The sequence below is a fragment of the Amblyomma mixtum genome, chromosome 9, assembly GCF_055824585.1.
Source record: "Amblyomma mixtum isolate Tamu chromosome 9, ASM5582458v1, whole genome shotgun sequence".
NCBI classification, from domain to species: Eukaryota; Metazoa; Arthropoda; class Arachnida; order Ixodida; family Ixodidae; genus Amblyomma; species Amblyomma mixtum.
In genome coordinates, this window is record NC_143020.1 from 50,622,742 (window position 1) to 50,694,830 (window position 72,089).

The 72,089-nt window shown below is 45.5% G+C and overlaps 2 protein-coding genes across 2 annotated transcripts; one reads left to right on the forward strand and one right to left on the reverse strand.

Annotated features, from left to right (window-relative positions):
• Positions 1 to 16,912: 16,912 nt before the first annotated feature.
• Positions 16,913 to 25,464, reverse strand: LOC149328946 (uncharacterized). Its single transcript, XM_089559146.1, has 5 exons — positions 24,171 to 25,464; positions 23,350 to 23,487; positions 21,198 to 21,317; positions 18,382 to 18,642; positions 16,913 to 17,694 (listed from the first exon to the last, which is right to left on the reverse strand). Exons 1-5 carry the CDS (start codon positions 25,462 to 25,464, stop codon positions 16,913 to 16,915), a joined length of 2,595 nt encoding a protein of 864 aa, XP_089415272.1.
• Positions 25,465 to 26,358: 894 nt separating this feature from the next.
• On the forward strand, positions 26,359 to 40,439 carry LOC149328947 (uncharacterized). Its single transcript, XM_089559147.1, has 10 exons — positions 26,359 to 27,317; positions 28,150 to 28,244; positions 29,285 to 29,389; positions 30,477 to 30,630; positions 32,698 to 32,769; positions 32,865 to 32,948; positions 34,323 to 34,379; positions 36,625 to 36,716; positions 37,336 to 37,534; positions 40,279 to 40,439. The coding sequence occupies exons 1-10, from the start codon at positions 27,137 to 27,139 to the stop codon at positions 40,437 to 40,439; spliced, it is 1,200 nt and encodes a 399-aa protein (XP_089415273.1). The 5' UTR covers positions 26,359 to 27,136.
• The last annotated feature ends 31,650 nt before the right edge of the window (positions 40,440 to 72,089 follow it).

Consider the following 72,089-nt stretch of genomic DNA (forward strand, 5'->3'; position numbering starts at 1 on the left):
CCTCTGTGCAGGACATCCTGTACGTTAATCATCGTGAAAACGGTTGCAGCAACCACGAAAGTCTTTCTGGATATATTGAACACGCAGGGCGAAAGATTTATTTCAAATAAGAGTACGGGTGTGGCCTGGACCTTAAATTATACGAGCACTCACCTGAACACTGCGAATCCACAGTACCTGTCCCTGGCAGCTTTCTTCGTCGCCTCACAGGTGGAATGCTACTGAGGTGCTTGGTATTGCGTTCAATAGGTACCAAGTGTAGTGGTTCTGGATGTCAGCGCTACAACCACTGAGAGAAAGGCAGCTGTTATTTGCAAGTCATTTTTATATGCTCATCTTCCTTGTCATGAATGAGAATCGCAGCGAGACGACTGCGAAAAGCATGTTGTTATTACTTGCAGTACTTTTCGCAATCTTCCTTTGTTGCGAAATTGTTGCAGTTTGGGCAGCATCCACTAAATAAGAACGTCTCGCACTTCTTGGTCGTAGGGTTGAAATAGTACCTCGGCAACCACCCCCAGACGCAAGCACCGACGTCTTTTGGGTCCTTGCAACCTGAACGGAATAGCCACTGTTATGCATCGAGGTATACATAAAAATTCGCGGCTCAAACCTCGCCCCAAAAGCGTAATAAATGTGTGGAATTTACAGGACCTGAGAAAGTGTTCATAAAGACTAAATTTAGAGAGATTTTTTTGAGATCAGCGGAATATCTCGCCACAGCATGCACTATGCACTCAGAATCTCATGGGCTTTAGACACATACGAGGCACCTATCATTGTTGTTCCCGTTGGTGCATTTTTTGTTTCAAGTGACTAGAAATTTTAAAGTATTTATAGTAAGAGCTCCGTCGAAACATTTGGCTCAGAATCTCTAAGGGACAATAGAAAATCCAGCACTTTTCCGTCCTTCAATTTACAGCTTGCTTCTCACAATCTGCTTTACTATATTGAAATTCGTGATCACAAATTCGTGATCGGGCTCCACTTTTGTTACGAAGCCAGTCTTTCGAATAATACGTTATAAACTCCATTCCAGCTTTTTCCACTGGGCTCTTTTTTCACTCTCTCACTAGCTTTATTGGCCACTTGCTATTATGTTAAGGTAAAAGGAGAAACCAGATTTAAAGAGAGTGCTGTGAATTTCACACATTGCAGCTAGGCGATAAACATTTTTATGCAACAAATGGCAATGTTCAAGCGCAATGTCGATGAAGAGCAAAAAGTCCACACTAAGAGCTGGCTATAACGCGTTCTCATTTTTGTCAATATAAAGATACCTGTTTCCCATTGACGTGGTTCGATCTTCATTAATTTTTATCCTACCATGCTTTCCTCTAATGGAAGTTTCATTTTCATCATGTGCCGCTCGGGAAAGGACAAGCATGACATTTTTATGCGATGTGTTCTAGATTACATTATGCTTTACGCTGCCCGTTTAACTTTAAGGAAAAGCTAACGCCATGCAAAATTGAAATTCAAGCAGGGGAGAACCACGCTTTTAGTTTTCTTTGAATACTGCAGAACTATCATGGAAAGTTTTATCTAAGATATAAAAATCAAGGAAGATCTCAAACTGCACAATATTTCCCTGTATGCTTTCTGTGTCTCAAATGAAAAAAAAAACACTTTGATCATACACTATGGGCAACGTTTGCTTGTCAAGTATAGCCAGTTTCAAACTTTTCCTGTCACTTGGCTTTCATTCTAGGTTCTACAATGCGGCGTTGCCTACCTAACTAGACAAATTTACAGGGTAACGTTAAATTTCCGCTTAACTTTCTCTAAACAAACGTAAGTGTAGAGTGCCGGTAAGTTACCTCTTTAAGATTGAGATGAAAATGTCGTTGCATGAGAAATATCCGCAGTGTTTTATAGCACTGATTATATTTGGCAGGACTTACAGAAACTGTACAAGAGAATTGTTTATTCAAATATTTCAAAACTAAACACATACCTGCTGGATAGGTGCATTTCGGAGGGATATAATCTGAAACAGAAAATTAAAAGAAATGGGCACCTTAATCTATCTCACGTTCTCAACAACTTTCAGCGCTGTATTCTCTCTCTATGACGAGAATCGTTTCAAAATTAGAGAAATTCATTAAACTGGGCTTTCATGTGCGATATAATCTAATTGTTACAAAACAATCAAAATATATGGTTTCCGGAAACCAACCGACATGATCATATCCGCCTGAATATCAGTGCCCCTGCCAAGTACTTAGGCAAATATGGGTGTTAAACTTTCAGCGCACCGCCAACAGTGCTTGCGCCACGGCACTTGGCCCAGCCAGTTACCTCAATCATTTAGTAACTACACTTTACGCTTTGTTTCTCAGCTCCTGCTGAATTAGGCTTTATGTTTCATAAGGAAATAGACGGTAAAATGGGATTACTTCCTTTCGTTATACGAATAAACTCATGTCGTGCCAATATGTTCTAATATTGCATTTGCTAGCGTAATGTACGCCATTTCACAATAGTATTGAAGACCGGCATGATACACATCACCGTGCATTTCACTAGTGGCACCAAAATGCGTCAACCTACAAAAAAAAACATCCATTTATGTGAGCGTCCCTCGTAGCCTGAGTTGCTTTGGAGCGTTAGACCCCAATAAACCAAACAACTTATGTGTCTTTATAAGTTAACCAGAAAATCTCGTCCAGCAGTGACCTGCTGTTAGAAGGTCTATCACTAGGTGCTGATTTTTGCCGTCACATGACACAAATTGTTTGATAAGGTTTTGCAGAATCTAACGCCATGCTTGACTTTAGAGGCTTTTGATGCTCAAAAACCGCGTCTATTTAACGTCTGGCATATTACGCGGTATAAGAAAGGAAACTTACAACAAGTAAAATCGCATTCGACGGCAGCAAGATAGGCCGCCAGAGCAAAAAATGCCAGTGCTGCTTTCATGGCTGCAAGGGAAAGAGTTTTCTATTGCAGATAAATGCCTGCTCTTTTATAACTTGTGTCGTCGAAAAGCGAGACGCAGTAGATATCAGGAAAAGTCGCAAAACAAACCACCACATGTGATATCGCACTCTGAATTCTAGCACGTGCCTAGGCTACTGTTTATCCCAAAGTTGAAAGCGTTTCTAGAGCCTCACGTTTTACACGGTGTGGATAATTTTTTTTTTTTCAGAGTGATACGCAAACCGCTTCAAATTTAGAAAGAGCAGCTAAATGACACGTGCCGACTGAGTTTCACCTCGAAGGGAGAAAAATATTTTTTTTTCTAACAAGGCCGCACGCACTGAAGAGAGAAGAATAACAGCGATGTTAAAAAAGTTAACGAATATTATTTTCTTTTCTAAACAATTTTATTCTCTATAATTCCATTGGCGTCCAGATAAGCTTTAAGCAGAACGAATAGATAATGTTGTTCCAGAAAACACTCAAGGAACAGTCACGTAACAGTTACGGCACCTCCTTTTTGACCCCCACTAACCATTTCGCAGTTCGTTGGTCGAGCTCCAAAAAGGGGAAATCCCTGCCATTCGAGGCTTTCGATAGAGAACCACTTATCGTGATGGATCGGTCGCGAATGCTGCGCATTCTAAATTTTAAAAGCCATTGCCTCTATAACAACGGAATTCTTGAAATGTCCAAGGTAATTTGGTGCCAGAATGTGATACTACAAAGTTGCTTTTGCTATTAACCTCAGAAGTCATGTTGATTCTTGTCTGTGCTTTTCGATCGTCAATGCGAATTCAGCTTCGTATTCTTACAGAAGGACAAAAAGGCTCACAAAAAGATAGAAGGACGAATGAAGAACACTTCCTTTGAAGTTTTTTTCTGTCTTGCTTCGTCTGGCGCATTTTCAGCCACGTATTAGAGCCACCTTCATCAAATGTCTTTGCTAGTATACTTACGGAGGCTAATGAACATAACAAGCATATTCGTTCAACAAACGCGCTTCATAGGAGCAGCTGGTAGAAGTGACCAATTGTGAAATAGAAATATGCCCCCAGGAGCCACTATATAACCTTGCCTCGCAGTTGATAGCAAGATTTCATATTCTAAGTTGCTATTTCGACGGGAAAGTAGCTTGGTAGCATGCACGTACATATTGCACAAAGTACAGAAAGAAAACCCTTACTAAACATTCAGAATTCAGAACATTCAGAACATTCTCTCTGTTCAATGGTCGCTTTGTAATGGGATACCTTTTTTAAATATTATAAGCCAGTGTTGCAATGAAGCAAAGGTACAATATATACTTTTTGTACTGAGCACAAAAATGACTTCAGTCCCTGTGTTGCATACATAGGTACAAGATGCTTGTCCAATGCCTGTATGATTGGCATTATTCCTACTTGTGATATCGGAAGCTTGAAAATATCTTACAATTTGTTCGTTCCAACAGGAATGCTGCGCCACTACTTCTGACCTTTCTTCGGCAGCTATATTGAGCTTTATGGCGCCAAAAGAAAAAAAGCTATGATGTGCCAAAGATATGGTTAGAATTTGTTGTGATACCAACAGCTTTTTAAATAGTTATTTCTTTGAGGAACTTAACAATAGGCAAAAAACCATAGAGTGTTTGATTACCTAAAAGCACCATGGGGAGGGAGGGGGCGGGGGGGGGGTGAGAGATGTATTCATTATAAAATGATGTAAAAATTTCGTTGTGGTCCTTTAAAGTTTGCATAGTAAATTAGAAACTGGTTTACAGTAAGTTCACAATCATATATGTCGCATGGAGGCTTGCTTTCTTTTGACAGAAGTTGTGTGTACGCGGTATGTCCACTGCAAAGACCACAAAGAGCAAGTTCTGTTCAACGTTCATGAAGTCTACATGATTTCCATTCTCTTAAAACTGCCTTCAGAGAATGCGAATTGTTGCTTCGCTGATCTTCCGTTACAGCCAGCCATTTATTTCGCAGTTTCCATACATTGATCGCAAAGAATCTCTGTGCTGTATGTTCAGTAGTTTCAATTCACCAAATTGGGCTTGTGTAACGTAAGCATCTGCTCACTCTTTTTTTTTTATTCGAGCTGTTTGCCATCAGGCATAATGAAAAAAGAAAGTTATAAAAAGGGGTGCAAACAAGCCTCGCTTAAAAAGCGGCAAAAGTTCGTGACATAGCGATTATCTAGAGTCCACTTGGTATAGTCGTCTGCAACGTCCCATCGCAGGCCAACCTTTCTTAGTAAACGTCGTCTCACTGAAGCTGTAGCCGGGCAAGTCCACAGCAAGTGTTTTTCATCGCACTGGTCGGGCGCAGCATCACAATGGGGACACTTGTCTGTCACTTCGTAACGTTTGTCACGCCACCGATGACGCACAGAAGGAGTCAGAGCCGCTCCTGCCCGAATCCGGCGCACAGATACCTCCTCCTCCCGAGTGAGACTCCGGGGGAGAGGGTACGAACACGGAGGAATTAGAGCGCGTGTTCGCTGACGCAAAGACTGTTTCTCGGAAACATGGGACAGGAACGGATCTGAGGGAAGAGGGGAAGGTGGCGGGATATCGGATGTGTCAAGGTGTGTCATTGCATCCACATGGATATTATGCGGATCCTGGGCATGCCCACGAATCCAGTGGATACGCACAGGACAGGGGTATTTTGTGCAAAGTTGGTGGATGGATTGTGTAACTTGGAATGTGCGCCGGACAGCCTTAAGCTGCTTAAGGGCGGCAAGGGAGTCGGTGTAAATGTGTACGATATCGAAAGTAGGAACGAGTGGAAGGGAAGTAATGGCATTGTGTATCGCCTGAAGCTCCAAGGCCAGGGGGGAGCAAGTATCCATGCTATATGTAGCGCGGGAGTTGAGATGAGGATGTGAGGGACTGTAAACTGCAGTAACTCCCTGCACTGCTGTTTGTGATGCATCGGTGTATATTATGCACCCTGAAGGAAGATGGACGGCTGATATCGGCGTCGAAGCAGAGGGGCGATTTTCTGTGAGCTGACAGTATGACCATGGAGGAAGAGTCTGTAAACGATGAAGCTGAAGCGACATCTTGCGTGCTCTGTTTGCCTCACGCTGGTCGATAAGTTCACTCAATGTATTAAGTTGAGCGTACTCTTGCCAAATGGGTATGGGTGCGATACGCGGAAGATAAGTTATGGCGCGCATAGCCTCCGGATTGATTGATTCAAGGGAGTCCCACTGTCGGCGGGTGAGGCGATGAAATTGCGCTTGGTACACTATCCGCGGCTGAAGGATGGAGCGCACGAGCTGACGGGCAGTATCAAAACGCGCTCCGCCAGAGCGCATAGCTATGCGTCGAATCAGACCGAGAGTAGCGTGAGCCGATTTACGGGTCGCGTTTAGCCACGGAGTCCCAGTCCCAGATGTATGAAGTAGAAGACCTAGAACACCCCTGTTGAAAATTCCAGCAAAAGTCTTGCTGGATTTTACGCTGGTCACGTTGGAGAAAACGGTGGGCCGATTGGAAGTGTTGGTTTCCACGTTGGAGAAAACGGTGGGCCGATTGGAAGTGTTGGTTTCCACGGTGGGTGCTGGTGGAGCGAATGGGAGAGATGGTGGATGCACTAATGGCGGCGTTAGGCCACGCTGGATGGAGTGGAAATTGTGGTGGTTGCACTGGCACCTCCAGTACATAATATTGGGCTGAATGGAAACCACGCTGGACACTTCAGTGAACACGATGGGACAGGATGGGCTTGGTGGTATCCATCGTGGTTATCTCAATGGGCCTGGCAGGCAACACTGGACTGTGTGGAAACCACGGTGGGAGGCTATGGATATGTACCTACTTGTTGGGCATGGCACAAACCATGGCTGCATTTGAATGGCTGATGCTGGGCAGCAGATACTGCATGCATGTGCTTATATGGTTGACAAAATGAAACTCATAAATGCACTAACAATCTCAGTGGGTCAGATCCATCAAATGTACACTTGGCACTCTATGCTGTTAGAATAAATACTGCATGACAAAATTCTTTTTTTACATGTGCATATGTTGACTTGACAATTTCACAAATATTTCAAAACTAACGATTTATATACTGGGGCTTAGAATACCATTAGCAAAATATTTGTGAAAAAGTTTAACTTAATTTTTTACAAAATGAAGTTAAACTTCATTTTGTTTACAGAGCCATGCATGCCTGAATCCAAACACAATTTCATTCAGAAAATTTTATTGAGCGTGATTTTCAAGACATTCCCAATTCAATTAACAAATTGTTAAGCACATAACTGGCCACATAGCTGCTTTGTACAAGGGTTTTGAATACAAATATATACACAGAATATTTCTACAAGGTTGATTGCACAGCACACTTATACACGCACCTTGGTACACAATTATCAGTACAACACTTTTTCAAAACAGAAATGCAGATATATACGAGGTCTGCTAGAAAAGTATCCGACCTTTTGCCGGAGAAAAAAAACTGGCATAAGTGGAGCGTTGGAAACCTAATCACCTTCAAAGTAGTCTCCTTGGGACTCCACATACTTCTTCCAGTGGTGCAGCCATTGTTGGAAGTATTCCGAAAAGGCCCCTTTCGGAATGGAGTTTAGCTCAGCTGTCGTTGCATCCATAATGTCCTCTCGTCTGAAATCGCGCTCCTTCAATGGCCTCTTGATTTTGGGAAGCAGCCACAAGTCACAGGGGGCCATATTAGGAGAGTAAGGAGTCTGTTGAACTACAGCAGTCTGGTTTTTGTCGAAAAAAGTGTGAATTTAGTGCGAGGAATGTGCAGGAGCATTGTCATGATGGATGCGCCAATTTCCTGTTGACCTCAGCTTCAGCCTCTTGCGCCGCACAGCACTACGCAGGCGACGGAGGACATCCCTGTAGTATTCTTTTGGTCAATGTTTACTTTGTGGGGTGCGTACGCGTGGTGTGCCACACAGAGGGAGTCAAAGAAAGCAGTCAGCATCACTCTGACATTGCTGCGCACTTGGCAGGCCTTCTTTGGTGTTGGTGACGTGGAATGCTGCCATTATGACGACTGGGATTTGGTTTCCGGGTCGTACCTGTACACCCAAGACTCGTCACCAGCGATTATGGTGTTGATGAAGTCGGGGTCACTGTTTCTGGAATCCAGCATATCCTGTGAGTCTTCAACACGAAGCTGCTTCTGCTCCACCGTAAGCAGCTTCGGCGCGAATATCGCTGCATCTTTCTCCATGGCCAAATTTTCCGTGATAATGGAATGTTCAGAAAAATTGGTGATGTCCACCTCTTCCACAATTTCTCGGATAGTCACACGATGGTCCCGCGTCACCACAGCGCTCACTTCGGCAATGACCTGGCCATTTCGGCATGTTGATGGCCGACCGGAGCGTGGCTCCCTGTGCACTGATGTGCGGCCGTCTTTAAACCAATTGTACCATTGCCTAATCTGTGTGCTGCTCATAGCATGGTCACCGAAAGCCGTCTGAATATTCCGAATGGTTTCCACTTGGCTGTCGCCTAGTTTCTGGCAAAATTTGATGCAGCAGCGTTGCTCCTGTCGCTCCGCCATTTTCCTTGCAATAAAAAACCGACGAGAGCACTCCGCACTGCCTCACTCAAACGCTACGTGCCAGTGACTGACGCCATCGGCAGGCGAGAAAAAATTTGTGCATGCGCACGAAGGTTCGAGGTAGGCTGGTGCAAGCGTGCTTGTTTCAAATCCATAAGGTTTTCGTAAAAAAAAATAAAGTCGGATACTTTTCTAACAGACCTCGTATATATATATATATTGCCACGTATCATTGTAGCGTCCGTTCGTTCACACAAGGCCGCAGAAAAAGGGTGTTATCATTTTTGTTCGTGACGCCAGAAGCGATCGGTCTAATCTCGATTGTTTACAGCCATGAACAGCTGCATCTACGTGTTTCCAGATTACTCTAGATGATCTCGGCCTGTTATCTCGAAGTTTCCTTGACGGCTTTAAATTGAGCGATGCCGCGAGCAGTGGGCATTTGTAGTTCGACGACCGACGAGCACGCTTGTTGCTTACGCCGCCGCCGTGGTTGGCCCTACACGTGGTTGGCCCTACAGCCGAGCAGCCGCCGGCATTTTTCGTTAATGTGCGTCGCACACTGACGTCGTTGACTGCCAGCGTGCCCGATCTGGATGTTGATGAAACCCCGCCCTCCAGAATGTGTGAAGCACTAACGGTCGCTGCGCTGACCCGCGAACAACTCCAGAAAACGAGACGGGCACGCTGGCGCCAACTGACCTCCGCTACGCTTCCTGCAGATGTCAGGGACTTCGGCTGGCTGCGAGGCTGGCGGGTCCTGCCCTCAAGAGACCGCCTTGCGGCGTGGGGCGTGGCGCCCTCCGCCCGATGCCCGCAGTGCGGTCTGCTTGAAACTTTGCAGCACGCAATGTTTGAGTGTGTAGTTGCGCGCACCTTTTGGACATTAGTGTCACGCATGTTTTTAACCCGCCTCGAAGCGCGCACTAGTTCACGCGAACTGTTCACAAATATGCTCTTGTGTGTCGGCATGTTCGTTTTGTGGCGGCAGCGTGGAGTGGCATCCTTAAATGGGCGTCCGCAAAGAACAATGTTCCCAATGTTGCAGCGCCTGCGCACGCGCCTCTTTGAACAAGCATGCATGGACGCTCTGTCAATGAGCGAGGCCGAGTTCTTGCGCAAATGGTCGGCATACTTTATCGTCCTGCGCGGCGGTCGAGTATCGGCATTTTTACTGCATTACTGACGTGCTCAGTGCTGCGTCACTGCGCATGTGCTTGACTGATCAGAGAATTAAGTTCATCTGTTTTGTTTTGTATTTTCTATGTTAAAACAGAAAAAATAAACTTCTCTTTCTACGCCGCCGCCGAGTGATTCAGTTCTTTTGCGGGCGCAAGTCAGCCCAAATAAAGAGCTTCGTTTCCAAGACTGGTTGGTGTCTTCCTGACCGCTGGAATGCCGTCACTACAACGTGACATCTGGTGGAGGTGCTAAGTAGCCTTTCATGTTCCGGACACCCCCTACAAGTCGTGACGCCAGCCCTCTGAGTCATCTACCGCAGGACCCGAGTCCAGTTCACAGCGCAAGCCGACGCCTGCAAGGGGACGCACCAGAGTTCGGGATTCTGCCGGACCCTACCCGGAAGCGGAAGCCATCAGGAACGTCCACCATGAGCTTGCCCCAGACGACCACTCCAGTCATTCTTCAGCAGCCCCAAGTGCCACCAACCTTCGACGCTTCGCCTGGCGCCGACCCCGAAGAATGTCTGAACAGTTCGACCGTGCGGCTGTCTTTAACAACTGGGACGATGCCATGAAAATTAGGTACGTCTTCTTTGCCTTGGAGGGACCAGCAGGAATCTGGTTTGAGAATGAGGAAGCTATCCTTACGGATTGGGAAACCTTCAAGGAGCAGCTTCTCAAGACCTTCACAAACGTCGTGAGAAAGGAGAGAGCCCAGCAGCTGCTACAGTCTCGCATACAACACCCAAACGAGACCGTTGCAGTATACACTGAGGAGATGAAGCGTCTCTTCCGGCGTGCCGACTCGAGCATGAAGGAGGAAGAAAAGGTCAAGCTGCTTATGCGAGGAGTTAAAGAGCAACTCTTTGCGGTCCTCGTACGAAACCCACCGAAAACCGTTGCGGAATTCGTCGAAGAGGCATCCACCATGGAAAAAACTTGATGCCAGAGCCCGCCAGTATGACCGCCAGCAGCGCTTTTTGTCAGCAAACTGCCTGGACACCGTTAACAACGATAACCTGCGGGAGGTTATCCGTCAAGTTGTGCGAGAAGAGCTCCGATGATTGCTGCCAACGGGAACGCAGCCGCAGCTTTCATCACTCACTGACGTCGTCCGGGACGAGGTTCAACAGGCCTTGGGTGTGACGCCGACACCCACACAACCTCCACAGCCCACAGCCATGACTTACGCCGCAGCTGTGCGCCGTCCTGCCCCTCGACGACGGGACCCAAGCCCCTATCGCCCTCAGCCAGCTGCGTTGGACCGCCGCCCTCTCACCCCAACCCGCCCGTCCTACGAGCGACGTGCACAGCCAAGAAAATGCGACGAGTGGAGAACTCCCGACCAGCGCCGCCCACTATGCTTCCATTGCGGCGAAGCCAGTCACATTCTCGGGTACTGCCCATACAGGAGAATGGGCACCCAAGGGTGTTCTTACGACGCCCCACGACCCCGACCCGGCCAGCGACCAGCCGAAATCGAGGAGTTTTTGCGTCGGGAAGAATGCTCACCGCCCAGCCGCCTATCACGTTCCCCGTCGCCATCGTCACCGCGCTTTGTATTTCCTAGCCGGGGCTACGCAGTGCGTGGACGCTCCCCCAGCCCCCGAAAATTAAACTGAATAAAGCAGCTTCTGGAGGTGAGGTTGCTTCCGAGCGCAAGTACAAAGATCCTCCTCGACAAAAACCCAAGTCCATGCCTCGACTACGACGACAACACCGACGACAACGACGACGACGATGCGGCCAGACTTGAAACTTTTACCGCTGCCCAGTGAAGTAACGTCGGAGTACGCCCACCGCAGCCTCACTACCCGACGAAGCTGAGATCGTACACCGAAGACCACGTGTAGCACGAAAACGCGAACAAGTGACCTTGAAGTTACGGTCGACAGTCACGCGGTTACTGCTTTGGTCGACACAGGAGCTGACTACTCTGTCATGAGCGGGCCATTCGCTGTCCGACTACGGAAAGTGACAACTTGGGATGGCCCGCTGATACGCACCGCAGGTGGTAACCTTATTACGCCGTCAGGACGCTGCACCACGAGAGTTACAGTAAATGGGCGAACCTATGCCACAACCTTCCTGGTCCTACAGAAATGCTCGCGAGACGTGATTTTGGGAATGGACTTCCTGAATAAGCATCGGGCGATCATCGACCTTCGATACAAGTCGATCAAGCTTTCCACGGACAAAGCCATATCTGCAGCGACGACAGCGACTCATCACGTTGCCTTAAACGTCCTCGACGAAGCACTGAGCGTGCCGCCCCGATCAAGTGTCATCGCCTGCGTAGGTACAGGAGACATCGAAACTGCCGAAGGCCTCGTCGAGGGGAACACCCAGTTACTCCTTGATCGAGCACTGGGCGTCGCAAGGGGAGTCGCCCAAATCCGAAATGGCCAAGCCCAGGTGTTGCTAACCAACTTCACCGAAGAATACCGGCATCTAAACAAAGGTACGACGATCGCTTTCCACGACGAGCTGGCAGACATCAGAGATATATTTGCCCTAGCCGACCAACCCGTAGAACCAGCTGAACAAGGCCATCGCAGACATGCTCTCCATGTACATCGACGCCGAACACAAGATGTGGGACTCCATTCTGCCCTACGTGATCTTCGCCTATAACACTGCCGTCCAGGAGACAACCAGATCTACCCCATTCGAGCTTGTATACGGCAGGAAGCCCACGACAACAGTCGACGCAATGCTCCCGCACGTTTCCGACGACGACAACCTCGACGTCGCCGCCTACCTTCATCGCGCCAAGGAAGCCCGAAGACTTGCGCGGCTTCGCATTCAAGACCAGCAGCACACCGACGCCCGACGCTACAATCTGCGCCGACGAGACACGCATTACACGCCAGGTGATCGTGTTTGGATATGGACGCCAGTTCGCCGCTGTGGATTGAGTGAAAAGTTGCTGCAACGCTACTTTGGCCCGTACAGGGTTCTGCGTCGCATCGGTGACCTCGACTAGGAGGTCATCCCCGACGGCACGACAGCATCTCAGCGACGCCGCACAAGGCCGGAAGTCGTACATGTCGTACGCCTGAAGCCATATTATGAACGCTAAAGGACTCGAGGTTTGCATTCTCCGTGTTTATTTTCATTTTTAAGCATCGAGACGATGCCTCTTTGGGAGGGGGGTAATGCCACGTATCATTGTAGCATCCGTTTGTTCGCACAAGGCCGCAGAAAAAGGGTGTTATCATTTTTGTTAGTGACGCTAGAAGCGACCGGTCTAATCTTGATTGTTCACAGCCATGAACAGCTGCATCTACGTGTTTCCAGATTACTCTAGATGATCTCGGCCTGTTATCTCGAAGTTTCCTTGCCGGCTTTAAATTGAGCGATGCCGCGAGCAGTGGGCATTCGTAGTTCAACGACCGACGAGCACGCTTGCTGCTTACGGCGCCGCCGAGTGATTCAGTTATTTTGCGGGCGCAAGTCAGCCCAAACAAAGAGCTTCGTTTCCAAGACTGGTTGGTGTCTTCCTGACCGCTGGACTGCCGTCACTACAACGTGGCAATATATTGATACATGCATTCGAAGAAGAGACAGAAGTAGCGCATGCGCTAGAAGAGGAAGAAGTTAGTTGGCTCTCTCGCGCGCGCTCGAACCACTAGGAGACCGCCGCAGGTTTTTCGTCTCTGCGTGGGTGTTCTTTTTGGCGTTGCACGCTACAGTTTGGTGGAGGTGCTGGGTACGCTTCCCGACCTGCAAACTCCGTACAGCGTCACTACGGACCTCACACCGGTTCACCAGCGACCCAGCCGCCGTCTCCGCGGAGAGTCGCCTGAATTTGGGCCCCTTCCCCCGCCAACAAGGACGACGCAGCCTCGACCGCCGAGTCCAACTGACATGGCCACTGACACCAGGACCCAGCCGCCGATCCAGCCTCTACCGTCGAGTCCAACTGCCATGGCCGCTGACACCAGGCCCCTGGCGCCGATCCTTTGCCACCCACCGCGAACACCGCCATCTTTTCACGGTGACGTGTTCGAAGACGCTGAGGACTGGCTGGAGACGTTCGAGCGGGTCGCACGCTACAACGGCTGGTGCGACGAGCGCAAGCTGAATAACGTCTACTTTGCCCTGGAAGAGTCTGCTCGGACGTGGTTTGAAAACCACGAGGCTACACTTCCCACCTGGGAGACGTTTTGCCGGAGTCTCCTGGCTACGTTCCCCAACGCTGACCGGCGGGAGAAGGCCGAAGCTGCGCTGCACTCCCGAAATCAGCGCACGAACGAAAGCGTGCGCATGTACACCGAAGACATGGCCCGTCTTTTCAAGCGCGCCGACCCCAACATGACAGAGGAGAAGAAGCTGCGCCATCTCATGCGTGGGGTTAAGCAGGAGCTGTTCGCGGGCCTCGTGCGCAGCCCACCCCGCACGGTGGCGGAATTTCTAACCGAGGCGACCACGATGGAGACGACGCTGCAACAACGGGCCCGCCAGTACAACCGGGACATCAACTGCATGGTGCCCGAAGGCTTTTCGTCGTGTCTCGGCGGCAGTGTAGACACCTTGCGTGAACTAATTCGCTCCGTTGTCCGGGAGGAACTGCAACGGATCCATCTGCCTCAGGTTGCACCTGCGCCGCTGGCAGCGCTGTCCGAAGTTGTCAGGGACGAGGTGCGACAGGCTGCGCAGGCACCTCCTGTCCCCGAAGCGCCATCCCGGTTCGATGACCGACCCACGTACGCATCTGTTGTACGTCGCACGACAGGCTACGGTCCCATTACCCCAACGCCTGGCGTGAGCAACATCGGCACATGTCACGCAAGCGTGCCTGGCTACGGTGTGACCCCGTCGACCTCCGTGAGTAACATCGCCACGTATTCTGCAACCGCATCTGCTACAGCTGGGCCACGCCCTCGCAAGTCGGATTTGTGGCGTACACCGGACCGCAGGCCTCTCTGCTACCACTGTGGGGAGCCTGGTCACCTCTACCGCGCCTGTCCGTATCGCCAAGTGGGCCTTCGCGGTTTCCATCCCGACACACCCTGCCCTCAGAACGGCGAACGACCGCATGAGATTGCACAGCATCTCTGGGCACGCCAGAACCCTGCCTACTCGGGAAGGCGCGAGTCCCGTTCCCCTTCGCCTCTCCGTTATCGCTCTTCCAGCCCTGGCCGCCAGAGTAGCTCTGCTGGCCGCCGCTCGCCGAGTCCGCGTCGGGAAAACTAACACCAGCGACCTCTGGAGGCAAGGCCGCTGACGTCGGGACGTGTCAAGATCCTCCATCGCGGAACCCTCGAGCCGACGATACCCGGACAGAGAGAGGCAGCGACAGTATCAGATACGCTGCATCCGATTTGCGTGTACAATATACACACAATATGAGGATCTAATTACACTAAGAATTGATTTGGTTTTCACATTGGATGAGAGAACTCCACTATAGCAAACACACACCTTCACTGTAGTCTCAAGAAAGCATAGCTGTTGTCTGGCTGATAACCCACCAAAAATGATAGCTGTCCATACATATGACCGGCCGCGGTGGTTCAGTGGTTATGGCGCTCAGCTGCTGACCCGTAAGACGCGGGTTTGGATCCTGACCACGCCAGCTGAATTTCCATGGAGGCGAAATTATAGAGGCCCGTGTACTGTGCGATGTCAGTGCACGTTAAAGAACCCCAGCTGGTCGAAATCATTCCAGAGCTCTGCCCTACGGCATCCCTCATAGCTGAGTCGCTTTGGGACGTTGAACCCCACTAAATCAAATCAAACATCTATACATATATTGTACTGTTTTGCAAACTAAACCTGTGGACCTGGCTAAAAAAGTACACACGGCGAGAACAAATCTGCCATGTTCATTGGTATAGATATGAGTTTTTCCTTGGAAAGCCTTGCAACTCCGAAATGCCATGACATTCAACTCCAAAACACCACTGCACTCCCTAACAAAATGACTATAATGTATCCGAAAATATTTCTTCGCACTGAAATGTGATAAATGGCTGGCTAACCAACTTCTATTCGCATATGGAACTATGAATGGTTTTTCCCATGTACCTACTCTATGTGGCTAAACGTGTCTTCGATGTTCTTGGGCTGAGCTCAATTCAGGTTCAACCCTTTTCATTATCCTCTACATTTCTGACTGAAGGCAAGCACTGGTAAGGTACTTGCCGTCTCGCATGCATACACACCCTTCTTGCATGCGGGAGGTATGGGGTTCAACCCCCAGTGCCGCCAGGTACGCACCGGTGATACAATGGGTACAAGCTTTCCCCTTCCTGGTGCTCGGCTTCTTTAGGGTGAAATGCTTAGGAAATGGGTCTTTGAACCCACCTTGAGTTAAAAAAGGGTTGCATGTGGGCTTTCACTGCACAAGGCAGATTTAGGGTTGTTTGACGGCGTAACGAATCACTGGCCCGTCAACGCATTGGTTATACACTTTCGTCTATTGTAGCTATTATACATTTTCCTCTTGGGGGCTAGTGGTAACCTGGCATTTATGATCTGCGAGTAACCGCTAAATGCACTGCACTCCAATCTTAATCTCAAAGTTATTATACTCTAGTGCAGGGGTTCTCAAACTTTTTTGCTTGGAGGAACCCCAAAATCCTTCAATAAGTTCCAGGGAACCCCCCCCCCCCTCGCTTTCACTTACCAGCAATGTTGTCGAGTGCATTTTTGCAAAGAGAAAGTTGCAGAGGTTAAATGTTTACTGCACAGATTAATGCAAATACTAATATGTGATGTGCGATGGGTGGTACTGCTTCCCTTTTAAGAGCAAGTCAAAGCGTGGCTCAGTAGCACTCAGAGCCAGTCTCATATCAGCTGCCGGGTCAGGGCCGGTGAGGGTTCTCGCGGAACACAAGACAGCCCGCGGAACCCATGTTCCGCGGAACCCAGTTTGAGAACCCCTGCTCTAGTGAACCGAAACTGCGGCCTAAGTTATATTCTCTTTGAACTTCCAACGCTTGCTTCCCTATCATAAACTGTTGTTTCCTTCAAAAGATGTTGAACATGACATTAAATTTCTTCATATTAAACTGTCCTGCCCAGGTCCACAGTCATACTCAGGAATTCATACCCTGAGTCAATGTCATCAGCAAATCGCAGATTACAAAGGTACTTTCGATTAACATCTATCCTCAGCTCTTCCCAGTCCAGATCTCTGAGCACCTTCGGTAAACATGTGAAAAACGAGACATAAGGCCTAACCAAGCAGTATGTTAGCAATCTACAAATGCCATGTTTACAACTGGTTGCCAGCAATGCCCATAAATTGTTCATCTAGCTTTAGTCTCTTTCTACCTTATTTGGCAGATCACAGATGAATGTTCTGTCAATATCTGGAACCTCTAGAAACAAACAACTGTCAGCCACATCTCCCGGAAGCACAACATCCCATGCTGTATCAAAAGATAGGAAGCATTCCTTTATGTGCGGAGGTGAATGAATCACGTCCGCAATAATTACAGGCCGACAGATTAAAATGCACGTTGCACTTTCTTGCAAAAACAGAATCTTTTCAAGACGTTTGTAATTGCCGCCTTTTGTCCTCACAAAAGTAGTGTCGGATTTCGATGGCCTTTTGTACGCAGTGCTGTGTATGATTTGTTTTGACAGCACAAAGCGCTCATACTCTACGGCAACTGACGTCTTTACTCCACAGTGAAGGTGCAGTGAATGCTGCTCAGTGATGTTCAAAGCAATCTCTTTTCCAGCCCCTAAAAGGCAGAGATCACTGATGTGCTTTGCGTTGTTCACCGGCGAAAAGCTAATCAGTTCCTCACAAAACCTCTTTTCCATCAGAGGCAGATGGGTGCTCCCAATCAGTTGCTGTAGCTGCTGGTGCATGACCACCCTCTCCACAACTTGCTGAGGCATCCCATTTGCAGCAGATACTTGACGTACAATGGCTCCATTACCACCTTCAAAAACGAAGGCCGAATGGGCCCACAAAGGTCCAAGTGACCGGACGCAGTTTGCCAGATGAAGCAAAGCATGCATATTGAATGTCATAGATGCAATGCCATATAAGGAATGGCACCGAATTACAAAGTGCTCCAACAGGGACTCTGAAATGAAAAGTTAAGTCAGACTCACTAATTGAAAAATAATAAAAATAGTCTTCACAAATTGCACTGCATCACAACTTCACCATCTGCTTACTACATAATTATTTATAGGTTCAGCAAATAGAACATTTTGTAATACTTAAAGTAATACAAATTATGCAAAAAAGAAAAATCACTCATGAAAGAAGCAACCAGGTCTATGCCATAAATGATGCCTGCACCATCATTGTCTCCCCTCCAAAAGCAGTTCAAAGCTAATTCACCATAACCTCCCTTCTTCAGTGATATCTAGCAGTCTGACCATATAACCCTAAAAAAGCAATCCTGACACTCTTGTACTGTAGTTGGACAATATGGACTTACAAATTCTGATAAGTTGTTTTTTTACGCTAAACTAATAAATCAAGGACAAAGTAAGCTACTTCTATAAATCACTAAAAGCAAATGTCAGAATTTTCAATGCTTCATTTATGCGCGGCAACTAGAAAGTGACCTAGAAACTGAACTGACATATTTAATAGCACTTTTGTATCAAAGTACCTGGCATAAAAATAATACACTTTAAATATTTTATGCTGTGTCAGCTCAATTCTGGCAACAGTGAGCCAAATGTAAAGCAAAATTGCAAAAAAAAGTCTGCTATCACTTTCCATGCCACTTAGCACTGCGTCCTCCATTGTACCTCACCTGCTTTGTCAATTTCTGAGAAGGTGATGTCTTCCCGTAGAAGGATGTGCAGGGCTTCTGAAAGTTTGGCAAGGTGCCTCCAGTATTCAGCCTGAAGAATGCCTTCCAGGCAAGGCAGGGCATAAAATAAAATCCAATGCCTCCACTCCGACGCCTTCCAGTGAGACCGCTCTGTGATGGCTCGTGGCAATCTCGTGATGCAGTGTGGAGGTTTTATAGCCAGCAGTCTAGAATCTATTCTTGACACTGCTGATGGGGCACCTAAGAGATGAAAATACCACAACATTTCATTCTATTCGCAGGTATTCGGTCTCTTTTATTACAAGTTCTCTATTCTTCCCACTTAAAAGCAGTAATTAATGCATAAGTAAATGAACATATCTATTCATTCTCATGCCTTGTGCTCATCTATGCAATATTTGGCAATGTAAAATACACGTCAAGGTAAAGTATAAGTTAGCCTCCAATGAGGGCAGACAGGTGTTAAGGTAGTCTTTTGCACAAAAGCAAGATGCACCTTAGCTGCTGCTTTCCATGTCAAGAGCTTGGTAAAGTTGCCGTTCTGTGTCCATGGTTCAGTATGCATATATGCTAATGCTTCATACCCTAATATGCTAATGCTTCATACCCACGTATAGTGATATCAACATAGTGTTCCTGCCCCCTGGCTAAGCTTAGGACCTTAGCCATGTCCCTTCCAGAGGCACATGTAGGAACCGAAGTAAACGGCAGTAAAAATTTCAACCACTACAAATGCCACTAAAGAAAATCCCCCATTCTTCACTATGAACAGCTGAACACAGTAGATATGACATAATTTACTGAAAAGCTCTACAGCTTAATCTGGATAACTGAAACCTGAAGGGAAGTGACAATTTCTTTGAATTATAAAGTTTGTACTAAAGCAAGCCTGACCAGTAACGAGAGGTGATTGACTACACTGTGTGAATAACCACACTGCAGACATGTCTCAACAAGTCTAGCAGTTTCGTGTGTACATGTCCTCTCATCAATAAGAGCAAGTGGTAGCAAGGCACCTGTCAGTGCCAGTAACACATCGATACATCTTGTCAGCCATTCTCCCATGGCTGTAAATGTATACCAGAGCAGTGCTGCAGCAACTATTGTGCAAAGAAAGCTGAGCAACGAACACTACCATGACTTTCAATAAAGGTGAAAAAGCAGCATGTATAACGCATGCACAGCTGGAACAGAGCTGGTGATAAGCAGCATGTGCTGATAGCAGATGGGCATGGCAGTAAATGACAAGCTGTGCGTACATGCAGCACCACCAGCACTTTGGTGGTAAGCAGCATGAGCTGATAGCAGATGAGCATGGCAGATAATGGCAAGCTGTGCATGCATGCAGCACCACCAGCACATTGATAACGGTGAACTTATGGCACTCAGTATGACTGGCTGCCACAGTTACTGGCGCACATATGCTTGGTGTTTGGCTAAAGGCAAGCCACTGCACTGTTGTGCTTCACTAGCCGTAGCAGGCCAGCTGTGCTGCCAGATTGAATCAGCTGCAATTATGCTTGTGCATTCTCATTTCTGCGAGCATTCTCCCACTGAAATAAGCGTGGTATTGATAAGACTGAGGTGGCATTTTGAGTTAAAGAAAAGCCCGAATTAGCAAGATTCTACTGTACAATAACAAATCAAGACAGCGTATCGAAAAATGTCACAAAAAGCTCCAGTCTCCTTTAGTATAAGCTGTGTGCACTGCTAGCCTTTGATAACCACGTTATAAACATATATTCAATAATGCCATGCGCACAAACGAAGTATAACCAAGCTATCTGCAACTCCTTTTAGTTTAGTTTCCTTGACAGGCAGGGAGACACGATCTCGCCTATGCTATTCACTGCCTGTTTACAGGAGGTATTCCGGGGCCTGAAATGGGAACAGTTGGGGAAAAGAGTTAATGGAGAATACCTAAGTAATTTGCGATTCGCTGATGACATTGCCTTGCTAAGTCACTCAGGACATGAACTGCAAAGCATGTTCAATCAATTAGACAGGCAGAGCAGAACGGTGGGGCTAAAAATTAACATGCAGAAAGCCAAAGTAATGTTCAACAGCCTAGCAAGGGAACAGCAGTTCGCAGTTAGTAACCAGGTGCTGGAAGTAGTAAGAGAATATGTCTACTTAGGGTAGGTAGTGACCGCAGATCCGGATCATGAGAGGGAAATAACTAGAAGAATAAGAATGGGGTGGAGCGCATATGGCAAGTTATCTCAGCAGGTTCTCTCAGATCATGAATGGCAGTTTACCAATATCCCTCAAGAGAAAAGTATACAACAGATGTTTCTTACCGGTACTCACCTACGGGGCAGGAACGTGGAGGCTAACAAAGAGGGCTCAGCTTAAGTTAAGGACAACGCAGCGAGCTATGGAAAGAAAAATGATAGGTGTAACGTTAAGAGATTGGAAGCGGGCAGAGTGGGTGAGAGAACAAGCGCGTGTTAATGATATCCTAGTTGAAATCAAGAGGAAGAAATGGGCTTGGGCAGGGCATGTAATGCGAAGGCAAGATAACCGCTGGTCCTTAAGGGTAACGGAGTGGACTCCAAGAGAAGGCAAACGTAGCAGGGGCAGCAGAAAATTAGGTGGGCGGATGAGATTAAGAAATTTGCGGGAATATGGTGGCCGCGGCTGGCGAAGGACAGGGTTAATTGGAGAGAGACATGGGAGAGGCCTTTGCCCTGCAGTGGGCGTAGTCAGGCTGATGATGATGATGACCACACTAACTTAATTACACTACTACCTATTCCATGCAGAGCATGCAATATTTAAAAGCAGTACATTACCAATGTAGAAGCGCTGAGCACAGTTCGAAGTAGACATGATTGTGTCAGTCAGCTGTTTCACAACGCCTTGCAGAACACTATGCATGTACTCCACACTAATCCCATTGACAAGGTCAAGACCTATGGAAAAAACGTACGTTTTATATTAAACTGCACAAAAAGACATGTGCACCTGCACAACCTTCGCCTCACTCCACCGTTACAATTTATTGTGGTGTAACCACATGTCACCGCAGGGCATGAAGCACAGTAGTAGCTACCCTGAAATGCTGGCCATGATTAAAGGGTGCTAAAATACCCTGAAAGATAAATCTTAGCACTGTGGACCTTCTACAGAGCTTGAAGTCAATGCCAATAATTCAAAATCTTTATTTTATGAGAACTAAGTATTATGCTAGACTGACCAATACTACGTTGTTGATTTCCTTAAAATTGCACTAAAGAGGAACCGAAATCATCTTTTTAACATGGGAACTCTATCTACACTCTCCAAGAATTCTTATAAACTTTGAATTACTGTCGTGTGTGTCCGATTTCCCTATTAAATTTAATGAAACGTCCCGGGTCCTGCCTTTTTTTTTAACTCACCTCCGAAAAGAGGAGTCAGCCAACACGTGGAGTCCCTTATCAGCCAGTCACACGGCTGCTTAGCTTTTACTTTTATTTTGTTAGCTTGCCACGAATAGTTTCAGTCTCAGACTACATTGCAAATTAGGCCCATGAAATAAAAATATGCATGGAATCTTTCCTTTTGCTGATCGCTACGTATCACTCTGCCAATGGCAGAGCAGCAAGCCGCCACGCAGCTGGTTGAAAGGCACTCCATGCGTTGGCTGACTCCTCCTCTTTTTGGAGGTGAATAAAAAAAAAGGCGAGAGCTGGGACATTTATTTCGATTAAATAGAGAAGTCAGCAGCACAGGACAATAATTGACGTTTCCAAGAATGCTCAGAGCGTGCAGATCGAGTTCCCACGGTAAAATGAGCTCAGAATCCTCTTAAGTGCACCTTTAAGTAACCTATGACAACAATGCTGAGGACTACAGCACAGCTATACGGCATTCCTCTGTGGCACAGAAACAAAAGCTGCATAATCAGTTAATTCTTATTCAAGACAAAGCTTGCTTTGGTACATTCAGGTGAATTGAAGAGCTGCACAACTTTTTCTCAAACCCTGCCTCTTCCCCAGTCAGATGCAACACACTAAACCAATCCAAAAGAAAGACAATTAGTACCATTATTGCCCAGATGCATACAATGCAAAATCTGGATCAGAAGTGGCATCGCATATAAGGCCATGCACACGTGTAATGTCACAACTACCACATTCTTCCACTCTTGAGTATCACTGCTCTGCCTGCATGTACTTCAGCTCAAAATCATGCAGAAACATGTATTAACTTCATTCTATCATTGAACAGCAAGTGTTCACAGCATATGAACACAGCAATATTGGCACAAGTATGTGTCAGCCTTGTACTACATCTCACACAGCAAGAATGCCACTTAATTTCAATTTCTGTAAAGTGCCGGCATCAATAGTAATATCCCACATTACAAAAAGATATCCACAACAGGTCTGTCAGTAAAACAACGCCTATATTTATAACGGTCAGTGAGGGTGGTTATTTCTAAGATTTCAAACATGTACGTGCATTGGGAGGAGCCCTGGGAAGAAATGGAAGAAATAAGCATTCACTTTGCCTCTTAGTGTCACCGTACGTTGCACTTGCTGCAAGTTCACACACATGAATTGAGACTGAAAATAATTGTTTTTTAATCACACTTGTAATCTCATGAATAACCTCACTTGCTCCATCCAAACAAAGCAATCATTTTGTATCACTCATTGGTAAAGTGGAAAACAAGCCCTAACCCACATCTTTTATCAGCCATACACAGATAAGCCAAAATCATACTTAGTACCTTCCTCGGGCATGTTAAATAGTTTAGTATTACTCATTACCTGCCAATCATAGTTACACAGATAACTGTTCATGAGTGGTTAGCCACAGCCAGTGACTATAGGCTCAAGTTTTGCAACATGCTACACATATGAGCAGTAATAATTACAACTAATTCTGAGACAGTCAAGAAATGCAGAGATAAGACTTCATAGAATAATGCAACTGAACAACAAAATGAAAGCTTACCTCGCAAGTTCATTAGAGCAGATGGCCCTTTGAAGCCATTGATAGTGTCGTCATATTTGACAGCATCCTTCATGTCTTTCACATTCATCTTGGATGTCCTGGCTTCTGGTGGGTCTTGTGAAACATACCGCATACTCCCTTAAAACAAATCATAACACAAGAAGCAAATGTAATAAATATTTATGCTTGTACAAAGTGCAAATACTTAAGGATCGCATTAACCTGTACAGGCACAAATTATTACCGAAAGGAAGAAAAAATGTTAAAATTAGGCAATCTTTTTGCAGAAGATGCCCAATTGCACAAAAAAATTTCCATTCTCCAGATGCTTAATTATTGATTTGTCAAAACTTCGTACTTACAGTGTGACACCATAAAAGCCTCAGGGTATCAATTACACTGCTTTTTACTCACTCTTGTCATAATGTCATAAGAACTCATTGTATAAAGAAAACACAATTTAAGCATTTTAAAGCACTCATCCTTGCAAGACATACACAAGAAAATGTACACTGACCTGTCTCACCATAGCTACCATAAAATGCAGTGGCATTCATCACAAAAACGATTTTTTTTAGTTCATTTCGCATGCCTGGTTTGAAATGGTTCTGCAGACAAATTTGAGCATTTCGACACTGAATTATACAAGTTTATATGCAGAGCATAAAGTGATTAATGTCATCATGCCCACCACTCACAAAATCCTAGCAGTGTATTTGAATATGTGCATAATAAGCTATAGCTGCACGGTGCAATTCTTATTTCAAATACTGTAAGCCAAAATTGTAAAAGCAAAGCAAGAACACAAAGCTCTTCCTTACCTTCAGCATATGTACCAGGGATCAAGCACCACGGACACCCAAAATATCCATTGAAATTCACCATGTTGAGCACAGCTGCCCTTGCTGGCGTATCCACTGAACAGCACAGCACGAAAGGCTTTGACATGTGCTCTTGAGAATCGTATGTCCATTTCACAGCCTTTGCCTTGTTGAATTCAGACACAAACTTCTCCAGGAAAAGCTGCATGTTTGGGTGTGTTCGACCGAACCAAAGTCCTGCCACAACTGGTTGTTTAAATCTCAGCTGTGGTGGCAATTCATTAATGATGAACTGAAGTGGCCAAACTGATGTTTTCGAGGACTTCCATACAGGACTTCCGTCCGTATTTATGGTTAACGTGACGTCGTCTCTGCCCAGCCGCCTTGAACGCCGCAGCAGTTTGTAGCTCTCAGCATCTGTGATATCTGTGACCTGGGCTGACGGCTCTTCAGTTTCCTTGCCTCGCTGTCCTTCAAGCCTTCTTAAATTTGTGTGCAGATCTGCTTTGTTTCTTTCAATCAAGAATCGCAGCTGTTCCTCAATATCCATCGTGATGAAGAAAAGCCCACGCACTCTGAGCAGTTGAAGGCTTTCAACCTGCATGCAGGTAGGGCACTGCGCAGAGTTCTGCTGCTGTTGCATTACGGTACCACAGGGCTCGCAGACATAGTGGTACTGTGCAATTTCTTGCTTTTGCTGGGACCACAGCTTCCGAAAAGCGTACTTGCTCTGAGGCAATACGTTTGTCCAAAACAAAAAGTTTATCAACTTGGACAGATCGCCAAGGGCGCTCCACGTCAGCCCGTGCGAGATGGCGAATGCCATAACAGCAGCAATCGCACCAGTCTTTGTAACCGGCGAATTTGGCAGCCTCTCATCGTCCGCCTGCTCAAACCACTGCGGAGGCGGGCAATTTTCTTCGTCGTCACCATCGTCGTCGTCTTCGTCGTCACCATCGTCGTCGTGGCTGTCATCGAGATCATAGTAACCAGAGTTACTTTCACTGCAGTCACCGGACTCGTCAAACGAAGCATAGCTGCCTGCAGTCGCGTCGTCGCTGGCACTGTCCGGCGCAGCACCCACGTCGTGCTGCACGAATGTTCCCGGCGGATCATGCGGGCCAGCTACGCGCACATCGCTTCCAGGCAATGCAGACGCAGTGCCGGCGGCTCCAGGGGAGGCATAAACCTTTCCGCGTCGGTAGAAAGTCGACGGCGGCAAATTGAAATAGCTGTCGCGCTCGAGGTACCGTTTGCGCCTCTTTTCCGGCTGACGGTCCGGCGGGTCTGACATCATCAGACGCGCAGCACTCCGCACATGCGTTTAAACTAAAATATCCGATGCAGCAGGATAAGATACAGGATCGGCGACGACTCGAGCTTCTCTAGATATCCGTACTAAAATATCCGATGCAGCAGGATAAGATTCAGGATCGGCGACGACTCGAACAAGCACATGCGACGTTCGAAAGAAGCATGGAAAGAAGCATCCAAGGAAAGAAGCAATAAAGGACCGATATAGAGCTGTATGCAGGAATGCAAAGACAAATGTTGTTGATCTTTTTCCTGAAGCAGGGTGTTAATAGCAATAAACAAGAAAATAATTTATTTTGTTTATTTCTAAAGAAAAAAATGTGCATGGTCGGTCATTTCTACAAGTTTCGTTAAAATGCACCTTCGTGGCGACAGAGGGGCAATAATTATTGCTATAGCAAGGAAGGCGAAAGAAGCTCTTGCTATCTTGTGCGGAGGGGTGAAAGCAGTGAAAGCTGATTGTTTGATCAGAGCTCATTCATGCGCCAGCTTTGCGTGGCGCACCCGCATATCGTGCATGAGACATCAGACACACTATGCAAAGACCAAGTACACTATCACATCTTGAAACACGAAAAAACATATCATTTATATATATATTATTTCAGAAGAGTGCCAAGTATCCGCACAATGAATACGTGAGGATTGACTCGCCACAGCTTATACGTACAGTGGATATTGAAATGGAGTAACGGGTATCCGTTTTTTTTATTATTATTCTTGTGAGACGGGACGTGCAGCCTTTGTCAAAAGTACATGTAGAGCCGAGCGTTACGCATCCGAACCATACGTAGCACTCCGCGGACGCTGCAGCCTCATTGAAGAAAATCCATTGGGGCCACTTTTTCGACGATTACTGTATATGATTGATTGAAGTTATCCCATAGCTATAGACGGGGCGTTTATTCATTTTAGTCTTCACTGAGCAACGAAACGTGCTTCTCATATATCTCCCTAGTTCTTTTGTCTCTGGACCGAGGTTGCAATGAGCCAGCTCGCATGCACGCGTGTACTTGTAATGAGGATGCCCGGTGGTTCTGAAAGCTTCTCGTATATATGTATCTGTATTCGCACCCTTTAGCCATTCAGTACTTTTGTTATTTCTAGCTTGTCCCACTTGTCGCACCACTGTCGCCCCACATGCATGCTAACTGCTGAGTACAGATCGAGTTGCTTCAAAACCGTCATGATATGTGCACCGAAAGGTTTCATCAGCAAGCAGCGTTTGCATCATTCGAAAGTTATTGCCCCTCTAAAGGTAGCACCTGAAAGCACATATCAATGCAAAAAATGTACTGCTTCTGAAGAAGACACTGAAGGGAAGAATAACAAAGTAATGCTACGTTTCCATTCTACATGTGCTGAAAATGTATGTCAGCATAATTCACCGTCAACTAGCCAAACTTTCCACCTGACATGTTGCGTTCCTTTTTCTTCACGGACAGACCTTATGCCACTTTAATTGAAGTAGGAAAATGTATACATATTTACACGATAGAGCAAAATTCCACGACTCGAAACCGAAACTAACGACACTGTCGGTGTCGTCTCTAGCCGAAGTCGTAATCCGGTCTAGCTAGCCATTTGTTGTCGCACGTTTTTGCATCTGTGTGTATCGTTCTCCGTTTCTTTAATCAGCTAAATAGAGCATCATGCTTGCTTGCGTGAAATACCAGGACCATTATCGGGCGATACTGCCGGTTCGGCTTATAAAAAACTTCGATCCGTTGAACGAGCTGGACTTCGACGCTGCTAAAAAAGTGCAAGCCTTTTGGGCTAGTGAAGACGGCGCAGTAGAGGGCTACTACCCGGCCTTTGTCCTTGCGCTTGCTGGTGAGTAAATATTTTTTTTTTATGGGAGTTTGGTAATAGCCGTATGTTTTAAAGCACGCAGTTGTTTGTTTGGGCCGTAGGCGGTGTGCATAGGTAATTTTTCTTTTTTTTTTTGCGTCTGATGAATGGGGTACGTGAGTAGGAATTATAGGAAGTGCAGTTAAAAGGATACAGACACAAAATTTCGAACGTAAGCGAACAGTGATCTGTTTTATTGACGTAAGAAGATGCCTTCTATCAAGTTGAAGTTGCAGGCTTTGGGTGGATGGAACATATTTTAAATTAATATGAATGTTGCCTGAGGAGCCACTTGGCATTCCGATCTGGATCGGGTGACGTCAAAGTGCATTTGCCCCAATTATTGTGACGTCATTGAGCCCATTGGTTGATCACAGTAACAACCAGTACTTGCCGGTAACGCTGACGGTGCTAGGAATGTGGTAGTTCTGGTTGGCTGGTCGAATGTGACATCAAGGTGCACTTCAGCGCGGGCGCTGGTTCATACCCAAACTGCTGGTACAGAATTGTTTGTAAATAGCTGTTAACGCTGCGCTTCGGAGTTCTGAGCTTATTTTCATAATTAGTAGGCCCATACACCTCTTCTTTGAAAGCAAAAAAACAGACACCCCAAAACTATCTGTCTGCACCCCTTTAAAAAACTACCACAAAGCTACAATTTTATCTGTGAATTTATGTCTGCACCCCTTTAAAAAAACTACCACAAAGGTACAATTTTATCTGTGAATTTCTGTTGACCATTCCATGGTTTTTCTTATGTAACAGGGAAGGTGCATTTGTATGTGTGGCCATCCTAATGTTATCCAACTTTTAGACACTGTGGACTCCATGAGGCAGAAGCTGAAGTCTGCCAGAGAGCCTTTCCCGAGGCTATTGAATCCTACCCCTGGTGCGCCATGCAAGAAAAGGGTTAGTGTTCAGTTTTGGCTGTTTGCTTCTGATACATGGATAATTTCGTGTTGTCTCTGTAGCATTGATAAATTGCACAGGATGACATGGGAGGAGGTGAAAAGGGGGAAGTTGCTTCCCAAAGCCAGACTGTCCTGTTGCCACGCACCCTTGTTGCTCTGACCAACTTGGCCTTATCTCCTCGCATGATAATGTATTTGCTGTGTTTGTGGATCATAAAAGTAATATCATGTTGATGGTGAAGAGCAAAAAAGCTGCCAAAATTTTCAACTCTGCTCCTGGACAGGAGGATTGCGCACGCATGATAAAAGGCTTACGCTCCTGCTGCAGCATAACTCTAAGCAAAGTGGCTGCACCCATCCAAAAATGATTGCTGTGACCAGTGGCCTGTTAATTCACCCTGGCTTTCCCTAACAGAGTTTGTTCATTCGGAGCATGTTTGAGTGTGCTAACATCATGACGCAGGAGCACAGGCATGTATCAATTTTTAAATGTTGCGGCCTTTAAGTTTGTAAGAAAAAAAAACTGGTACGGGGGATATTCGCGAAAACAATCAAATTATTGGACACTTGCAGCATTCTCTTTGTTGCATGAAAAAATTTGCATTAATGTTCATGGTACGAGGTTTTGCTCATTTGTATTTGTTACACATTAAGTTAGTTTGTGTGTATTAAAAAAAAGTGATGGTCTATTTGGCATTGTTAGGCCAGATGTAAATTAGTTGCGCTAGCACCGAGGTTTCAGGCTTCAGACAATGATCGTGAAGAAAATTATAAATGTGGAAACGGGCTGGCCAGGCTTAGTACGTAAGTTGACCTGGCCACTTGTCTGATTGATTTTTTTTCTCTTCTTTTCTCCTTCAGCTTCTTTCACTGCCATTTAATAAGGTGTGCAGCATATCACAAGTGCTTTTCTTCTTGTGGTATGAACTTAATAATATGTCAACACATGAATGAAATTAATGAGTTTAGACACTGATCAGAGTGAACCACTTCACTAGGTGGGTCATAATTTACCAGCATGTGATACTTGCTTTGCAGAATCTGCCGTCAACTAGAGAGACGAAAAAAAGAAAAATGGCAGCATCTGCAGCTCTGCATGAGAGCATAATTAGCCAGTACGATGAAGACGAAGAAAACTGTGAGGTTTGTGTTTCTTCAGTTTGTTTCCCATTGTCATGGAGAGCATTGCCGACTTTGCTAAATTTGTTTGCAGAGGAAGGGAAACTTAGCTCAGGCCGTGACGTTGCTTATTCTGTCGCAGCCCATTTTGCCCATTTTTCTTTTTTAAGGTTTCGCTCCTTTTGTACTACCTTTTACGCGAAGGCCTGAGTGATGATGGCAAGCAACGAGCAGCGCTGTCACGTGAACTGTTTTGCTTGTGTCACTTGACTCCTCACTTGGTTGTGGTTCGGCAAAAAAAAAAAGCCAAATATCCAAAGAACACAGAGATCGCAGTTGCTTTAGTCATAGTTACTGTATGACTTAGGTGTCTAGTAATTTTCCTTGTTCTGCGTAGTGAAGTGGCTCTAAAAAAATGGGAAGCATGTTATGAGGTTCGTCATGTGAAAGCGGCTGGTTAGCGTCGTCGTTCATGCAGTACCAATCGAGTATGCTGTATCGGCCTGGAAGTTGAGAACTGGTCAATTAGTTTTTCTCTTTACCTTGTGCTTTCTCAGTTTCATTTAAGCAGTCAATATAGCCACCCGCCAAAGCTATGCTGTTACTTGTTTCCAAGTAGCAGCTCAGAAGGAAGGCGATGCAGTGCCCTGTTTAGTAATTTGATCTGGCAAACAAGTTGAAAAAGTGCAAATTTATTCTCCAGCCATAAACATAAATGCCTCTAACTACAAGCAAAGCGCATGCGTTAAAATATTTGCTCAAGTGAGCTGGTTTCAAAGGCACCGCTGCATTTTTGTTTACACTCAGCGTCTCTGCTGGGCGCAGCACTGCTTTTGTTTACAAACGTGACGTTTGTGTATTGGTAAAGTTTGCGGTAAGCGCAAAAGGAGTGGTGGCCCCTAGTATCAATGACGCTGTTCTCAATTGCTCAGCCTTGCCACTGTGCACTACATCTAATGATTAATGTGCTGCTTGCAGGCATTCGTGGAACTGATGTGCGCAAAGGAGGTTTTTGCCTTATTTTTCGAATGCATTAAAGATGGGTAGGGCCTCGCTATTTGTATATTTCTGTATGTATTTTGATTTCATTGTAGTATACATTCCTTTTTAGCTCGATGAACCAGCCAACACAGATGCTAATGTGATTTTTAAACTTCAAAGCGCTCTTTCACTGAAAGAGGAAGAGGTAAGGCGGCTCAAGGAAGAGAATGATGAGCTCCAGCTCAGGAACAGTCGCCTTACAGATGTGCTTCTTGACAAAATAGGTAAGCACAATATTATTTGTTTGTCTGGGAGCCAGTATTTTGTATTGAGGCTTTGAGTACTTCGGCAAGCTGTTATATATCTTCTGTGGTGTGCCTCTCAGACATGTACTCATATTGGTATATTGAAGTGGAGCATGAAAGCAGCATCTAACCTCCTTTGTTTTATTTTCTTCAGTGTTGCTTTAGTGCGTTGTGCAAGCATCCCACTTACTGCTAGTACTTCAAGATGTAGTAATAACTGAATAGTCATTAATGTCCGTAAGGCAGAAACTGTTGGCTCTGGCAAACTGGCTGTTTAAGCAGGCTTTCAAATGAATTTAAGGTTAGAATGTGACGGCATATATATAGCTGAAAGGGTGGACCAGAGTTTTTGGTTTCAGCTTTCTTTCTTTCAAACATTGCGTATTGCTCCAGTATGTATGATACATGCTCTAGGATTCATACATGTGCAGTAAGTAATTTATAACTGCATTATTTAAAATCTATTGAGCAATTTTAGTTTCAGTTGCTGAACTTTGAGCTGTGCTGTGACGTCGGAACCATGGAAGAGCAGCAACCCTAACACATGGGCCTCAGAAGTTATGGCACATAGACTGCTATGTTGTCTGCTGTCACACACATACTGTGCATGCCAGCGCCTCTCAAAATGCCAGCAGACTTGGCCAATAAGCATATACGCTTAGAAAACCTAAGCATGCGAGGGACGGTGCCGACTTCTTAAGGGGGGACAGTGGTCTTGAAAAGAAAATTTTATTAATTTAGTCATAGTTATGAAATTTTCAGGGCACGTGTATTTTTGTGCGCTGATTCTAGATATGTCATTTAATTTCATGTAAAACATTTCCTTGAGCACTTATGCACTTTTTATGCAAGTATCTTGCGGAAAGTTCTGAAGAAAATTTGCTGCAGGAAACTCGCTGAAATGCATGCCATTGGCTTCTCTTGAGACCAAGGAATACAATAAGGGTAAAATTATCATCCTGGCTCTCAAAGGACTTGAGTAATAGGGTACTGAAGCTGCCACTTCAGAAACAGGAATACTACACACTTTCCTTCTCATTTCTGAAGCGACAACTTCAAAACTCTATAACTTAAGTTCTGTGATAGGCAGGAAGACAATTTTACCCTTACTGCATTCCTTGTCACATTACTGTGCATTGATCACCACGTAGTGTTTACCTGAGTCCGCTAAACAATTTACTATTCAGTTTCTTCTCTCATGCAGTTCCAATTTAAGTTCCTACAGTGCTGTAACTTCAGAGGTCAGTATAGGTCACGTGAGGCATGAAAAATTGCAATATAATCGCTGCTCTTTCATATGTTCTCATTACAAATCTTGAGGCAGGCTGTCTTTAGCGTTGTAGTGAACTGAAATGATGAAACAATGATTTTATCACAGTTTTTTCATGCTGCACGTGGCCTATGGTGACATCATTCAACGTTGAAACTGAAATAGCATGTGAGAAGTTCAGTTATAAATTATTAAGCAGTTCTAGGGGAATACTATGTGGTTATCTGTGTATACTAACATGTTTGTGTATCATTATCATTATAAAAAAGAAAGCAAGCTACCAAAAATTACATGGTATACTTAAAACCATTTGGCTGGTTTTGGCTAATCTCACTCTGCAGTCTGCCAACGCGATGTCTGCATTGTCTGTGCCCTAGTCCCACTACGACAATAGCACTGATCGTCTGAGGAAAGCTTTGTCAGTAGCCTGCAGCTGAAAAGTCAAGCAGCATTTAGCCGATGTCCTTGCCACATTATAGTGACACAGTGCACCTTTGTCCACAGGGACTAATAGGCACCATCATCTTCACATTGCTCTGCCGCCCGCAGCCAGACTGCGAGACTGCTGCAGGTCCTGTTATGTTGGCTGCTGCTTAGTTATGTTGACTGTAGCCGCAGTTTGCCTCCTTTGTGTTGCAGTCACGTTCTGTTTACTGTTGCTTGTGCATTATCAGTGAATCGGGTCTTGTTCATTACTTGGTGAGAGCTGTCAGTTGTTTAATTTTGTTTTGAGTGCATGTAACGTTATTTGTTTTTTTGTTGTTTCGAAACTGCAGAAATAGCTCGCAGAGACTGCCAGAGGGGCGAAGTGATTGCTGAATTCATTATGCCAGCACCGATTAGTGCAGGTAATTGGTTTTTGTTTTTCAGGTATCTTAAATTACTGCAATGGTATGCTATCGTGACATGTATTGAGGTTTTTTTTGCACATTATCTCTGTCAGGGCCACCTGATGCTGCAGCAGACCCATTGTCACCTGTGGCAGAGGGCACAAGATCCACAGAAATGGTGCCACAAACTGAAACAGGTGTGTGCTGAAGGTTGACTTTTGTTGCCAGTGTCCCATTCTTAAAAGACTAATTGCTTCATTTTTCCAAACGCAAAATTACCTGCCAGATACTTTCACAGAGCTTGCTTGTGGTTCGCATTCATGGCAATTTTAGTGTGTGCTGTGCCATGTCAGTGCACGTTAAGGAACCCCAGGTGGTCGAAATTTCCAGAGCCCTTCACTACGGCGTCCCTCATAGCCTCAGTCGCTTTGGGACGTTAAACCCCATAAAAACCAAACCAAACCAGTATTTATTTTTTGTTCACTTCAATCGCGGTACCCTGCCACATGCATACATAACAACCAGGCTTGTTTGGTCATAATGTTATAGTTCACAGTTTGTGTACTGCTCTGATTACATTTACTTTTTCCCACCGAAATGCTGTTGAAGCCTAGATTACAAACACACTGATGTTCATTCTTGCAGTTTGTTCCCAACATCATCTTTTAGTCGCATGCAGTCCTTAAATTTCATTCATGAAGTACACTGTTTTCCACCTAAAATACTGCATGTTCCACTAGTTGGATGCCATGCTGAGGTTGCAGATCTGCAATTCCAACTACTCTCATTGCCACCGATTTCAATAAAAACAAGCTGGTTTTAGCCATGTATCATATCTTTGCACTGTGCCCACCTGCACCGCAGTTCAAGGCCATTAGGTAAACAAAGGCACTTCTGAGGATGAAACGTAGTTAAATGTTGCCAAACAAGCTGGCTCGTAGTAGTCCTGCGCATGTGAGAGGTGTGCCCTTGCATTGCAGTAGGTGGTTAGCAGGGTAGTGCATAATTGAAACCTCTGATTCACCATCCTGCTGCATTGCAGAAGCTTGTCATCGTTGTAAGACTGGGCTAAAATTTTCTTTGACATATATAAGTGGCCAGCATGCAACAGTAGGACCTTTCTGATATCTTCATTATTAACAATCAGCATACTCAGTACTGAAAGACAAAACATTTCAAACTTTATTACCTGCATGTACAGCAGTAAAATGTTGAAAAGTAATATAAATGGTAAAGTAAAAAAAAGCACTTATTTCGTTTCATCAGCAGGGATGCAAGCAGCACTCATGTAACGTTAACGGACTTGGTGAGGAATCTACTAAATTATTTTTAACATGTACCATTAAAATTTTCAAAAGTCGTACACTTATTTATAGTTATGTAAGGAACAGTGTGCAGTTGATTTGTTTTGAAAATTATTTAAGCAGTATTTATATAAATGAACCTCTTGGATGGAGGCGAGCCACCTTGGTTTGCTAGGAGGATTGCCCCTGTGACTGAGTTGTTTCTAACAGTTAAAATAGTCCAGTTTATCAGTTGACTGATTCACCATTTGGTTTCCTTGATCACAGAAAAGGCAGCTTTTCCTGCCGAAGATGTTGATGGAGCAGTGCTCGAAGATTCTGTTCGTGAGTTACACTTTATTTGTTCAGTCATGCTCCAAGGTCAGCTTTTGCTAAGTTCAGCCTGTATTTACATGTGTACTCCAATGTCATCACTTAAGGGGGGACACTGGTCTTGAAAAGAAAATTTTATTAATTTAGTCATAGTTATGAAATTTTCAGGGCACGTGTATTTTTGTGCGCTGATTCTAGATATGTCATTTAATTTCATGTAAAACATTTCCTTGAGCACTTATGCACTTTTTATGCAAGTATCTTGCGGAGAGTTTTGAAGAAAATTTGCTGCAGGAAACTCGCTGAAATGCATGCCATTGGGTTCTCTTCACACAAAGGAATACAGTAAGGGTAAAATTATCATCCTGGCTCTCATAGAACTTGAGTAATAGGGTACTGAAGCTGCCACTTCAGAAACAGGAATACACACTTTCCTTCTCATTTCTGAAGCGACAACTTGAAAACTCTATAACTTAAGTTCTATGATAGGCAGGAAGACAATTTCACCCTTATTGTATTCCTTGGCATCAAGAGAACCCAATGGCACACATTTCAGCGAGTTTCCCGCAGCAAATTTTCTTCAAAACTCTCCGCAAAATATTAGCATAAAAAGTGCATAAGTGCTCAAAGAATTGTTTTACATGAAATTAAATGACATATTTAGAACCAGCACACAAAAATACATATTCCTTGGAAGATTTCGTAACTGTAACTTCATTAATAAAAATTTTTTTTTCAAGACCATTGTCCCCCCCTTAAACATCATGACGGACATTTGAAAAATAATGCCATATCGACCATATTTTTTCAATAGACAGTGTATGCCAATTCAAACATCTCGCAAACACATTTTTATGTTAGAAGTTTGCCAAAAATATATATAGTGATGGCGAGCACAATGGTGAAAAGACTTTGGGAACATGATACTTTTCTGAATTTTTTTGTGTCATGCTGCAGCACAAAGCACCTGTTTTCACTGCATTAACTTTTTTCCCTGAAGGCAACGGCCAACACCTACTGTTCTAAAGCCCGAACTTATTGGAAGGTCTCTTCTTTGTCTTCAGTACCGAAGAGGCGCCACTCTTCATCACACCTGAAGAGAGGGGATTTGCAAATTCACACTTGCGAGTTTGAGAGGTTGTGCAACAAAACGTTTAGGCTGAAAAGTGAAAGTTGCCAGAACGGCCGCACCTACTTTACTTAAATTTCCTGCCTTCCGAGCCCAAGAAGCAAACTGCCAAACCAATGAGCGTGCTTTTTGGCAGCATCCTAGTCCAATAACTTACTGGTGGCGAGTTCAGGCATGGTTTCAGTCTTCCCTTGAAGCATTTTGGCATGACAATTACTGAAAACAGGTGACATTTCTAAATCACTACGCCGTGGCATGACGTATAGGCTGACTGCTATGGCTGCAGCTAATTTTGAGCCGGGTTTTCTGGAAAAAAAGTGCGCCTATTATGCGAGTAAATACGGTAAATTCGTAATTTCCAAACTGCTGCTTTGTGCATGCACACCATTCCACCTTTGCCTCCTCCTGGCTTCACTATTTGAAGATGAACTATGCTTGCGCGGTTCATGCAGTTCTTATTAGTGACACGCTCAAGCTGTAGACGGTGCATACCTGCCACTTTGCATATGCACTTGGCACCTTGTGGAGCTGAATCATGCCTGTGTCACCAATGTGCACTTGTTTTCAACCACTTTTTTTGGGGAATAGTTGAGTGTTCATGCACTACCCAGAGAATGCCAAATCATGTGGGAAATGCGAATCTTTATACGAAACAACGTGCAGCTGGGCTTGGTTAGATCAGCTGTTCAGTGCCTGAATCAAGCCTCTGGCGCCAAGCCTGACATGGGTGTTATCAAGGACCATACCAGTTTTCTGAATTCAACAGGGATGAGATTATTGAGGTTTTACTGTAGTACTGGCATGTTATGGCTTTTGTCCGAACCGACAGTTCCTTACTTTGCTGTTACTACCCAGTCAGTGACAGAATGTGTTGCATTGTACTTTGTGTTCATATACTTGTTCGTGCTGCTCGGACCAGGCTATGTTTCCTGCTGATTATGCAAGTAGGTATTAACATTTTGTCAAGTGGAGGAGTGGCATGACTGAGTATCACACACACATTCTGAATGGGTTTTGTCTGCAACCCCCCTCCCTGAGGCAAAAATTAATCTAATCTCTGTGTTTATGTAGCGTTCATGAAGTGTGAATGGTGCATGAAGACATGTTCTTCATGTTGAATTCTTTCAGAGGAACATGGATCCGTAGGTGGCGGGTCCCACAGCCCTGATGGCATTTCATCTGGGCCATCGCCCAGCTATTTGCAGGCAGCCAATGCGCAGGTGATCCTGAATAGTAGTTGGTATTTTACGTGCTATACATAAGTGAATAATAATGCATTTTATTTTCAATTAACGGATGCATATTCATAGCTTCTAAAGCATTTCTATTTAAAGTACCGTATAAACTTGTGTAAGGGCTGCAAGGTATTTTTTACTTCCGATGTAAATTTTGAAGGTGCAGCCTATGCAGAAATCTAGTCCAAAACAGGATGCGGCGTATACGGGTGCAGCACTTACATGAGATTATAGGGTATTACTTTGCAGTTATGCATTTTAATTTCGAAACTACATAAGTGCGAGTGACCTGCAAGAAATTGCAGCAGTAAGCTGTGTTGCTCATCATACAAGAAATAGTTTCTTCAAAGTAGTTCAGCAGCCTTAAGTTTAGTAAATATATGAATGCACATGGATGTGCCTACCGAAGTTGAAATATTAACACAGCATGATACAGTTCCTTTTGTCATCACCAGATTTTCTCAGCAAGGTTTGCCAAGCTTAGGACTGAAGACACACTTCCTGCTATAAAGTGTATACCATGTTTTTTTCCTGAAGCCTGATTTTGAGATGCTGTTTCAGGAGAAATTGGTAGCATTAATATTTTGTTGCATGCATTGTGCAGGCCATGGCCATTCCCCCCGAGAAGTTGGCATGGATTATGCCTAATACATCGGACAGCAAGTGCTGCCTGGAAATCGCCAGGCAGCTGTGGAGCACGGAAGAGGCAGCCGTGCGCAGCCTTACCGGCCAGGCCTGCCGGACTATGCTCGGCGCTTCAGCAAAAGTGCCAGCAACGCCTGAAAAAGTGCAGGCATTGACAAGTAAGCAAACGTTACTGGAAGACTGCATTAATATTTAAAAGTTAAACCTAGCGGGGCTTTCTGGTATCAAAACCAAAAGTACTGTTATATGCTTCCTTGTTTTGTTCTCTTTTATTTCATTTCTAGTCTTTCGGTGTCACGTCTTTCGTGCATAGTGTCAGCATAGAAAGTTTCCAATGTTAACAAAAAGCACCTCTGAAGCAATGGAGGCCTTGTGTTCCAATTTTTGACAGCTTGACTAGGTCGGATGCATATTGCCATGAAGTTTATTTTATTTTATTTATTTATTTATTTGATACTGCCAACTGCCTCTTGGCAGTCCAGGCAGGAGTGAGTAAGTACAGGAAAGACAAAGTCAAAGTCGGCACTACAAATCAAGGTAAACAAGAATGTGAGTGGCAAGAAAGCATAAGGAAATGGCTTGCAATACAGACTACTGCGTGAGTAAATTCAGCTTATACAAAATTACAAAAAGACGGACACTGACGTCATTGAAAAGAACAAAAAAACACACATCTGCAAACTGCAAATACAGGAGAACTGGACACTCTAAAACTAACGCGCTTCATTGCAAAGAGTGCACGGCAGACGCAAAGGATTCGACCGAGGTCAGACTGGCGACTTCTTGGGGTAGAGCATTCCACTCTGCAATATTTCGAGGGAAGAACGAGAAGCGATAGGCGCTAGTCTTAGCCTGTGGCTAGTCTTAGCCTGTGGCAAGTTTGAAGACCATCCAGTGCTGCACTTCAGACCAAGCATCACTACTAGGCTATTGACCTAGTCATAACAATAAAGTAGCCCCGTTAGTGAAAAAATGGGCTGCACTCATCCCTAGAGGTGTAACGTTTTTTGATGCTCTGGTTTTTTATAAAATGCTAGGCTTGCTGACTTCCTCTACAAGACACAGCTTTTTGCGTAGCGTCTGAATTTTATACTTCGTCTCATGGAAGCCTGCATCACAGTGAAAGACATGCTTTATTGGTTACCACAGTGGTAGTGCAACAACAGACAAAACGTCATTGAAATGCATGGGTCACGAAATTGAAAACAAACTAGTCGAGTAAACATTGTTTCTAACAGCAAACCTCAGAAATGGGAGTGCTGTAAAATTTTCTGAGTTCTCAGATTCAGAAAATTTGGACTGCTGCAGGTGTCCTGGCCGATGCTCATAAAGTCTGTGGGATAGGATGTTTGCAAATTCAGACACTGCGGGTCTTGGAACAGTTGATTTGGACAGCTCCCAAAGACGCCATGTCTAAGTGTGACCTCCTTGACAATTGAGTGTGCCATGTATTCAACCTCGGGCCTGAGTTGCATATTACATTGTTCCTCGTGGACCTCTGGCAAGCATGTCGATCAGCTAAGAAAGAGTGCAGTTTTGTAGTTTCATCTTTAGAGCATAGTTGAGGGTTCGACAGAAACCCATCTGGTGAGGGAAATTCAGCATATCAAGAAACACACTCCATAGTCATACAAGAAAAAAAAAGAACATAAAAGCATTGACATTTCAGCACCACTGTAGTTGTGCTGTGCTGAAACATCAATACTTTTGTGTTTTCTTTTTGTATGACTATGGCGAATGTTTGTTTCTTGATATGCTTAGTCTTTGAAGCTTCTCAGCTAGTGATCCGAGCCAACCTAGTGCTGTTTACAATGCTGACTAGCTTGTCGTTCATGCTTTTTGAAGGCGCCTTGCCATTCTGTTGCCAGTGCTCATTTTCTATGTCTGTACACGTAATTTCTCCGTTCAGTTCCGGGAAGTGTGATTTTTCCATTCAGCATGTGGAGTGGGCACCTTGTATGGCATAACCGAGTGGTGCGGCCATGGTCGTTCATTGTGACTGAGACACAGTACCAATGCTCTTTTACAGGGTGTCCATGCTAACTTTGGCCGAGGGTTAAAAAATAACATATTTGAGGTAGGCCAGGGAAACCACTTACATATATCAACCAACAGGCTTACGCATCATGGACAATTTTTTGTTTTGCAATTAATTAATTAGCAATTAAGATAATTTTTCTAAATACATAAATATTGACTTTAGGCAGAAATTGTGAATGGCAAAGTTGGAGAGCACCTTCAGAAACCCCCATTCCATCTATTTGCGGTAAAGAAAACCTCACGTGTATCTTTTTTCCGAGCTCCAAAGAAAACCCGCGAAATACAAATAAAAAATCACGTGATTAGCGCATTCGCACGGCACGATTGTGCTGCTCTCGACCGTGGCTTGAGTGAACAAAATCAGCTGCTGGCAAGGCGCGACGACCTCACTGCGCGGGCAGGTCGATGTGTCAACGGTGTTGCGGCGCCCGCGCGAGCCAGTCTGCAAGCGTGACGGTGCAAGTTGCCGCGAACGTGTCGGGCATTGTGAGCTATGACATGGCCAAAGGTGACAAACACAAATTCGACGAGTTGTATTCACCACTGAGAGGCAAAAGAAGACGGGCAAATATTTTACTTATCTTTTTTTTGCCTCTTTTGCATTACGAAGTGTTTGTTGTAATTGCGGCCATTATAAATGGGCTCGACTATAAATTAAATTGCAGTGAATATGGTGCGATGGTCCATGTATAGTAATCTCAGCAAAGAAAACATGCAAGTGAAATTGATGGCTGTACTCCTTAAAGTATCTAGATTAATTAATTTGTTGCAGTTAAATATTCAACAGGTTTTTAAATCATTAATGTTGGTGTTACCATTGAGACAAACAAAGAAGCATATATATTTGTTATTTGTCTTTCAGACTACTTCACCAAGTTTGTGGCTGCACATCCGGCTCCAGCGCCACCAGCGGAAGTGAGGGTGGCTGCTGTAAGAAAGTACCTGCGAAGCTTCTTCGTAGAAGCCGCCCGGCGTGGAGAGCGTACAAAGAAGAAACCAGAGAGATCTGGAATCCCCCAATAAAGAGGGTTCACCTTAAGCAATTCAAACGCGATGGTGTTTTTTTTAAACATATGCAGTGCATGCCAGCTACAGACAATGTTCAGATTGCCAAAAATAAGGAAGGACTACTGCCATTCTAAGATTCCAGTCAATTTTTGGGGCTGTCATCAATACCAACGTGTACAAGCTTAACTTTTGAACATCCAGCGTACCGACACCAACCGTTTTCACGTCATTATCATTTGTTTATTACGCTGGCAATCCCGATCATCCCAACATGCCCAATCATTCCAACCTGCCCAATCATTCCAACGTGCCCAGTCATTCCAACATGCCCAGTTATTCCAACATGCCCAGCATTCCAACGTGCCCAGTCATTCCAACGTGCCCAGTCATTCCAACATGCCCAGCCATTCCAACGTATTTTCCATTACCATAATCCACCAAGGTTTCCAGTGTTGGTTTCCAATATTCCCATCATTGCCTTTTTTTCCAATAGGGACGCACACTTTCAACTTGAGGAATTGGGGAATTATCTACCGTGAAGGTAAAAGGTGCTGCTTTCCGTAAGCCACTTCTGTTGCCAATGCGAATGAAACAAGATTTGTTACACGAGAGGGTCAGACCCAAAGGGGGTAGTCGTGATGTTAAGGCATCCAGCGCTTGCTGAAGCGCCGACTGTTGCACAGACGCATCTGGATTACAGGACCCCAAGGTTATGTCGTCGGCGTACGCAAGGACGCGCACAGAAGGAATTTTCTCTAGGGCTCGGACAAGAGGTATAAAAGTTACATTAAATAATGTGGGGGCGAGGACGGAGCCCTGGGGTACACCGCGGTTGGAGGTAAAGTGACCAAAAGGATTCCCATGGATACGTACACTGAAGGTTCTGTTTGTTAAAAATGAGTGAATTGAAAGGAGAAAGCGATGCGGGAGACCGAGATCTTGAAGGGTGCCAAGAATAGAAGAGTGTAGGACGTTGTCATATGCCTTTGTGATGTCAGTAGCGATCACCGTACGAACAAGATGACTATGGGGAGAAAGGTTTAGTACGTCCACAGCCAAAACAGCCAGACCGTCTTCTGTTCCAATGTGAGGGCGGAGCCCAATTTGAGATTCTGGATAACAATCATTCGATTCCAGCCACCACGACAAGCGAGCTGCTAGAATGTGTTCATAAAGCTTGCAGATAGTAGGCGTAAGTGAAATAGGGCGGAGGGCCGAAAGAGAAACCGGCGGCTGACCTGATTTGGGGATTGGGACAACGATGGAATGTTTCCACTCTGCAGGAATAACTCCAGAATGCCACACCTCATTGAATGTATCAAGGAGGGAATGTAGAGCAGGTCCTTCCAAGTTGCGAAATAACGAGTTAGGTACACCGTCATGCCCGGGAGCAGTGCTTGTTTTGAGGCGATCTATGGAGGCCAGCAATTCTGCCATGGTAAAATCTGAAGTAACCTCATCAGGGGGCTCAGAAATCGATAATATGGGAGAAGGGGTAGGGAGGCAGTCATGATGTGGGAAAAACTGACGGGCTGCTTGTTGTGCAAATGAAGTTTCATCCACATTCAGAGCCAATTGGCGAATGCTTTCGGTATAATCAGCTACTTGAGAAGTGCGTTCCATGGCGTGAAATACCCGCCAAAGATGTCTATTACCCTGTGTAGAGGAGAGGCGGGCACACCATGCAGCCCAGCGTTGTCTGCTAAGTCGCTTTGAGTAGCGCCGCGCACGTGCAGTAGCCCGATGAAGAGCTGGAAGAGGTGAAGGGTCGTCGGGATTACGAGAAGCATAATGATCCGCCCTGCGACGAAGAGCCCAGAGATTAAGGAGATGCATGTCCGGGTTCGGATCATCCTCATTTACAGTAGTGACGAATGTATGAGTGGACAAAACAGCTGAGAGGGTAGACAGAACAGTAGATGGGTTCAGCGTAGACAACCTATTATCTGCGCGTACGGAATCCCATGATGTAAAGCGCACGCTGCGGCGTATTTTCCGGAGACGCGAAGTTGTGATGGAGATTAAAATAGGGCTGTGATCACTGCCCCAAGTGTCTGGTTCAACATTCCAACGAGGGTAGCCGGGCCCTAACCACCAAGACAAATCAGGCGAATACGGACCACCCCGAGGGCGCGTTGAAGTTTGCGGTTGATTTAGTAGTTGAAATGAATGATCTAGAAAGGTGCCATGAATGTGAGCACCCCGGGAGGAATCCAAAGGGTAGCCCCACGATGTGTGAGCGCCGTTGAAATCTCCGCCAACTAAAATAGGGGTGCCCGAGTAGTTATTACGGAGAAAACGAATCCAACCTAGGTTGGGAGACACTGTTCCCGGACGACCATAGAAAGATACAAGTATCAGTGGTGTATGTGCAGGTTTTACGAGAAGGCCAACGACCTCCTGGCGAGTGTTGCACCACCGTGAAAGATCGATCGGTGTATGGGGAACAGAACGATGAACATAAATTGCAGATTTACCGGGATGGAGGGAGGAAGCGATGCAGCGGCGATCAGGGATGGAAGGAGAATGGTACGCGCAGAAACCAGAGAGACGAGGAAGGGAATTGTGCTCTTGAAGGAGGAAGGCCCAGGCCTTGAGTTTGCCGTCACGCAGGCGGATGTTCACTTCAGATGACTTATTGGCAAAGCCACGGCAGTTCCATTGCACCACCAGAGATGATGCACTAGCCATGGCGAGGCCGAAGAGCTTCAACGATCAGGGTGGTCAACTGCTGCATGAGTGCCATTATTTTATCCACTGCCGGGGAGTGCACATTAGATGGGACCTCGGCGCCGTTATGTGGCTCAGTGCTGTTTGGAGATGATTCGTGAGGAGGTAGGATCTCACTAAGCGTCGAGAACAGCGGCGCTCACAGCCATCTCGAAGAAACATCTGCTCACTCAATGCGAACAGTTCCAAGGTGGATAGGTAAGAGTACAATTTTATGTTATGTTTTGTGTTGGGGCTTTAATTATATTATGCATGATGCTTCCTGTTAAGGATTCACCAGAATTTGAGCGGAGAGCATACTCACAGAGTCAGCATAGATGATATATTTGATATCCTATTTTGCTACTTGCTATAAAGTCATAAATACGTCAGTGCACTCGGTAGCAAAAAGCACTGTGGCAGTGGAATAATTGCAGTATTTTTGACTTGAACTACCGCCATTCCAACATGCATGTCTTACAATTTCGGGCAATTCAGTGGAGGTGTCTTTTTTCTTGCAGTGTGGAGAATTCGTCTAGTATGTGTTATTGTGGCATTGCTTTTTGTGCCAACCAGTTAATGTGAAGTTACACACTGCAGAGAGGCTGTACCATGGTGGCAGATAGTCATGTATTGGTGCCGTGTTTGGTGGAGCATCTATGACAGCAACTCTTGTTTGTTTTCTCTCGTTTGTTTGCTTTCAAACAAACAAACGATTCGTTTGTTTGTTTCGTTTGTTTCTCGTTTGTTTTCAAAGCGTAGTACTGATGACGTGTGGTTTGTTGAATATTTTTTTAATAATTTTTTTTTTTTTGGTGACAATCGGATGGTACAGATTTTTCAGGAGAGAACGAATTTTTAGAGTCTGTATGGATGCCAGAGCGATTCTTCTATCTTCTGGAGCGGGCTCATTAGCTTCAACGCAAAGGCTGGCTACTGGCGATGTTCTGTATGCTTCAGATGGTAGGCGTAGACCAAGATTATGAACAGGGTGTAATGAATTCAAGTAGAATGACCGTGCTCAACCATATACTATGCATACTTAGTATAGCTTAGAGCGCAACAGAGGACGAATGATTTGCAAAAGGCATGCTCTATCACACCCCCACCATTTTGATAGCAGCCATTTTACTACATTAAGGGGTTGACAAAGTTTCTTTCTAAATTTGTTAATGTGCGCATGAGGTGTTGGTTTCTTCTCATAAGTGATGCCTAATAATTTGTTCTTGTTTACGGGTAGCGTGGCGGTTTGGTTCACTTATAGATCCAACTTTAAGTCCCGTCTGAATAAGAACATAACAGCCCTGTTTTTTTCAGAGTAAAGTCTAAATCCATTTCTGTCTGCACAAGCCGCCAGTTTATTTAGTGCCATTTGTGTTTGTCTCTTAGAGGTAGATATCCTGAAGGAAGTGCATGCTATTGGTCGGTGATATACATAAACTGAATGCATTAAGCCCTTGGGCATTATTTTCGCCAAGCAATTCATTATTGCAAAAAAAGAGTGTCGCGCTTGCAACACACGCCTGTGGTAAGCCGTTTTCTTGGTTGAATTCGTGGAGAGAGTTGCTCCTAGGCGGACTCGGAATTTGCGGTTAACCCGGAAGTCATACAAGCAGTTCAGCATTCTGGTGCGGACACCTAGCTCTGCTAGGTCACGGAGAATAGCGAAGCTGCACGTGGTCTTCTAGGCCTTCTCCAGGTTGAAGAAGACCCCGATAGTAAAGTTTCACAGGTTCTTTCGTCTTCCTTATTGCACCAGCGGTGCCCCGCCAGAGACGGGTTGGTTTCAACTCGAAGACTGAAGCTCTTCGCACCAGCGGTGCCCCGTCAGAGACGGTCTCAAGATGTGTTGACACGCAGGGATAAAAAAAAGGCAATAACTGAGGTTTATGTACAGATATTTACAGTAGACACAAGTTCAGGCACTCGCGACAAATTAACGGCACAAGGACAAACAACAAAAAGGGCGGATCTGGCTAATACTAGGGGAGGCCCCTAACTCGGCGTAGCCGAAGATGCGTTGCATCTGACCTTAGCGCAGAACCCCGATTCCGGCTCCGGGGTCCTGTTTTAAAGACCTAAAGGCCCGGCCCACATTTCGTGGCTTCCAATCATGTTGCGATGTTCACATGATTGGCTTATCGAGAGCCTGGCCAGCCCTCCAGCTTCCGTAGGGCAAAACGCCCTTTCCACAAATACAAACGCACGGTCGTGCCAGTACGTGCAGAGAACATTCCCTCCACCCTAAAATTAAAATAGAACAAACACAAATACACATCCGTGCCAGCACGTGTGCGAATCGGTACCGCGGGTGGGTGGACACCCGTACTTCCCGGCGCGTTCGCGAGCGGCCGCGTTCCAAGAAAGGAGACGCTTCGCTTTGAGCACCCCCAGCCGCGTTCCGATGACCCCCGCGAACGCTACCGAACCCTTACACGCCCTTCCCAAGATTCTACAAAGGGCTCAAATGCCACTTTTAGAATTCTAACAAAGGGGTCGGTACGGGTCACAAAACCACCCTGTGGGTGACATACCGCAGCTACACAAACACTGGCACGAACAAAACCAAAAACAACAAAATGCACACGGGCACCAACACAACATCACGCAAAATGCACACTTAAATACACACAGTGGCATGCCTGCCGTGCGCCGTAACACAGCGTCCAAGTTCGTGCGTTGCACCCAGTTCGTCTGCATGCACGCCGTCGTCCTGCTCGCGAATGAGCACACAGACACAGACACTCGCGACTGGAGCGTTCACAGCACTCGCCCAATGCCCACGTGAGCCTCCTTAGTCGCACCGAGCGTCCCTGTGTACATTCGAGCCACCACGTGTTGTCAGTAACACAATTAACGCCTAAACGGTAACTCACTCATTAGGCTGGCGCCACAACGGGGCGCGAACTGAAAAGATGGTGCCCTCCAGGATCAAAAACGTCCCGGTTCTCGATGGGTCTAAACCCCTGACCACACAACGCACCTAAGGGCACGCTCTCTCCGGCGCGCCAGCAAGGGCCGCGCCCTGCGCGAGGGGCATATCCCCTTCTCAGTCTAACCGTACCAGTGAGGCCGGTTTTACTACACTTGATCTGGCGTACTGCAGCACGGAACGAACTGTTCCACGCGCCGACTTTCAAGGCGAAAGCCACGCACCTGCCTCCTGCCACTCCACCTCGCCCGGGGCCATCTGCACCTTTACTGCACGAGCAAACTTTGAAACCGCCGCTCCGTGCTTGATCAGCGCCCGCTGGCCCCGTGGCATAGTCTGACTCCGAGGCTCCTTGAGCTCCCTGACAGTCACTTGACCCGGGCTTGCCTTGCGGCAAGTCGCCACACATTTCCGGGTCCTCAACTGACCTGGTCGGGCACACACCGGGTGCGTTCATCTGCGCGGCGTTCTGCCCGGTCGGCCCAACAGGCCCACCTCCGCTCTTTGCCTCGGATGAAGGGCTCTTGCCACCAGAAACGCTACGAGGCACTTCATGCCCCATACCCGACACAGTGTGCGGTTGCGGCAACGCCAGATTATCACTGGCTGTTACTAGCTCCGCGTCAGAGGTCACAATCTTAGTTATAGAGCCTACAGGAATTCCACCGCTGTCCTGTCTGTTATCGGACACCTTGGTCACGATTGGCCCTAGATCACTAGAATTGGGCTGCTCCTGTTCTTTGCTAGCCGCCCGCGGTGGTGGAAAAGCTGTGGTATTTCCGCGTCCTTCAGGAATCCTGTTTTCACTTCTTGAACCTTTCGCGGCGTTTCCTAAGAAAGATGCGTTCCCGCATACCGGCTGATTGCTTTCAGCGTCCTCACTGCTTTTTCCCTCACCTGTGCATGACAAGCATAATCCTTTGTCTTCCAGCACAGGCTGCCTCACCTCTCGGGACTCGGAGCAGTTCTCCTTGGTTAGTTCACTAGCTTTCCTAGACGCCTTGAGCTCAGCGAGCTCCAGCGCTAGCTGCTGGCGCTTTGCTTCTAATTCATCCAAGACGCACTTAACATCCTGAGGTTTCTCCTCGCACAGCGGCGCCTTTCCTCTGTTCACTTTCGCAAGTTCAGCCTGAAAGTACGCTAAGCGCGCCTTTGCTAATTCCACTTGGTACCTCACATCGAGTGAGGGCCGGCATGGATAACTCTCCATACCGCCGTCTGTATCCCTCAACTGTCCTGCCGGCTCGACCACAGGGACGTGAACAATGCGACCAAGGAAACTCACGGTTTCGATGCGTCGATCCGCATTGCCAGCTCCTGGGCGTCGGAGTCCACCGCCACTTTCCCCGGACGCTGCGATGAGCTGTCGCACGCCGCTAGTCCGCCGCCGGTGATCGTCGAGTTCCCGACGCGCTGCTTCCTTGACCGGACGCAGTCTCGCGTCGCTGGACTACTGCCGTGGTCCTTGCGTCCTTGCCGCCGTGTCTCCGCAGGTCCGTTCACGAACGCTGACCTGTCGCCTTGTCGTCACCTTTCTCCCTGCCTTGTCTTCTTCCTGCGCCGTCTTCCGATGGCCGCAGGATCCTGTCGACTGCGCCAGTAAAGATTCACAGGTTCTTTCGTCTTCCTTATTGCACCAGCGGTGCCCCGCCAGAGACGGGTTTGTTCCAACTGGAAGACTGAAGCTCTTCGCACCAGCGGTGCCCCGTCAGAGACGGTCTCTCGATGAATAGAGCCGCAGGGATGAAAAAGGCAATGACTGGAGATTTATATACAAATATGTACAATAGATACAAGTTAAGACACTTGAGACAAATTAACGGCACAAGGACAAACAACAAAAAGGGCGGAACTGGCTAATCACTAGGGGAGGCCCCTAACTCGGCGTTGCCGAAGATGCGTTGCATCTGACCTTAGCGCAGAACCCCGATTCCGGCTCCGGGGTCCTGTTTTAAAGACCTAAAGGCCCGGCCCACATTTCGTGGCTTCCAATCATGTTGCGATGTTCACATGATTGGCTTATCGAGAGCCTGGCCAGCCCTCCAGCTTCCGTAGGGCAAAACGCCCTTTCCACAAATACAAACGCACGGTCGTGCCAGTACGTGCAGAGAACATTCCCTCCACCCTAAAATTAAAATAGAACAAACACAAATACACATCCGTGCCAGCACGTGTGCGAATCGGTACCGCGGGTGGGTGGACACCCGTACTTCCCGGCGCGTTCGCGAGCGGCCGCGTTCCAAGAAAGGAGACGCTTCGCTTTGAGCACCCCCAGCCGCGTTCCGATGACCCCCGCGAACGCTACCGAACCCTTACACCGATAGAATGCTGCTTGCGGATTAACACCTCCCCTAAGGTGTTTTCTAGGCAAGCAAGGTGGTCAGTCGTTGAACATGTTTTTTTTTTCATGCCCACATGAATGCATGTCTAAAAGCTGCCGGGAATAAATTACGAAGTTGAGTCTTATGTTGCAAACACTTTTGAAAGATTTTTCGATATAATGTGTGAGGGCTAGCAACCTTTCATTGCTAGGACTTGGTGGCTTTCCAAATTTCAGAAAACGTACTATCATTACTTTTTTCCACTGCACAGGCATTTCGTCAGTTAAAAATATTTATTACATATCTTCAACAGTGCCTCTATGGCAGCCTCAGGAAGATGGGTGGGCAGAGCGTAAAACACATTGCCTGGGCTTGGCGCTGTCTTTTTACCGGGGGTAATACTCTTATTTTTCCCTGCTGTGTGATAAGCTTGTTTTAGTCTTCATGCGTGCCTGTTGAAGAGGGTAAACTAGTAGGTTGGCTTTTGAGGAAAGAAATGAAGCAGTATCGGTGTGACATATCTCAGTGGACACCTGAACAGGGCCTTAATGAAATGGAGGAAAACGGGAGTGAAAGAAGAAAGAGAGAAACAGGTGCCCTAGTGTAGGTGCCCTCAGCCACCTGGGGATCGTTAGCATGCAGTGAAATCGCACAGCACACGGGCGCCTTTTGCATTTGGCCTCAATCAAAACGCAGCCTCCGCGGTCGGGTTCTTTAAGAGGGAGGTTACTGTATTTCTGCTATTGCTTTGTGCTTCTGGAATGTCTGTATAGTTGAAAGAGCTTGAGGCTATATAGCAGAAGGCACACACATATTGGCCTCTTCTTCTAATGACGTCCGTCTAAACGTTGTTGTCAGCAGCGCAACTTTGAGAGGAGTATGTCACCATCGAATTTACGAACTTGTTGCCAAACTATAGTTGAGGGCATTGAACTGTTTATAGCAACACATATTTCATCCAGGATGTTGTCTGTACATATGTTCCAACGTACCGCGCACTGGCCTAAGCCTTCCAGAACAGGAAACCAGTACTTTTTATGAAATAAGAAAGCGACAGACAGCGCTCGAGGCTTTGATTTCTTATTTTTTTTTGCCAATATGCATTCTTGTGTCTTCTGTGTGGGTGCAATTTGTTGTGCAATAGGTAGTGGTGCGGCCGATATCGAGAAAGATTATTTTTCCTCAGAGTGGGCAACAACACCTGGCCGTCACCGCATTTAAAAAATACATTTTTTTTTGCGGGCGGAAAATCTTCTATTAGGAACATGACCTTGAATAAGGGGGGTAGAGTCCTCGATGCATAGTGCTCCTGCTTTACAACTGTCACAGTCATGCTCTTTTGAGGCGCATTTTGCTCAATTTCTTACGGCCACCGCAACTTTGCGACCATTAGCCATACCTTTGGCATTTGAAATATCTTCGCAGATTTGGAATCTAATGTGGGAGGTTTATTTTCAGGTACCCTACTTCTATGTACTCCAGGTGTGGCTAGTTGAAAGACAAGACCAGATGTTTTGCGCAGACCAAGAGGACTGGGCAAGAACTGCCCACGTTTTTAAGGACGCTGTTTCTGCCCACGCCTGCTGTCTACCCAAATTATAACACAAAATGGCGCAACGCAGGGTAGTTCGCCAAGTAAGGATAACCATAGCCGCCGGGAAAAAAAAGGAGGCAACGAAGAAAAGAGGAGAAGGAGACAGTACAGCTGTAAGAAAGATAGGAAAGCGAAAGATGGAGGCCAGGAAAAAGCGACTGCTGATTCCACTGGTCGGGTGAAGCCGGTGGTGCCGTCTCCAGGAACCGGAGGCGAAAATGGTGTGGTGCCTCCATTGAGGGCCCTTAAGGCCCCAACCTCTCAGCTTGGGCTTAACCACCAGGATTCTCCTTTCGCCGGACACGACTACGCCACGCATGGCTAAGAGTGTGTGCTCGGATTTGCGGTAGTGCACTGCTCACAGACATCCTCCTGCTGTGATCTTCATGTGGATGCTCGGGAAACCGTGGTGTCGTAGCTCACCATCATCTGCAGCTTTTATATGCACCTGCGGGATCATCTTGCTTCGGACCATCCTAGGGGTTTGAAATAAGTAAACTGCGCAAAGAAAAAAAATGGTGGATGGTTTGGCGTGGTTATGTCGCATGCGATATAGGCGAGCTAAGAGTACGATTTTAACTTCGGTTTCAAGGTCATGAAACTTTGAGCCAATTTCAGCAAAACCAGACTGAAGCTCCACCTTGAGCCTATGACGCGATAGTATTCATAGGTTGAATTGAATTGAATTGAGTTTATTTTTCCAGAACAACTGGAAGGATTTCCAGGCAAAAAGCTGCTCTCGCAGCTAGGCTGGGCCCGGAAAACCGTTAGATACAGTGTCTTCGACATATATGGTGATCGAAATAAAAATAAAAAAGATAGAACAAAAGGAGAATAAAAGCACACACTATAGAAAACAAACAATGAAATATACTAGCAATGAAATATACATATATTAAAGCAGAATATACACATCAAGTTGTATGGAATGATCAAAATTTTAGAGAAATGCACGAAATTGTCTGTGTAGATCATAGTGCACCTAGAGAATCAGAAGTACATAATGAGTGCAAAAAAAGAAAACATCACATATCAAGAAAATACCGTCGCAATTGCTTGAATCTGAAATTTGTGGTATGCTTATATTTCTTGAGTACATGCGGAAGATAGTGTTGCAGCGTTCGGAGTTTATAATTAATCCTAAAATGAGGAACAAACCAGGTATCCGTGCTGCGGGTGTTAGCACAGGTATGTTAAGTTTTTAAGGACGCTGTTTCTGTAATAAAGGCCTTGTAAAAACTGTTAAAAAAAGAAAACAAACGTAGCATCCGAAAGTCCTACATGTGGTCAATGTTGATGATGTGATACAATGGAAAGAGAACGTTTGTTGGGGATAAGCAGTGTACGTTTGCGATGTGACGAAGGGCTTTATTTTGGAGGCGCAGAATCTTCGCGATATTTGCTTTCGTAGTGGTTGCCAATATTAAACTGCATTAATTAATATGAGATTCGAAGAGTGCATAGTAACTTTGTCGCTTAACCTTTGAGGGTACCAGCGTGCGACATCGTGACAGTGCTCCTGTTATCGTAGCGAGCTTTTTACAGATGTTGTAAACCTGCGTATCCCAGCTGAGATTAGCTGAGAAAACAACTCCCTGAATTTTGGGCTCATGCACAATCTCAATCTTATTATCAGCATATCTGATTGCGCATTGAATTTCAATAGCTTTATTTTTTGCCCGGAAGATAATTGCTTTTGTTTTTGCTGCGTTAATATTTATCTTGTTGCGCTGCGACCAGAGCAAGAGCTTGTCAAGCCCTTCACTGCATTTTAATACTAATTTGGGTACACTTTGGCCAGAAAAGAAGACTGTGCTGTCTTCTGCATATATTGTGAACTTCGCTGTTTGGTCCAGTGTAACAATATAATTTATGTATAAATTAAATAATAAAGACCCCAGAACACTTCCTTGTGGTACACCATGAGTAACTGTTAAAAAGTTTGACTGCTCCCTATCGACGCATACGCACTGATCTCTACCACTGAGATATCATCGAAACAGTTCCAGTGGTATGCACCGAATACCGTAGAGTGAAAGCTTATGCTGTAGTATATTATGATTAAGACAATCAAAGGCCTTTGTAAAGTCAATAAATAAACCTAAAGTACAATTGTTATTTTCTATATTTTCTAGTATATTTTCTTTCAGAGTCAATATGGCTGTCTGAGTTGATCTACTTTTCCGAAATCCATGTTGAGCATTGATCAGCACTTCATGCTTATCTAGAAAAAGAATTACTTGATCATAAATTAATTTCTCTAGCCCCTCTGATAATATTGGGAGGACAGATAATTTGAAACCTGTAATTTGCAACCAAATTTTTATCGCCTCCTTTATGAACTACAGTTAATGTAGCTTTCTTCAAGGCAACTGGAAATATACCTGTTTCAAGGACCAAGTTATAGATATGAGTTAGAACAGGAAGAATATGCTCCAAAACATACTTAACAGGCTTTACTTGGATATGGTCTACATCTAATGATGGACTGTTATTCAAATGCATACATTTTGTGTAGACTTCTGATTCATTAGTTGGGTGCAAAAACATACTTTCAGGAACACTATGAATAGCCATATCCAAACTTACTGGGTTGTTTTCTCTTGGTACAGATTTCATAAAATGTTCATTAGAATGTTCTACGAGTGCCTTTCCAGTCAATTCGGAGTTGTTAAAAGTTAATCTGTTTGGCTCTGTGTTAATCGTTCCGCAACCTAAGACCTTGTTTACTACTTTCCAAATGATATTTGGGCTTTTTCGCGCGATATCAGTGAATAATTCCTGGAAGTAAACTTTCTTGGCCCGCCTCAATTCGGCATTCAACCTGTTTCTGGCAGCTTTAAAACTGTCTAGATCGGCAGGTGAGCGCGTGAGCCCTAGGTGAGCCCTTGTGACCCACGGTTTCCTTATCTTTTTTGGTTGCTTAAAGCTCATGAATGGAAAGTGTTTTATGTATATCTGTACGAAGATTTCAATGAATGCGGTATAGGCAACACTTGGATCTTTAATGTGAAGTATGAACGACTAATCATAGATGGTGACATCATGTTTCAATGACTGCAAAGCCAGGTCTGTTATGTACTTTAATGCAATCGGACAAGAAGCTTCAGTTTTAGCTCTTGTTTCTGAGTTGTAGATCATAAAGACCGGACAGTGGTCAGTAATATCTGATGTAATAGTACCAGCGTCGGAGATGACCGTCTCTATGTTTGTTATCAGTAAATCAAGCACAGACGTACTAGATGTCGTGATGCGAGTTGGTGTTTCAATTACATTTGTGAAACCAGAGCTATAAAGCGTTGTGATAAGGTCATTTATAGCAGTATTATGTTGAGAAATATTAATCCTAAAATCACCCCCGCAAATTAGTCTGAGGTTATTAACAAGCATGTAGTCAAGAATTATGTCAATGAAAGAAAAAAATTGGAAACATTGCCATCCGGGGGCCGGTACACAACTGTAACCGCTTCCTGCTTATATTTCAAAGTTCATATTTCAAAATCATTGCATGATTTTTAAAACACTGAACTCTCTCGTAGTCATGGGCAGAATCAACATATACAGCAACGCCACCGCCGCGTTTACCCAACCGATTGATAAAAAAGTTTCTATACCCTTCCAGGCGAAGCATATTACAGTGTTCGTAGTACCAAGTTTCTGTCAACATTATTATCTTAGACTTGAAATTAAATTCATCAAGAAAACTACTAATGCACTCATTCTTGTTTCAAGCAGAACAAGTATTGATATGTAAAACAAGGTTTTGTATGGATAGGTCAAGTTTTATGTTTTGTTGAAAAGCCAGCTCGTGATAGCGCATTTTCGATAGATGCGGTATCGCTGCTCTCCTCTAAATGTAGCCTAGCAGATGTTTTCAAGGTCCTTTTCATTTTCTATTTGCAGAGCATCAGTGCCGTCTGCCCGCTTTGCGAAAATCTTTCCATTAACCTACCAGACCGACTTTCACTGATGCTCCCATTTCCTTTTGGCAGCCAGGCCGAGCAAATGTTTCAAGACTCGGCAAAGGTGTTCATTCACATATATAGTGTGACTTCCTTCATGTCCTACATCGGTGTTTGTGAGGCGCATTTTCTTTGCTTTTCTGAGCGTTTCATCGCGTTTCGCTCGTGATTTGAACTGGACGAGAGTGTTTGGTGTTTTCCCTTGTCGGGCGGGTAAACGATGACCACTCTCCATGTCACCTTCAGAAATAGGCTCACTGATAGCCTTCCCAAGTTCGGAAACTATCTCCAGAACACTTTACTATCTTTCTCTTCTACACACTGGATTTCAATGTTCGCCTTTCGCGAGTACATCTCTAGAAGAACAAGGCGTTTCTCCAGTTCTACAGTGTTTAGCTCGAGGGTCCCACATTTGGAACGAAGCATTTCATTCTCTTCTTCTAGCTTAGAGTTTTTTTTTTCAATTTCATTGTCCAGTTTCTTCTGGAGCTCCTCGAGTGTTTCGTTCGCATATGTAAGGGCTTTGTTTGTTTCGTTCAGCTCAGCTCGCATTTCCCGAATTTCATTCCTTAAACTACGCTCAACTGATCTTTCATCGTCTTCATTCTCATCATTCATGTCATGAGCCGATATAGTACCGCTGATACTCACAAGGGTCTGTTGCGCCACCGCTTCCGCATGCTCGAGGAAGTTGAAGCACAGTTCGCGACTCAACTAAACCCACATTCACACAGGTAGGTCGAAGGTGTATCGCCCAGTTTTCACGGTTCCTCGTTGTCAAGAAGGAGCTCCACGCCGATACCTTCGCACAGTTCCACTATCCACCGTCGGACTACCACGTGTCCAATCGCCTGTAGGACGAATGGTTTCAGCTTTCCATTACACCAGTCTAGCGTTCCTCCACAGCACAGCATCACATCGCTTGGCAACTGAGGAAGACTCGGGTCTAAGCTTATATCTGCGAACGAGCCCTGCTAAGCCGTCCTGGCATGGTTTCCCGACTATTGCAGCACCGCCACCAGCCGAGCTACCACTCATCGAATGCCTCATCTCGTCTGTGGGTTCTCTAACCAGTAGGCCCGCATCCCTTTTAGCGCCCTTGATCCGGAACCTTGGTGCTTGTACACTGTGAACTTTATTCTTCATGTCGCCAGTACGTTGGAAACACCCCTTGAGTCGTGGAGGGGCCCCAGGTAGCTGATACCGTGTTAGGTTGTCTGGTCTCCGGCGGTCGGAGCCCGTTGCGTTTGTGGGTGGTCAGGCATCCCATGAGTGGGGGCTGCAGCTTTAGGCAATCTTGACACCATCCTTGTCCTGGCCAGGCAGGCCACGAATGGAGTCAAGACAGATTGAAGAATCAGGGCAAAAAACTCACTGTCCACATTCCCGTCCAAATTCCCATAACCCGTTTCCTGAAAACCTCACATCTCATCCTAATAGAGCCCATCCTTACGGATACTTCCCTGGAGAGATCAGGGGAGTCTTTGCGGGGTCGGTTCTCCGTCTGTGGGTCGCTATAGTAGCTGCCCCCCAATTTATTTTATGTTTTCACCTTCAGATGGCAGAACTTAAAATTGTCCAAGGGCTTCCAACCTTGCTTCATAATTCTATTCATCCTGTTGTAAATAATTGAGACAGGCAGAGGCTATTTATTCTTGATTGCTTTTGTTTGCTCGAACCTATTCAACGTCGCCTGCCATGAAGCAGGTTGTGTCAAGGGGCGGTGCGGGCAAGGCAATGTTCTTCTCCTTTCTTTTTCCTGCCCTTTCTCATTTGTGTCGCCTGCCATGACCCGTTGTGCCAACCGGCTGTGCGGGCAGGACAATTTGCACCTGGTTTCTTTTTCCTGCCTTTTCTCATATATGACACCTGCCACGCGCTCAACATTCAACACTCCACAATTACGCAGCACTGTCTCCTTCAGTCCACTCGCTGAACATCTGGCGCTGATAAGAGTCTCTGCGCCCCCTTGAGATACGAGCCAGCCACTAAAGCACATCCTTATCGCAAGGAATCGCAACACCTTCGTGCATTCTATTCATCACAGCGGTGCTGTCCTTACCGTCTCACCCAATCGATTGCGATCATCGCATCACCTGACTCTTGCCTTGCCTTTACTGGCAACGCTTGTAATACCTCAGCGTCCGTACTCCACACTGCACGATGCTATCATAAGTAGCTCGCCCAAGCTCTGTTTCAGGTGTCGGCGACAGCTCAGTGCCTGGCATAGGCAGCCATCAGGAGGCCCATGGACATGCGCAGTGACATCGGCGTTGCGGGCACCGCTGAAACGTCACCCATCTGTTCAGCTCCTGCTGCTTGCTACGTCGCCTTCTATATCACCTCGGGTTACACGCGTAACAGTGCATGTACGCTACCCTTTAGAGCGACCGCTTCCAACTTGCTCAGGCTGGAGGACCGCGCGTATCACATGGACAGCCCGATCAAATGAGCCAACACTCTTCTGCGATACTTTTTGTGCTTGATCCTTCTGTCTGCACCAACACTTCGAGGCGCTCCTCAACCATTGCGAAGTAACACATCACGCACTACTAACATTGTTTTGGATGCCCGATAGCCCTAAAGGACTCTGTGGTGTGAACTTTACCGGCGTTCTGATGACTGCGTATTTCGTTTTAGACCGACAGTTCTTTTAGCTTTGGCTTAGATATCTATGACCCTTCATTCGACCGTGGAATCATCAGCGTAAGCCGTATGAACATGACGACTAAGTGAATAATTTATTTTAACGTATCACAATTTGATTGCATTTGTTGATTTGCATTAAATTCAATTCAAATTGCAACTGTAAGTTGAATTCAAATTACCATCTTCCAACTGAGGTGGTGCAGGTATCGACTACATGCACACCGTGGCAGGTGGCAAAGTTGAATGAGGGGAATTGCCCTTTCCACTTTTAGAATACAGGAGAGACAAGGAAATTCGGCAGGTAACAAAGAAGAGAGGGTGAGAGGTGCTGGTTGGCCTAGTGGTTAGGGCGGTTAAAGTGAGGGTGGTGGAATGCTCAAGCGGAAGGCGACTTTCACGGCAAGAACTCAGAATGTATAGCTTCTGTGGCTGCAGAAGGTGTAAAGAGGGGAGGAATAAGTAACCTTGCAGTGATTCCATGACAAAATGCAGGGCTCCGTCGTTAAAAAAAAGTTATACTGGCATTTGATGATTCATATCTTCAGCCAGTCAGCCTAGATATACAATTTTTTTCTCGCTCCTATCTTCTCTGCATATCGCGTTTAAGGTTTGAGAAAACAGTTCACGTTTGCTAGGTGACGTCCCTGTAGTGGCACCTCTTCTGCTCGAGAGAAGGCGATTTGCTGTTTAATGAGCTTAAATTTCGAAGAGCGCTGGTGCAAGCTGAATTGCAAAATGCGACTCACCGCATAGCTAATATGACTCCTACTACCTTCAATGACTTCTATTGGGGCACTTAATTAAGTCGAAACTTCAGCGGTCATGCAGGCATAGAGGAATCATGGTGCAGATGACATTTATGTAAAAATACGGGAAGATATCTATAGTTGGTGCACAGCTACCACTGTCCTACGTAAAGGGAGCAATAAATGTAAAGAATGGATGTCGAGCAGGGAGACACAATCTCGCCAAAGCTATTACCCCTTGTTCACAGGAGGCATTCAGGCGACTGGGTTGCGAATAGCACTGGATAAGAGTTAGTGGTGAATATCTTATTAATCTGCGATTCGCTGATTACATAGCCTTGATAAGTCACTCAGAGGGTCAATTGTAAACATTATCAATGAGTTAGTCAGTTGAAGCGTACCGATATGTACGAAAATTAACATGAAGAAAACGAAACTAATGTACAGCCATCTCGCAAGGAAACGGCAGTTCACATTTGGTAGCGAGGTGCGAGGTGTTGTTTTATATTATCTTCTTTTATTGTTTAGTTTTACTTAGTTATAAAACGTTCACAGGCTGGCATTCCTTTCCTGTTGTCTGGCAATCGCTCGCACATAAGTACGGCTCTAGTCTGCAAGGGGCACTAATTGATAACAAATTTGTTCTTTTTCCTGTGAGCTCTTATTGAGTGTCTGTGTTGAAGATCTTTCTAGCATCCCTCAATTCGTGCTGATTTTAAATTTGTACATGTAGACTGAATCTGCACGATCACTTTCACACAACCATCAAAAATGCGTTTAACACACAGCCTACTACATTTTTCTTCTGCAAGATATTTGAAGGAACACCTAGGCTACTTCTGCAGCAGCCTCACCCAGTGCGTCCTACTCCGAGCAACAAACTTCTTCCCAGTGGGTGCACAAACCGCTTTCCATGCAGCCATTCCTCACGGGGCTAAAATCACCCGCGGGACAAAACCTGGAATCATAATGAGATAGAGGAAAGACTGAAACTTGGTATTGTTGGTATTTGTTCATTGTGGTTAGCGAATAAAGGAATAGAATGAGGACCACATGAGAGAAGGATTGGTCGAGCACTAAACAACACAAGCGTTTTATTGCAGAACTACAATTAAGCAGCTTAGACTGAATGTTCATTTCATTTTTTTCATTTATTTATACTGTCAGCCCAGATCACGGGCTATAACAGGAGTGGATAATGAGGTATAAAAAATAGCAAAAACACAAACATTGAAATGGGCACAAAAATTCGGTACATAAAGCGTTCACCACTTATACAAAAAATAAAACACTGGCATATAATTCATGTAGACAATAAAACATCATGCAGCTTATCTAAAATTTCCCTAACTGATTGTGAGGTGACAACAGAGTTTGGTAGCATATTCCATTCCTTAATGGTTCTTGGGAAAAAACTAAATTTAAAGCAATCATTCTGGACTGTGGGCATTGGTATGTACAAGCTGTTACGATGGCGTGATATTTCTCCAGTTTTAATTTCAAAGTACTTTGAATGGTTTATTTTCAAGCTGCGGTTAATAACCTGAAAAAGAAACTTGAGCCTGTCACATTTGGTTCTAAAATCGAGCGCTTCCAAATCAGCACGTTTACACGAAGACGTTGGGGAATCAGAATGTCGGTACCTATTAAATATAAACCTGGCACCGAGACGCTGAATTCTTTCCAGCTTAGAGCAATTGAATGCAGTGTGGGGGCCCCAAACAATTTTTCCATATTCGAGAATGGGCCCTATAAAGCTCTTAAAAACCAGACATTTACGGAAAGAGGTAGAAATGCAAAAAAGCGGTAAAATATTATTAAAGAAAATTATTATTACGAGATTTTGCAGACGTAATGTTTGTAATGCAAGGGACAAGACAAGAAAAAAATGAGCTACCACAAGTGGTGAAATATTAGCAGAAATACATTTTGAACATAAGAGTATGTGTGAAAAAATGCACCTGCGAATTGAAAAAAGGGCATAATTACTAAAGAAACTTAGGAGGGAAGATGTGTAGGCCAGTTGGTGGGACATGAAGGAGCTAGACACCGCAGCGGACACGGGACAGAGAAAGAAGACGACACAGGGCGGTACTTGCCACTACCGTTGCAAGTACCGCAAGTACCGCCCTGTGTCGTCTTCTTCTCTGTCCCGTGTCCGCTGTGGTGTCTAGCTCCTTCATACTAAAGAAAGCTTACTAAATATTTACTAAATAAAGATGTGAATCTGACTGGTCAAGATACACAAATTGATTGCTGTGTATGACAACAGGTGCTTTGCTGGCAAAAACAACTTGGAGCGTCATTATTCCGCACGCCTCAGCTATCTCTTTGGTCACGTCACCTGTTTCCCGTTGGAGAAAATCACATATTTTGTTGGAGAAGGACAGCAACCACAGACTAGCAGCGCACTGTTAAATGGGAGCCTAGGTTTGCGGTCAACGTAAACTTGTGCACTTTTAACCCTCTGTTTACTCGCCCACTGGTTAGCAAATGCAAACGCCTTCCCAAGAAAAAGTGATGCATCCGCCGGGGTGGCTAAGTGGTTACGGCGCTCGGCTGCTGCCCCGAAAGACGCGTGTTCGATCCCAGCCACGGTGGTCCAATTTCAATGGAGGCTAAATTCTAGAGGCCCGCATATTGTGCACGTTAAAGAACCCCAGGTGGCCTAAATTTCCGGAGGCCTTCACTGCAGCGTCCCTCATCGCCTGTGTCTCTTTGGGCTGTTAAACCCTAATAAACCAAGCCAAAATCCAAAAGAAATACTTGACGCCACCCCCGAGCTGCATTTAAAGGAATTCATAGGCGTATATGAAGCTGCAGCTGCCTTCAGATAATTTTTTTCTTGTACCTACTTATTACCACAGCACACATAGTGCCAAGGTTTTTGTTAACCTGAAAATAAAAGTGCGCCCCGTAAAGCAAGCGACCTTTGTTTCATATATGAAAAAGTGGTGCATATATGGCATGATTGCTTTCGTTTTTGTTTTTCTCCATATGCCAATCTCTCATCGAGCACAGCAGGCTTACCGAAGCTGTTTTTCGATTGGAAAAACCCAAGGTGCATTCTTAAGAGGCGGTTTGTTTTATTCTTGTGATTTGTTCTCAAGGACGCCTCTGACAACGCGGCCGCACGATTTGGGTAGTGCTAATCGAAGCTTGTTAAAAGTAAACGCAATATTTAGGATTTCAGCGTTTTCTGAGCGAAATTCTACAAGCCTTTTAGCAGTCCGGTGTCGGTAGCGCCAATAGGCATGGTTTGCGAAAAGTTTACTCTAATGTTTAAGAATTGTAGTAATCCATATTTAGAGACTTGTTTTGCGAAACTTCGGGTATAACAGGTGAGAGAAAACATTTTCTCAAACCAAACCTGTTGGCGCTTCGACTCTCAGCCAGCTAAACGACTTTTAGAGTAGCGCTTAGATGATTTTAAGCTTAATAAATGCGCTTAGAGCTGAAAGCAGTCGAGCCTCACTGAAGAATTTATTTTGTCATAGAAGAATTTGACAGCCACATAAAAAAAAATAATGAGTCCGGCTTCCCAGAGAACGCCATTCTTTTCCTGCGCGGAAAGCCTCCGTGGGAAAAACAGATATTAGCGAAGAGAATAAAATAAGGAGAAAAAGGAAAGAGCCACAATTACACAAATAGGTACCCTCGCATTACGGGAACGAAATTTTATATTCAGCTCGATGTAAGCTCATTAGTATTTGCGCTTGGATCACAAGCGAACATTAGTTAAAATCGCTAAACACGGCTATAACGTAAATTACTCGCACGAATTCATTTCATGGTCCTCACAGGTCGTCTCTGCCATTCCTTTTTTGGGCAAGGCATCTAATTGGCCGAACCGGTCTGTTTGTAAACACACGGTTAAAAATCCACAAGTTAACTTTCGCAGCAAACTTAGTCTGCCACTAAGCGATGCACTACAGAAGGCGCTGTTGCTCCCTTATGTTTGACCAACACAGAACATTTGCCCACGGAGATGATATTACAATGGAGTCACTTCAGGCGTACGAAATAATTAAGCACAAAAAGTGTTCGTCAGCAGCCTATTATAAACTTACACCAAACAGAGTTTGACCAATGACAGGTAGCTTTTATTGCGTGAAGCGTGCAATTTATTTAATGGAAAAAAAATTCTCTACCTCTAATACAGAGCCGGTGTTTTTGTTCGCGTGTGCGCATAACATATACGCATCTGCGCATACGCCTTTCCTAGCTATTTTTCGCACTGTTTTTGTGGCGAGGATGTTGGGCACGTGCAGGCAGTTTTCAGCCGCCCGCGGCTTGTTTGCTCCGAGCAGTTGAACTACTGCGTATCGTCAAACCCAATTTGATCAGTTTCAGAGCTTTGGCTCAAACGCAAGAAGACATAAGCAGTCTTCATATTTTGCCGCACGACACGGTTCTTTTTCTCTTCTCGAACATCCCTTTCTGAGGATTAGACAGAATGCCACAACCTGTTTAATGTTGAGAATATTTATATGCAGCTTTGTTTGCTGACCAGCTAAGCGTTGCGTCTTAGGCCATAGGCCTATCTTAGGCCATAGGCTGCCGAGTTTTGCTACGGTTGTCGTGGTCTTCCATTTATTTGCGAAGAATAATGAAGGCTTCACTTGGACATAATATCACATTTGACGGCATGCCAATTTGTGTCGCTAACACACGCTGTTCTACATATTGTGACTGGTATTGATTACGGCGCAATAAACAGTCATTTACTGAAAAGAAAAAATAGGCTGGAGAACTCGATACGGTACGGTCCACAACGTGAAAAGGGAATTGAAAAAGACCTGAAACGCGACTGCAAAGTGCCATCGCCATCCGCAGTGGGTGGTAGAGGTAGCTGAATAAAATTGTATTAAAGGTAAACGAGACTTTTAATTGCCTTCTGGAGGACATCAGATTTGACATTTAGAAGTACTTGAACGTACCCAAGTCAGTAACTTAAAGTATCTCTCCGGTAAATGGTTGTCGAATTAGTTCAAACGCGGTTGTCAAGGACGGAAATCCTGAAATATATTGTAATTGATTCTTTGTGAAGTCATACACAGAGTTCGTGACAATACGTTAAAAAGTACTAACGGCACGTAGAGGTGAAAAAATCTAAATATCAATAATTCTCCACAATCTGCATAGTGATCTTTAAGAACAAGTTAGCGGTTTTCAGAGTTGAACTCAGAGCCTCTGATGATTTACGAAAATCGTAGAAATGTCGCGTAACGGAGCAGGATGGATATGTATCAACGTAAAACTAGTCAAGTGAATGTAGACACTTTACCGTGGTGCTTTTGGGCCTTTACTTCCATTGATTATTCTTGTTGATATGCACATTCAGTGAATAATTCCTTTGGAAAACAGGAACACGAAGTAGTTGGGAAATCCTGCGTGAGGTACTGGGCCTCCGAGCAAGGCTGTACAAATGTCACCGACAAATTGTAGCAATACGAAGGACAGCAGAGCCGTGTACTGGAACGAGGATCGCGGAACAGTCGCGCTCATTCGAGGCGAACAAGACGCTCGGTCACATGCCAAGATATAACATTCGGTCACAAGGTGGCTCCGGCAGAGTGCCACCTGCGTGGCAGTATATTCGCCCAGAAACATATCGCAGAAGCTAGATGGAGGCTTCCCTCGCAGATCAAAGTAGTATAAAAAGAGTTAGGGAAGATAGCGCTGTTCGCTCAAGGAGATTTCCTCCAAACAACCTTGATTTGTAGGGGCAATGGTGACAATATTTGCTAAAAATTGCCTAGGGTAGGTTAAACTTGAAGAATTACCATTTTGAGACATCAGGAAGCGGAAAGCGCGGAGAATACGATGCCGAACTGGCTGTGAGAAAAGCTTTTTCTCAGGTGAAAGGGTGCGGGTTACAGCTTTCCGTTTACCATCGCCCTCAATATAGTTCAGTAATTCATGAAGCATTTACCATAGTTCATGGCCGTGCGCGTGTTTTCGACAAAAAAAAATTGTCTACATTTCTTGAACAACGCCGCAGTTCAACTTAATCAGTTTATTGCAATTTCGCTATTAGATAAAAGTACCAATATCAGAAGTCAGTCTGTCCTTCACCAAAAACTACGAAGAGCACATAACAGCGCTTTCCTTCTTTTAAGGAGAAAGCATTATTTTTTTTAATTTATCATTCTTCCTTCCTACTTAATGGCACACCAAGTCATTAGTATATAGTCGCAAGTTTACGCATAAAATAGGTCACCTTTATTCGCTGTGGAATATTGCTGCTCTGGGGCCTACAGTTTGAGTGCTCGTCCAGGAATCTGAAGGCCTTTAGTTTTTTGCAACATGCAGAGATATTTTCTTTCTAGTTGATAACGTTATTTGAATTTTTTGGGGGCATTTTTACTGGATATCGGGTGCCCGGTTTTTGTAACTCATGACCCACATTAGGCTTTCGCCTTGAAATATCTGTTTTACGGGTTTTGTAACACCTGTAACCTTGAAGGGCGCCGAGAGCGTATGCTTTTTCTATGCAACGTAGTCTTTTTTTTTTCCCCCTTTATTGTGTAGTCTTTACAAATTATATCACCAGAAGGCGTGGAGCACTGCGTTGCAGTCGCACTTTCACCCCTCGATTTTACTACATACATACATTACAGTTTGGCAGCATATTTTGTTCAGCAACTGGTGCGTCTTGGAAATATCGCGAGCTAAATTTTTGCTCTGAAGCTAAACGTAAATCTCATTAGAGCATGTGAATCGGCATTACGCCCGTTCGTGACACTGCACATCAAAAGCTAAAATCTAGCGTGAAAAGTGTGTCTCCCTTTCTTGGTGTTATGTATTGTTTCATTCTTTGAATTAACGGAACATGAGAGCTATCTCGTTTGCGAAACGAAGGCGAATAGTTCAGTAAATTAGCAGAGTTTAGGCATTGCGCTTTTGGAGAACGAATATTTTATACAAAATGCATGGTGCGCAGAACTCCGCGACAATGAGTGTTTAAAATATTTTCATGGTATTGTTAATTAATTCCGCTTTGCTTCAATGTCTGAGTATTTGAAATTTTCAAAACGTTCATTTACTTGGAACTACCACTCATTGAATGTAACACCCATTCACGCGCGCACAGACGTGTTCAAATTTAGTTGCTTTTTTTTCATGTGTTATCGAACGATGTAATTCTTTACCCGGTGATTATACGCTCCCTGAAATCGAATTTATTTTTCAATGTTGTTGCAAATCTGTAATAAGTCTGTTATATCACTATTCTGTATTTTTATGCTGTTCACTTTTGTATATGTTGTCCCTCTCTTTCTTCTCTTTTTTTTTCTTCCCACTCTTGCAATACCACCATTGGGGCTGCAGTATATGTAAGTAAATAAAGAAATAAATAAACTAGAAAATCTTTTAAATAACCCTGTTCACGTACCAATCAAAATATCGGCAGTTTGCTGTATAGATAACTGATGCATTGACTGGACGAGTAGTCTTCAGTGAAAAAGGAAACAGACTCAAAAACAGGGCACTGACGGGTGCCACTAAAGAATACTCTTACAACTGGCCGCTAAAGCATGGAGAAGCGTATTTGCAACAGAATGAGGCAGTTGGGCAAGAACCATTTGCATTCACCGGTGTTGAGTAGTCATCTACTAATTACGCAAACCTTGTTTATTTACCGTTCCCAGGCAATAGGAATAACGGAGTTCGCAGAAATTGGTTTATTGGTTTGCTTTATTAGGGTTTAACGTCCCAAAGCAAACCAGGCTATGAGGGACGCCGTAGTGAAGGGCTCCGGAAATTTCGACCACCTGGGGTCGTTTAACGTGCACTAACATCGCACAGTACACGGGCCTGTAGAATTTTACCTTCATCGAAATTCGTGCGACGCGGCTGGGAGAAAACCCGCGTTTTTCGGGGGAGCAGCCAAGCGCCATTACTACTGAGCCGCCGCGGCGAGGCGAGTTGAGAGATATAACTTTATCTAAAAAATGAGGCAACAAATTTTATTAGGTTGTATGCCTCTGCTCTTCAAAGCGATTTCATGTAGCCAATATTTGGTTCACATATGCAAGGAATACTAAAGGGATTCAACTGTACAGGTCAGACAAGTGCCTTTTTGCTTACTACGAACTTACCCACAGAAAACTGCTGCAATCACACTGTTTTCACAGCCAGCCCAAAACAGAGCAGCGCGCAGATTTCTTGGTCTCTGCACACTTTCTAAAGGCACCTAAAGAACTTTACGCGCACAGCTGGACCCTTCGCACAGCTTAAACACTCTCATTAGCCATTAAAATGGGAATCTCTTGAAGTAGCATTTAATGTACTTTAGCGTTACGTGCATTCACTACCTTTGCTTGGTAACTTTGAGAAAATAGACTGAACTCAGTATAAAAGAGACGCTAGTCCTCTGATGCGAGGCGCTGTTGTTGACCAGAGGCAGCAAGGAAATGAGAGTAAAATTGTATTTCAGCCGCGATTTGCCAAAGGCAGAGGCGAGATGATCAACGAAGACGACGGAGTGCATTGCGAAAGCCTGTGCCGCGTCGAAATTGCACCTGTTTTTCTATGGCAAGCACTTCCAGTCGTGAAATGCATTCAAACGTTGTGCTGCCTTGCCTACTTAAACTGCCCGCCAGGCTACCTCGCTGGATGGAGCTTACGGCAAAGAATATCGCGTCACCGACGTTTAGATGTCTAGATGCAAGCACTCTAATGCCGATTTCCTGTCCCGTGCCCTATCCAAGCACCTCCACACAGCGAGGATGATAACCTTTGAGAAATGTCAGCACCAGCACTACTGCGTAGCAGCCACGCACAGACCACGATCTCCAGCGCCTATTAGAGTATTTGGAAGGCAAGTGCTCTTCAGCCCAACCATCATTTAAGCGCGAATTGTCGCTCTTCTGCCTACCCGATGGCGTCCTCGTGAAGAACTCGGAATTTAGTAAAAGCACTTAAGTTCTTATATTACGTGAAAACCTTCAGCAAGAAACTCTGCAAGGTTGCCACGATAAGCAGAGAGCAGGACACCTCGCATTTTCTCGCACTCTCCGCTAAAGTAGAGAAATATCGCTTGCCCCGCCTACCTGCCGCTATCGCGTATAGCGTGGACATTTGGGGAAATTTTCACTGACAAAAGAAGCCAGTGATCAGTCCAGCAGGCCTAAATCCCGGACCCATCAGCAGACTGGCATTGTCGGTACACACAGTGCACACAGCGGAAGAGCGGGTAAAAGGCGTACTGCAATACCTTACAGAAACCTGCACTCCCCATCTAAACAAAAACAAATTAGTGGCACTGCGCAATCCCTCAAATTTTGCAAAACTTTTCAAACACTAACGCAACAGGGAATATTACCAGGGTGGCATTGTGTGATTCTGGTCGTCCACTGGCCGTCTTGTACGTCGCAATGAAAAATATGGGCTCCTATATCGGCCGACACAATATGCTACGTCAACTAGATGAACAAGGCTATGAAGTCGTTCGTGAAAGAGCAGCAGTGCTCAAAGGCCTTTGCGAACACTGAAAATTTGTACATTGTCCGTTGTCGTTTTTTGGCGCATTACAAAAACACGTGAATGCGCTCTTCCGCTAACGCAGCAAGTCTTTGCGATATTCAACTCCAGCACCGCCAAGCACATGTAAAAGAAGGAAGCTTGCGGGCTCATTGTCTGCAACTGATCGGCTGACGTCGATGTCGGCAATACTGAAATTGCTTCAGCGTATTGTTGCGGAGAAGGAAAGCACGGTGAGTGATCAGCGATTTTGTACAGTTAGGCCGATAGCCAAAGAGATGTAATTTTTGTATGCAGCGAGCGCACAGACAAAACAAAAAGGAAGCGAAAGCTGTGATCTTGCAAAGTTCAAGGCGCTGTCTGCTTTTTTCATTAGTATCACTGTGGTGCGCGTCGATGTCAAAGACAGATCCTCACTTAGGTGCCTGCATATTTTCCGTTGGCTCGATTCAGGACTGCACATATCGCACTGCTTAAGCTCTAATTCAATGTCAGTTCAGCAGGACGCTTGTCCCCAGTTTTCAAGACTTTTTGGTCTTTAGGTTGGTTGTAAGCGCTACACTTACCGAGTGACAAATTACCCCAGTTGTCTGGTTTTCTGGCAAAGGTGGTTTGTTCCTATAAAAAAAAACTGGATCTGTTTTTTATCCCACTAGAACCGAGTGAAAAAGACTTGTCCTGACAGTGAATCAAATTTATTTTGCACAGACTTTAGCTCAGCTAATAATTATATCAGATATTCTAAAAACCCCTCTGAGAATTTTACATGAGCGTATTAGAATATATCTGCAAATTCCTTAAGCAATCAATCTCCTTACTGTAAACTTTAGTGCTATTTAGAATTACTACATGACTATGGAAGAGAAATACACCTGCAATACCTGCAGGGGAGACTTCAGCTCAGCCTTTGCAGTATGTTTCACACCGATGCATGCGGAATCGGTAAATATCGACTTGACAATCATAGATCGCTGGTAGTCTTCAGAGCACTTCTGACGCATTAGAGCTGTGATTGTGCGATGCTCCACCCACTGCCCCTGCGATGGCAGGTGCCATGGTGGCACCGGTGGGGTTTATGCGAATATGTTGGTCTTGCCCAGCAACCTCTCGCGAATAATAATTAAACTGCCACCTGCTACAATGGACAGTTTGCTCACAATTCCATGGGCAGGATGCTATGTCGCCACGAGGTCGTGTGCGCTAGGCGGGCCATCCAGGTTGCCCGAACGGACACTTTCTTCGGCTTCGAGGATTCCAACGGTCCCCAACACCGACGCTGAAGCACTACAATTTTTTCCGCAAGTAGGACACTAACTCTCTCACGTTAAAAATAAAAGGAACTTATGCAGCGCGTTCCGTAGAGAGGGGTAGATTACATGAAGTGAACGATGTATTTTTCGAGATGCTATCTTATACCGCAAAGTTCATGAATTTTCATAACCGCCTGAACTTAGTTTTTTCACATAATGTTCTTTTGCTATGGTTACAAATTTTGGCAACAACATCTTAGCATGAATGCAAGCATCCAGTCGACTTTATTTTATTTTTTCAAGCGCAAGAATTGAATGCTTAATATACATCTTGCAGAATCGATATTCTTCTAGAATGAGTTTCCGCCTTTGGAGCCACAATTTAGAGACGCCTAAGGAGGTGTGAAACGAATGGTCAATTTTTTGTATTATGTTATCAATGGAGCAGTAGTTCATCATGTTTGCTTTGCACGCTTTTGTGTTGTAAGAATACCGGCTTCTTCAAGTGGCTTGTATGATGAGTTGCTTGTCCTTCATTTCTTTAAGATGAACCTAATTCCGTTTCTCTGCTCCCCTTCCAGTTTGTTAATGAGGCGTTTTGCGAAAGGGAGACGAATTTTGTTCCCATATTCTTGGACTGATTGTATTGCCGAGAATCTTTGTGGTGTTTGTTTATTCTTCAAAGCTGCTGGCACTCCGCTTTTTAGCTTTTTTTTCTCTTTTGCAACACGCGCCCAGATTAATTCCGATTCATCGCATCCAGGCGGAACCGAGTTTACGTTGTTCAAGAATGTTCTAGCAACTTTCCACGCTTTATCTCGAAAGATCACTATCATCTTCAAAGTGAGCACAGCCGCGAGCGGCGGATATTTTATTCGACGACCTCCGAGCACGCGTTTGGCTGCGCCGCAGCCTAGTCATTATTTCTTCGTGGGCGCAAGTCAGCCCAAGTAAAGAGACCCGTTTGAAAGCCATTCTGACTCTTTTTCTGCTCGCCGGACTGCAGTCACTACTACGTGACATCTGGTGGAGGTGCGGCGTATCTTGCCATGCCATCTACGACGGAACCTGGTGGACGGCCAACGCTCGTCGTGCATCGCCAGCTCCGGGAGCCACAGACCTTCCTTGGAGAGCCACTCGAAGATGTAGAAGACTGGCTGGAGGTGTGCGATTGTGCGGCAGCACTGACCGCCTGGTACAACGCCCAGCTTCGTAGCGTTTATTTTGCATTGGATGGCCCTGACAGAACGTGGTTTGAAAACCACGAAGGGTCCCTTACGACCTCGGTGACGTTCAACATGTATCTACTGGGAACATCCACTCGCGCTGTACGGAAAGAAAGAGCGGAGTTCCTGCTGCAGTAACGAATTCAGCACCCAAACGAGACCATGAATCCGTATGTGGAAGAAATAAAACACCTTGTCAAGCGCTGCAACCTTCACATGAATAAAGACAAGAAGCTTTACTTTCTGATATGCCTCTCGTTAAAGAGCAACTGTTTGCCGGGCTGATTCGCAATCCACTAAGAACCGTCGCCGAGTTCGTAGTCAAAGCTTCTACCACTGCAAAAGACCCTTGTCGCACTGGCGCGTCAGTACAACCGACTAGTTAAAGTGCTGACGGCAAGCCACCCAGCTGATACCCCCGTGGGCGGGGATAACCTGCGATATCAAACACGCAAATTTGTACGCGAAGAAATTCGCCGACTGATGCTGTCCCCATCACCGCAAACACAGCAGACTCAGGTATCGTCACGCACGAACATAATCCGTAGAGAAGTTCAGCACGCACTTGACTACCCTTTACCGCCGACACCAACGGACGCTGAAGCCATGACCTACGCCGCCGCACTACAAAGTCCTGCGCCCCGACGAGATCCCCCAAACGGCGCCCGCTAGCTCCCGCACGCCCACCTTAGGAGCGACGCAACGGCTCTAGGAAATGGACGAGTGGAGGACCCCCGACAACCTCCCACTATGTTTTCATTGTGCACATGTCGGGCACATACTTCGTCACTGCCCGTACAGACGCATCGGCCTACAGGGTTTCGCCATCGACGCCCAACTAGAGTTGCTTGGCCAGCGACCACGGGAAATGAACGACTGCCTGCGCAGAGGGCAGTACGTGTCGTCAAGCCGCCAGTTCCGCTCCCCGTTGCCGTCCACCACACGTTTTGCAACACCAAGCCGTCCCTACGCCGCGGCTGTCCGAGGTAGGTGTGGTGTTTCGCAGGACGACACATCGATGAAGACTAGTGCGTGGCCCCCAGGCCTACGCCCAAAAGAAAAAGCCCCCCCCCCCCCCCCGTTTATTGCAACTTGACAAGCATATATACAGACACGGAGTACGTCACTCATGCGCCGAGCATCACAAGAGTAAACGTGCACTTGCTACGGTAGATACTATCACACGAGAATCGATAACGCCACATCTTCCCTTTCCCTTTGAGAAAACTAAAGCAGCAACTTGCAAAACAAAATACAACAACCATTCAATGGAAGCGGTTCCATGAATGGCATTCACAAATACCGTACCGTTCCGGCTTTCTTACTTTTCGACCAAAGCGTGTGACTTGTTCACCCTGTACCGCAGGCAAAGAGGTTTCCGGTGGCGGCTGCAACGGATCACTTGGGAGAGCTTCCGTTCCGTTCTCCTCGAGACCGTCTGGGACAGTTTGTGCAATAGAAACAGAGTTTCCGTTCTCATCTGTACCATCTAGGCTAGACAGAAATTCATACTCCCCGTCCTCGGAATCCGAGGCTCTGTTTGGCGCCTGCTTGATTAGCGCTCGCCGGTTTCGTTCAGTCTGGCCCCCGCTCTCGAAAACCACAATATACGAGCGTAGCCGCTTTGCGCGCTGAAGCACCACACCTTTTCGCCTGTAGTCCTTGACCCAAACAGAATCACCTGGCACCAACGGGAACATATGCCGGGCAGCATGCCGGCGATCATAATTTTGCCGCTGAGTCTCCCTGAAAGCTGTGTCTTTTTCCCGTGCTTCTTTGAGATTAGGGGTCTTGGGTGCCAGTTTCTTTGGGTGGAGAGGCAAGGTAGTGCGCAGGCGCCGCCCCATGAGTAGCTCTGTGCGTTATTCCTATGGGTCCCGGCGTGTCCCTGTATGCTAACAAAGCCAGATGTAGGTCACCAGATTTTAGCAACAGCTCTTTCACAGTTTTTACCATTCTTTCTACCTCCCCATTTGCCTGCGGGTACCTAGAGCTACACGTCACGCGTTTGAATCCATAACAGTTCGCGAACTGGCTGAACTCCTGGCTGACAAATTGAGCACCGTTATCACTTACCAGCGTTTCCGGTATACCACGAGTAGAAAACACCTTCTTGAGATGATAAATAACTTCTGTGCTGCTAAGAGAGGTCAGCGGACACAATTCTGGAAATGGAGATAAGTAATCAACCATGAGCAAGTAGTTACAGCATTTCACATGGCAGATATCCGCGGCAACCCTTTGCCATGGCCGAAAAGGTGTCTCGGTCGGGATCATTGGCTCGCATGGCTGGGAGCGGAATTGGGAACACGTGCGGCAGTCAGCAATGAATACCGCAAGCTGAGCGCATAAACCTGGCCACCACACGGACTCCCTTGCCCTTGCTCTGCACCTTACAACACCCTGGTGGCCCTCATGAAGCAGTTTTAGCATTCTGCTTCTAAGGCAGTGTGGCACAACAATGCGAGTGCCGTGCATGAGGAAACCTTTACATACGCTCAAAACGGCGCGATCCTGCCAATAGGGCCTCAAAACGGCCGATAACGAAGGTAGACTAGGCCACCCCTCACGGACGTAGCGACACAACGTACAAGTCTCGTCCTTCGCCTGTTCTTCGGCTGCTAGCCCGAAGTGCTGCGACTCGCTCAACTCAGATAACACGCCGGCAACGTAACAGTTGACTTCATCGACCGAAAGAAAGTTCTTCGTCTTTTGGGCTGCCACTGGTGCTCTGGAGAGTGCATCAGCTATTTCGAGATTTTTGCCCGGGACATACTGCACCTGAAAGCT

Excerpts from the sequence above, each read along its gene's own strand:
- LOC149328946 (XM_089559146.1), bottom strand. The coding sequence starts at position 25,464 with ATGTCAGACCCGCCGGACCGTCAGCCGGAAAAGAGGCGCAAACGGTAC. Across the intron at positions 23,488-24,170 it reads CCCTGGTACATATGCTGAAG|GGAGTATGCGGTATGTTTCA; the intron begins GTAAGGAAGAGC and ends ATTTGTTTTAAG. Across the intron at positions 21,318-23,349 it reads TGCTCTAATGAACTTGCGAG|GTCTTGACCTTGTCAATGGG; the intron begins GTAAGCTTTCAT and ends TTTTTTCCATAG.
- LOC149328947 (XM_089559147.1), top strand. The coding sequence starts at position 27,137 with ATGCTTGCTTGCGTGAAATACCAGGACCATTATCGGGCGATACTGCCG. Across the intron at positions 32,770-32,864 it reads GCCAGCACCGATTAGTGCAG|GGCCACCTGATGCTGCAGCA; the intron begins GTAATTGGTTTT and ends TATCTCTGTCAG. Across the intron at positions 32,949-34,322 it reads GGTGCCACAAACTGAAACAG|AAAAGGCAGCTTTTCCTGCC; the intron begins GTGTGTGCTGAA and ends CCTTGATCACAG.